Source organism: Mastigoproctus giganteus, chromosome 12 (assembly GCF_048544385.1).
Source record: "Mastigoproctus giganteus isolate SK-2022 chromosome 12, ASM4854438v1, whole genome shotgun sequence".
Lineage (NCBI taxonomy): Eukaryota > Metazoa > Arthropoda > Arachnida > Uropygi > Thelyphonidae > Mastigoproctus > Mastigoproctus giganteus.
Genome location: NC_143586.1, coordinates 40,206,257 through 40,267,204, shown reverse-complemented (window position 1 = coordinate 40,267,204; position 60,948 = coordinate 40,206,257). Strand labels below are relative to the sequence as shown.

The 60,948-nt window shown below is 39.0% G+C and overlaps 1 protein-coding gene across 1 annotated transcript; it reads left to right on the top strand.

Annotated features, from left to right (window-relative positions):
* Positions 1–946: 946 nt before the first annotated feature.
* LOC150076923 (bile acid-sensitive ion channel-like) lies at positions 947–37,520 on the top strand. The gene is made up of 13 exons (XM_090385736.1): positions 947–1,320; positions 8,061–8,357; positions 9,863–9,980; positions 13,440–13,549; positions 14,352–14,473; positions 17,301–17,473; positions 17,623–17,721; positions 18,718–18,838; positions 20,595–20,661; positions 23,238–23,286; positions 32,411–32,451; positions 32,726–32,801; positions 37,374–37,520. The coding sequence occupies exons 1-13, from the start codon at positions 1,289–1,291 to the stop codon at positions 37,518–37,520; spliced, it is 1,452 nt and encodes a 483-aa protein (XP_090241862.1). The 5' UTR covers positions 947–1,288.
* Positions 37,521–60,948: the final 23,428 nt, after the last annotated feature.

The window sequence follows — 60,948 nt, the reverse complement described above, 5'->3', positions numbered from 1 at the left end:
CGTTTACAGTAGTCCACGATCAAGAGGATGCTGATCATGTTTTTTGACAAAAGGATGTGATTCACAAGGAATTTGTACCTGAAATCAATGCTGCGCTCTCTACTTAGAGGTGTTTTCAAAGACAACTGAAGGGCATTTGTCGAGTGGCCTTGTGGGTAGCACAATTGGTATAATCAGTCTTTCCCACACCATATGTAAAAGGCCTGAATTCGAATCTCCTCAATGACGCGAAGAATATTTATTGGTCTTTTTCACAACTTGGGTGAAGTAGTTGGCGAGGGTAGTATGGCTTTTTCTGCTAAAAACTCGGATTTTTCGTCCAGCAAAGAGCAAATCCATCACAGAACACAGGAAATTTTACAGACATATTGTATATGACGCAATATGGCCTAAGTTGCTGATGCGCCCAAAACCTTGCAATAACCAACTAATCAAATGGTGTAAAATAAATGATTGAACCATCCGTAATACAAGATTAATTACTGTATTTTATTTTACTCCTGTACAGCCTTTTATCTGGGATGATTATAGACTTGATACACATTTTGATTATCAGTAACTAAAGTAGATTCAGCCATGTTGTGAAAATATCATGGCTAAATTAGTGGATTACTGAAGTCCCGAAGACGGAATTTTACCAGGGAATTGGCAAAAGGGGCCTTGACCCATCTGTGAAAGATGGTTTCATCAAGAGTTGTTGTGCCGCTGACTCTGTTGAATCTTTTTGACCTGTTTAAGTCATCCAGCTGCAGATGTATAGTATTTAAACATTTTAATTCAATAATCAGGCGTCAGTAATAATTACCACAGGTGGCTTTTCATATTACAGTGAAATCTGTGGAATTTTACGAGAAAAACTTTCGATCTATCAAAAAATACACTTTCTGAAGTCGTGGACTTTGAGAACGGGGTTAGTTATAAACTGTTGGTTGTATAAGTAATTCAACTGAAAATTAAGATCAAAGTACAAATGAATCAAAAGAGGGTAAGTAACTGAATTTAATCCTCTATCTTTAATCTCATACTTAGAGATGTCTACCATATCCAAAGTGTTACGCTCCTCCTCTTATAATGGCAACTACCAAAGAATATCTCACGAATATGTATGGAAAGTCGATGGTTACAGGAATTCCAGAAACAGTGGAAACGAATGGCAGAATTCGGAAGATCTTAAACATTATAATTCTCTCGGGATTGGTTTCATTTATCAGATGACATTTTTCGAAGTGTACTCTGAGTATCCGAGGTTTTTTTGAGCATCGCTTTGGTGGATTCAGATGAACTTGATATGCTCGCTGTTACAATATGCAGCTACAATGTGTAAGTTGAATTATCTTTAAACTTTATGAGCACGTTATAAATAAAAGCAAGTTTAAACTTTGTAATTATATTTTCATTTCATTTCATTTCTTCATTTTTACTCCGAATTATAATCACAAATTTCTATTTCTCTATCCAGTGTTCCATTGGTTGATCATTATAAGTACATACACTTTTCTCTTCGAAATTTCAACGAGTTATGAAGATATTCATTTATATTACCATAAAAAAAATAGAAACAGAACTTTTTTTCTTTTGTCAAAGAGAATTTAAAAATAACTTGGTTGTTCAGAGTTCAATTCATTCAGGTGTCTTTAAAGAATTGTGCGCATATAAGAATACATAAAATACTTAATACTGAGTAAATTCTTCCTAAAATCTCTTAGTAACACGTAGTAAAATCTCTTACTATAACTACTGAAAACATTTTTGAGATCTATTGCCACGCTGCAGTACTTAAAACAAGTAACTTTGAAAACAATCAAAAGATTCGACTGCAATGGTACCGCCAAAGCGAGTATAGATCGTGGAACAGTGCAAAAAAGTTCAGGTGATCTGATGAGTCTCGACTTAAACTCTTTTTTGCACCAACGGTAGGGTGAAATTGCGGCGAATCTCGTTGAAACCATGCAATCACTCAAGGTGCTGGAGTTATTATCATGGTATGGGGTATATTCAGTTGGTATGGACTGGGTCCACTCATACCGTTAGAAGGTCGTGTTCCCTCCAATGAATGTCTGTATTTCTGTCTCAACAGACCAATTTTCACCTGAAACTCTTCATTTTTACTCCGGATTGCGATTAATTCTTTCAAGACGAAAATGCAACTATCTGTCCTGCAAAAATTGTATTTGCATCGTTCGAGGAACAACATTTCCGACATCTAGCCAGGCCATCTAATTCTCCAGATCTAATCGAGCTGAGAATGTCTGCGATATGTTGGAAAAAAACAGTTTATTTATTTTCTTTGGTCAATGAAAGTATAAGACGAATATAATGGGCATATTAGCATCGGTTTACCAGAGACCGATTAACTTGGCCACCGTATGTAGAAACCGATGAGACCTTAGTTTCCAATGGAATTTCAATCCAGGTCATTTCTACACTGTGTACAAGGAAACAGATCATAACCACCATCAAGATAAACACTTTTTCTGTTAAAACTGCACACAGCACAAACGCATTGATGAAACCCCTAATTACACAAACTGTTGTTGCAATGTTGAGGCACTGCATAGATGGACAGTGCAGTGCCTCAACATTGCACTGATTCCATTTTCAGGATTCGAAGAAGGCATCACTTTAAGCAGCATCCAGAGAGGTGTCAGCCTATTGAAAACATGATCCTGCTACGTGATGGCTTTGCATATTTTTATAATATTTCTACAGAATACCTCACAGTAAGTACGATATTTGACAGCAGTCAAACGTCTATTTTGAGTCTATTTTGCGTAGTGGTACCTCACCTATAGAACGCATCCAAGTATTACGAACATGAGTTTATTTGCGAGCAAAAGTACCATTTTTGTTAATCTTGTTTTCAAATAGTAAAACCCAAACTCGACCTTCAACTAACTGCCTAATTCCATAAATTAATTCCTGTTGCCTCAAAATTATTGAAACACAGTAGGAAAATCTATGGATCTTAAGTTCAAAGTCTCCTCACTTTTCAAAGAATCTAGCGCTTAAAATCACTTGAATTCTACAAGAAAAAATGAAAGGATCCATATGAGCCAGCAATTGTGAACAATAGTTGGAAATGACAACAGTAGCGGCAGTGCCTTGAAACCTTATAATATAATATTCGAAGCTAATATTATATATCAACAGCTGTACGCTGCTGCTATCTTTGTTTTTTTATTTAATGAAAACCCAAACATGAAAGGTATTAGAAGCTACAATATTAGTATCGTGTGTGGGTTGAGAAGACAGAAGATACTTGTTGACATTAGACTTCAATTTCAGATTGTAATTTTCAGGAAATACATCTAAGGGAATGTTGTTCCTGAAAACAGAAGTTGAGAGGATAAATGAGGAAGAAGAAAACTTGGTTCTGTGAGTTTTAAGTTGGACAGTAAGTGGAGAGGAAATTATGATGAATATGATTTCTTATTTCAATTTTTTTTCTGGATACTATGGGAAGTAAACGAACAGCCGAGGAAAAAAACAACAACTGCTATATTAGGGCCATTCGAGAACAACCTCATCTACCTATTTGTATTATGTCCATAAAATATAATGACAAATAAAATAAAGCAGTGCCATTTGACACAAGGTTGACGAACACCAAATGGCACCTGTAAATATCGATTCACTGCACAACTGAACTGCTCTCCGGGAAGTTTATGTTTATCAACAAAAAAGAAAGCAAAATTCACAAAATGGCACGTGTCCAATTAAACTCTTCTTCTGTGCTATGTATAGTCTGTACTAACAGCTCTTTCCTTGAAGTTAATTACAAAGACTTATTCCTAGTTTAACGTTAAAATTGCTTAGGAAATATGCACGATGTTTGAAGTTCTTTTGCTAAGTTAATTACGACCTACATTTATAACGTTTCTGTAAACAAAATGGCAGGTATACCACGAATTCAATTTAAACTAGATAAACAAAAAATATTGGTGTTTCACTCCCACCGAAAGACCAAATCTGGACTGTCTGAAACAACCTCATACCATCAGAGCGCCTCAACTAAACTTCATGTTCGAGACAATGCACTCCAACAAAGAAGGAAACTCAAGGCAATCTCTAGACTCAAACAAATTCTTCGGAAAGAAGCATTACTTAATGAGGTACTTCACTCCATACCTCCTTCTACTGCTGTTCCATGAATGTTGGGATCGATACCACTCCAAACTCGGTTTCATGTCGTCGATACATGGGCTTATACGCAACTGCCCTACCATTGAACTGAAGGCAATGCCCCTCCCCATGAATGTTGACAACTGATACCGTTTGTCGAATACTTTTCCTGGCTTTCTGAATCCTTCCTGGCCTTTTAGTCGCTGAGGTAACACCTGATGCCTTCCATTTTTCAACAACATCCGCCATTGCGCTTTCCAACCACGTTGGAAGTCTATAAGTTCCAATCAGTGATCAAAATTAACTCTTACATACTGCTGCTGCACACGCAATAAAGCGGATAAGCATGCATGCAAGGAGGATTGCTGGCATCCTACACATTTTCATGGAGTGATATCCAATTACTTCTAGTTGGGCAATGTATAACACCTACCTTCTGCAGCTTTAATTTCTGTTATTAATCAGCCTACATCATTTGCCTCGCTACGTGCTGTCCTCCGATACCCCAATTACATAAATTATAGCAATGCTTATAATATTTAGATTCTAATATGAGAAATGAGTTGTTTGATGTCACGCAAAATGTGTTTTCCATTATCATTCATTACTGAATAGCGTCAGAAATCAATTTAATATTTAATTGCTAACTGTAAGTCACAATCTTTTATTTATTCTGTGAATAGTCTCTCTTCTCTTATTATAAAAACTTCTTTCTCTTTTTATGGGATTTTTTCCGCGTGATTGGTACTGGTACCAAGTGCATGTGGTGCTTGGTTGTGTCCGTTTGCTACTATTATTACTGTTACTATTGGTCGGGGAACTCTGACTATCCTACAGTGTTCAGGATCTCGGCTTTCTGAGTTCCATGTAAGTGTTCTGTGGAAGGTCTATTGTTGATAGGTTCTTATGGAAGCTCTTCGGCTTGGGTGATCACACTGCATCCTGTGGTGATATGCTGGATTGTTTCTGGAACTAGGTGGCATCGTCGACATGTGTCATCCGTTACGCTTGATGTAGGTCATTGTAATGTCTGCCACGAAGTGTTTTCTTTTCCTATCTTTTTATCTTCGTTTCTTCCGTCTGTCCAGGAGGAGTCTTCTCGTTCAGGTTGATTGACGTATCCTCTTGTCTAACTTCGTTATGACCTATCAGAGTGGCGCTGTGTTTTTCTGGAAGTAATTCTTCAGGTTCTTAATCGCTTTCTTCTGTTGCTCGATGACGTCTGTCAAGCCCCTTCCTTCTTTCTGAGCTATGGTCAGTTTCTCCACGGCCGACTTCGGATAGTGTTGGCGGCTCGTAGTCGTCATTGTCCTTGTCTTTCTTATGATCTTCACCAGCTCAGTGTTAGACCATTCTATGATCCCGAAAGAGTATGTTAACACTAGGGCTGTTTAGGTGTTTTTTGTTTTAAATGTGTTTCTTCCGTTCAGCTTTCCTTTGAGCTTGCTTCTAAGTCTCTGATGGTATTTTTCGGTTAGGCAGGCCTTGATCTTCTTGTACCCTAACTGAGAAGCTTGAATCATCCCTAAGTATTTGTAGGTATCGCTTCCCTTATCATGGATTCGATCTCTTTACCAGTCTGCAACTGATAGTTCTGGCCGATTAATTTTCCCTAATGCAATCTGTGGACCTTGCATTTTTTTATTCCAAATTCCATCCTGATATGGTTCCTAAATTATTCGGCGATCCGGAGTAGCTGTTGGTGTAGCTTCTCGGTTGCCCCGTAGAACCTGATGCTATCTATGTACATCAGGGGGAGAGGAGGGAAAAGGATGTATAAGTTGCTCCTTCGTTCTTTGAGTCTACGTCCGTACTTGTTGTCGTTGAGCTTGGTAGATAGCGGGTTAAGTGCTAAACAGAACCAAAGTGGACTCAGAGCATCTCCCTGAAAGATTCCTCTCCTGCTGGGGTTCTGTCTGATTGTAATGTTCTCGCCCTTGATGGTGGCACTCTATTTCACTATTGCTTCTAGGAAGTTAGCCACTATCGGATTCACTTTGTAGATCTTCAGCGTCTCTGTCAGCCGGCGATGAGACACGGAATCCAAAGCCTTGTTGTAGTCGATATAAGCTGTGTACATGTTCCTGTCCTTCTCGTAGGCATGCTCTATTACTGTGGCATCAATGATTAATTGCTCCTTGCATCCTTTGCTCACCCGCTTGTATCTCTTCTGCTGTTCGGCCATGATGTTCTGGCTCTCCAAGTGTCTGATATCTTCTTGGTTATTCAGTTGGTCAGGATCTTGTACATTGGTAGGAGACAGGTGGTTGACCTGTATTTCTCAGGGTTCCTTGTATCATGGTCCGTAAGCAGGCTTTAGGTATGTTATTTCTTGAGTAAGCAACTCTGGAATTGTCTCTAGGTGACATATCATTCGGGTGAGCTGTTCTGCTAGGTGTTTGTGCACACATAAGCACACACACAACTATCTAGTAGAGCAGTTCCCAGAACGTCTTGTATCAGTAGTTGTGGATGTTATCTATTTCTGGGATTCGCCATTTGTGGGACTTCCTGATCACCTGTTATACTTCTTCCTAAGGAGTCTCCAATTCTGTTGTCTCTTGTATTTCTTTGGTTTTCTTCTGTTCTAGTTCTATCCAGGGTATTCCATTTCATGAAAAGAGTAAGTATAACTAATAAATTGACTACTCAGTGTAGATTTGCGTCGATGGTTCGCAGCTTTAGTCGACTGGCTTGTACTTGTAGACTTTATTCTGTCTGGCTGTCGAGTGATGATATTAATAATGAATAAATCAATAAACAATTCATGCGCCTCTGGCATTGCTAAATGACACAATAATGAGCAAAAGTGTACGCCACAAATTGCATCTCCTCCTCATATTAGATTCTCATGTTTATAAGTAGAGAGAGGCGGAAACATGCTATTATTTTGGCAGTTAATCCGACAAAGAACAGTTCCAAATGCAGTCGGGCTAACGAGAACCATTCAGAGACAGAACTTGCAACAGGTAAGCCAGTTCAATTCCTGATTATTTTTATTTTGCTGCTCGAACGAGCACAGAAAACTGGATAAAGATAAATGAGCCTTTTATAAGCTATGTTTTCTTATTATTTTTAAAGTAATGAGTTCGTGAAATGTTTGATAGTTATTTGTTAGTAAACAAATTCTGTTAATCGAATTACGTGGGAATTCATTAGAGAGTATTTTTATTAATTGATGGAAGAATTCATTACGAATTCATTTTATTAATTGATGGAAGAATTCATTCTATGTTCTGCAGTTTGTAAACAAACTGCAGAACATAGAAGAGTTGTTTACAATCGACATGTCATCGGAAATGAGGAATTACCATCGACTAGGGAAACCACGCCTTTTTAAAACAAACACTCACTGAAAGCTTTTTCGAATTGTCCTGTGGAAATGAACTCAAAGCGTATAAAGACTGAAACAGGAGATTGTGGACAGTTGAGAAACAGTTATTCGACTATAAGCAGATTGTGCCTAAAAGATTCTACCTAGAAGCTGTAATCAGAGGGCGACTAGAGCAACTGGCGTGGGATATGGGCCCTCGTGGAGTGGATGGGAATTCTCTGGATGGATGAATCTTGATATACATTGTTTCTATCATGAAGAATTTTTGATCTAATTAGAGAGCGCTTTGAAAATGACTATACCATCCCAAATTTGACGCATGGTGATGGAAGTGATTTCAGGTATGATTTTCTTCGTGTGATATTGGCTCGCGATTTTTGTGACATTACCTTTAAAAAGAGCGATATTTTGACATCCTCGATTATGCCATTTTTCCAACACTGCTGGAGTTTTATGATGCAAGTTATTATCAACAAAAATCTTAAGTGTTTACTTTATTTCTTCGAACTAACTCAACTTCCTCCTATGTTTATTTAATTTCTTACTTTTAAATATGATGGTTTGGAATCAGATTTCTTATGGTTGTTTAATTTCTTACTTTCAGATGCCACTCAGACTCGACGAGTTGCATTTGGTCTCTAACAATGAAGACTACCAAAGAATATCTCTCGAATGTATATGGAAAGTCTATGGTCACAGGGATTCCAGAAATAGTGAAGTCCAAAAGCAAAATTCGGAAGATCTTAAGAACTGTAATTCTATTGGGATGTTTCACTGGTTTCGGTTACCAAACGATGCAATTCTTTACCATTTACTTTGAATATCCGTGTTTTTCTGATATCGATTTGATGTTTTCAGAAAAACTTGACGTGCCAGCTATTACGATATGCAACTACAATATGTAAGTTTAATTCTTTTAAAAAATCTTGATCTTTCTTATAAACGAAATAAGGAATTTGTTTAATTAGAAACACAAGTTTCTAATTCTGCATGCGATGAAAAAAAGACAATTGTTTCATTAAAGATTAGCGATTTTCTAATTAAGGGTTCCAGTTTATTCATTGAGTAACTTTCATTAAATTTGAAATCTAAACTGGATAACGTGCTATTGAGAATAAAATGTTTCTTGAACCATAATTATTTAGATGTTTTAAAATTGGGTTCTCTTGAATGGTAAGGTTAACTGGCTGAGTTGACCAAAGCAAACATTTCTTTACTTTTCAAAATTTAATTCAGATTTACATTATGGAGTGGAAGTAAAATCGTAAATTTCAAAGTATTTGTTTCCTGAAGTTTAAAAATAAGATCTGATTGAGGAAATTGTCCGGACTGGCTTGTGCAGAGTTTGTTTCATGCCCTAGAATAAATGAAAAGCAGTACTTCTTTCTCAGTAGGACTGCTAAAGAAGCAATTAGTAATCCTTCAGAAAGTTCAAAATACTCAAGAAATTCACGTAAAACAGAAATACACTGCCCTATCATTAAAATCCGGGCACGTGCCTTTAGACCAAAAAAGAACTTTTATTGTGCCATTTAATGTTTTGTGCTGAAACCTTTTGCTTTTATAACGGCCTTCAATCTTCGCGGCATACTCTCAACCAGCTTTTTATAAATGTCACGTGATATGTTCCTCCACTCGGCCACCAGTTAGGCCTTGTTCTTTGGGCGATCTCGACGTGCACGTACCCAATGAGCCAATACATAACAAAAGATGCTCGATAGGGTTCAGATCACCCCTCTGGGCTGTCCCATCGAACTTTTCCACACCCATGTCCTCAAACCACTCTGCTTCGACCCGAATAGTATGGCACGGCGCGTTGTCTTGCTGATACAGGTATTACCTTCCCCGAAGTATTGCCATAATGTTGGAAGTGTATAATTGTCCAGGCTGTCCTGGTATTGCAGAGCATTCATGGTTTTGTCGATAACGACTAATGGGCCCAAGCCAAACCATGAAAGTCGCCCCATACCATGACACTGCCTCCACCAAACTTCATTGTTGGGAGGATACAATCAGGAAGGAACTGTTCTCCTGGCATTCGCCACACCCAGGAGCGGCCATCAGACTGCTAGAGTGCAAACCTCGACTCGTCTGTCCATAGGACTGTTTTCCACTGCTCTGCAGTCCAGAATTCGTGCTCCTTCCACCATGTTAATCGACATCTAGCATTTGTTGAGGTGATCAATTCTGTTGAACGTGTCATCTTGCATGCCCACTTTTGCAATTGTCTGTTCGAAGCCCAGTGTGCATATTTACAGCAGGTTCTGTGACGTGTTGCATGCATTGGACCTGTTTACCCATCCATGGAGGGGTGTTCCGGTTATTAATGGTAGGGCAGTGTAGCATTATTATTAGTAAAACAACTTAACGCTTAAATAAAATTATCTCATTCATTCCATGTTTCAGGATTCGAAGAAAATCATACTGTGAACGCTATCCAGAAAAATGTGGGCCTGTTAATAACGAAACCTTTCTATGTGATCGATATCCATACTTCTGTACTAATGGCACAGAACATCTCATGGTAAGTATCAGCTCCCAAAAGCAGTCGAATATTCGAATTCATTCTCTGTTGAATTACACACTGTGTCAAGGGTTATGGTTCCCAACCTATCGCATGTGTTCTGCTATCGGTATGAGCAGTACTTGATTTTCCAATTGACAACGCTGCTCAGTGAAAGCTGAACATCTTTTGTTCAACCAAATCAAACATCATCGTCACTGGAGAAAAGTGAAAATTATAGAGTCTTTATTTGAACTCAACTTTATGATATTTGGATGGCATGCACATGTATAGTATCTTATGTAGGACGGCACCTGAACGTCAATCCATCTCCGCCTTTGTACACTGTGATGATTACAGAAATCACTGTAAAAGGCCAGAAATATGTGTAACGTTATGTTGTGCAGTGTGTGTGTGTGTGTTGTTGTATTGTTTAGTTGTTTCTGGCCGTTTTGTCAACAGGCAGGCGATCACCTGGTAAGCCTGCTCAGTGTCCGTCTACACCACGGGGAGGTGGGCCACAACTACGCATGTATCGCGACCTCCTTGGTTTACCAGCTCTTACTGCCCTAATATCAGAGCAAAAAAAAATAAAAATAAAAATAAAAATAAATAAATAATAATAATATATATATATATATATATATATATATATATATATATATATCTGATCCCGCACTGGCCAAAAGCCAGTGCCAGCAGGAGTCTCCTCTAGGAAGGCTACGAGGTATTCCTTAGTTGAGTGTGAAGACGTCTCCGGTGATTAAAAGCATGACGAGCAAATTCTTGCAGGGACTGGAAGTTTTCTGTGATGCTCAGGAAGTCCGGCTCATATCCGGGGACAGTGATACTGGTGGAGAGAAGAAGGTTCTGTTGAAGATCTTGGTATTGATGGCAGTGGTATAAAATATGTTCCCAGTCTTCTGGGTCACCACAAGAACAGAGAGATGATTCAGCAAGGTTGAAAGTTGCAAGTTTGGCATTAAGGGAACCATGACCAGAGAGTAAGTAGAGGGTGTACAGACCAGGATGAAACCATTTCTGAGTGGACTCTAACGTGGCAAAGGTGACGTTAGGGATGAACTTTAAAGTAACGAGATCCTTAGAGGTAGCGGACCATCTGTCTTGCCAGCTCTGCATCAAAATATTCCAACAGCGTCTTTTCTCTGCCTTGGGATCCACCGTGACATCGATGGTAATGCCAAGAAAGGTGACAAGGACAGCGTGCCTAATGTAGAAGCACAGGACTCGATACATAAGAAAGAGATCGAGGGGCAGACAGTCGTTAAGGACCTGCAAAGCAGGAGTAGACACAGTCCTACAGGCCCTGCACATTGCTAAAAGCATTTTACTTTGAATGCTGTGAAGTTTAGTTCGTACTGAAACCTTCTTAACATTCCAGAACCAGGCGGCCGCGCCGTAGAAACAAATTGGTAGAAACACAACTTTGTAATATAACCGTAGAGAACGAGAATTAAGACCCCAAGATTGTTTAGGGAGACGCAGAAGTGAGAAGGTAAGTTTTTTGACTTTCTCTGAGAGATCTTCCAAGTGTTTAGTAAATGTAAGTTTACTATCAATGATCAGACCAAGAAATTTTAGAGAAGAAACCATGGAAAGTGATTTGTTTTGAAGTTTTACAACAAGTGGCTGTGAAATATTAAGCGAACCCTTAACTAGCATCATTTTAGTTTTGGGGGAAGTTATGGATAATTTATTTATGGTGGACCATTGAGAGAGATCTGACATGACTAAGTTGGCAGTAATTTCAGGAGAGGCACGGGAATTGCCCTGGATCAGCAGGGTGAGATCGTCTGCATAAGCCAATTGGGAAGTATATGGAATAGTTTTAAGGAGCCATTCGTCAAGAACGATGTTCCAGACAAGTGGTCCAAGAACAGAACCCTGGGGGCAGCCCCTAGTGACAGAGCGGGAGACGGAGTTAGATCAAGAAATAATAGAAACTCTACGATTTTCAAAATAACTTCTTAGAGGGTTATAGAGAGGAAGAGGACAATCGGCAGCACGTAAGCGAGAAACAAACTAGACCACTATAACAGATCAAAGGCGGCAGAGAAATCAATAAAATAGCAAGAACCTTTTTAGAGTTTGCAGAGTTAACTCGAGAAAGGAATTCAACGACTGCTTCTTCAGTTCCTCGTCCAGTTCGGAAACCATATTGATCATCTGATACAAGAGAGATGTTAGTGAAAAGAGAAGTGAGTCTTATAGCAATCAATCTTTCAAGTGTTTTGGCCAAATGCGATAACAGAGCAATAGGACCGAACGACTTGCCTCTTTGGGTGCATGAAGGTTTAGGAATTAGTTTAAGAAGAGCTGTCTTCCAGATAACAGGGAATGTGCTTTCATTCAGACATTTGTGGATTAGAGTCGGAAGGACCGTTGGACGTAGCTTGTGGAATTGTTTGATAAAGATGCCCTCATGAAGGTCGAGGCCCGGACAACCAGAGTTGTTAATTTTTAGGACAGCTGTGTCCACCTCCACCTGCGTAAATGGCTGAGATTCAGAAGTAGTAGTGTAGGAATTATTGAGCTGTCTTATTTGTTGATGAGTAGTCAAATCATCCTCTGGGGGATCAGAAGGAAGTAGATTATCCAAGACAGTGTTGATGGTGTCCTTCCAGGTGAGAGTTTCGGTGCCGTTTGCGGGTACCGACCAATAAACAGTAGGGGAATAGGATTTGTTCCTCGTAAGGCGATAAACAAGGCCCCATGGGTCCGATTGCCAGTAGAAGTAACTAAGTTCTGTCAAGATTTTATTTTACAGGTAGTGATGGTTTTGACGTATTGTCTTTTGAGAACTTGATATTGTGTTTTAAGACTTTCGACGTCGGGAGATGGCCACTTCCTGCAATGTCGTTGGTAAGTGCGTCTAGCCCGATGCACTTGCTGACGAAGCAGAGTAAGTTCTCGGTTCCACCATGGAGTGGGATGGGAGGACTGAATTTTCTTTTTGGCTGCTTTATAACAGGTGTGGCTGAGAGCATCATTAACATAGGAAGTTAATTCAGAAGCTGTAAAGTGATGGATGAAGTTTATGGTTTCAATTGGGAAATCAATGTTGATTGAGTCATTGAATGGCAATGTTCCAAAAGAAACATGCAATCTTCTGGGAAAAATCCATCGCTCCTTAAATACCACTTCACAACGACACTGATACCTTCTGTCGCCTCACTAAAACTGACTTCCTATGATCTCCTGCAGTAGTTACCTTGGTGCATATTCGTTAATCAATGGAGTGAATTGCAAAAGATAACCTTGTACTAATAATTTTTGTGTGGTAATAGATTTTTATATCTAGTTGGAGTTTTGGAGAGTATAATATCAATTGTTTATCATTTGAATGTAATTAATTGGTGAGGTACAAATACACCAATGCCATATTTATTATTGTATAATTCGATATTAACAAATAGTTTTCGAAAGTTGTTTCTTAAAAAAATTTCTTGTGGCTTTCAGTTTCCAGTTGATCAAGATGCTACAGATAATCCTGAACTCATCGAAGAATTTGGCGTGAGGGCCTCTGACTTCATTTCAAAATGTACGCCAAGGGTTTCTGGCATATGCAAGTAGGTACATATATCTTCACTTTTCAGATAATACTTTCTCAGACTAATACTTTTACACGGTTTAAGAATAGAGTCATTCAATCAAGTAGCAAACAAAGTACAGACAACTGGAAACTGGCATTACAACGTCCTTTCTTCTCAAGACATTCTTTGCAGACTTGCTTCTGAAGCCATGGATATATTCGTTGATCAACGGATTGCAATGGATCAATGGATTGTACATGGATGATTTACTGGTCGCTGACGAGGGTTCCTTCCATTTCTATCTGATGTTTTTCAACGCCATAGAAGAGAAATCGTGTGCAATCGTAAGTGAGTTGTAAGAAAACGCGATATCGTACAGATTTCGCGTCATTTTAAAGAATTCGCCTAATCTTAGGTGAATTCTGTAAAAAGACAGAAGTCTATAGATTATGAAGAATTTTTAAAATTTCCTGATATAAGAGCTTTTATTTATTTTCCATCCTCTTTCGTAGTGCCAGTCCAATAGATCATGTCACAAGCGGATATTGTTATACAATGAAATACTTGACATTTCGACAGGACAAGAAGCAGGAACACCAGTAACTTTCAGCAAATCCAAGTTCAGTTCCTCTTCAGAAATGTTTATTATTGTTATTGGTGTGGGTTGCCAAGCTAATATCTTCATCACACGATTGTGTTAGTCGGTTTATTTTCTTTACTTATATCTGCACCTTCATAATAAGATCGTTGCTGGCACATATCATCGTCCACAGTGTTGGTTTTGTTTCTTTTAAAATACTTCGTTGATATTAATATAAATTTTATTTTAATCTTCCAGCGATACCATTAACGATACATTAATAATGTCCTTGCGGTTCCTGGAAGTAAGGAAGTGTGCCACTTTATTTTCAAAAGTAAAAAGCAAAACATTGGAGAGGCTTTCTATTCCTGTGGAGTTTGGTAAGTATGTACTATTGGCAATAAAAAGTAATAAAATCTCTGTGAAGATTAGTTTGATTACAATAGAAAACAGATATTAAAAATAAGTAAATACACACGGATAAACTACATAAATTCTTACCTGCTTGCAGATGCTACGAGAGCCCCTGATGGCCATACTGGCAAGAGGTGCTGTCAACAGTTAAGTTATGGGTGAGGGATTAAATCTATTGACCAATAGAAAGATGACAAGTTTGCTATCCTGGATCCAGTGGTTCTTGATGGAGTGGAATCCTTGTGGGTTGAATTCGACTCCTTGTTTTCTGTAAATTGATGAGGCTCCGAATTATGAAGAGGTCTTCCTTAAATTTTCTTCTGTTCTACTGGTTAAAGAGGACTCTAGTATTGCTGAAGTCCCATGTGTCACCACATTGGAATGCGCGTAGGGCTGTGTCGGATTTTAGATTCTTCAACATTGTACATCTTTTTTACGTTCCTTGAGTCTTCTATACGATTCTACTATGTATGTACTCCCCCACACCTAGTCTATTTTATAAATAGGACCTCTAGGGTTGTTGGGGTTATTCGGCTGTTGTTTAAGGATCTGCTTAATGGAGGCCGAACTCTTGAAAAAGATGATGATTCTATATTGACTTGCTTTTTTTGCTATTTTTGTACCGATTGTTGGTATGCATATGGTGGTTCTTCTGTCTGTGCTGGGTTGGGGTTGTGTGAAGGTCTTGGAGATGTCTTCTATTGGACTGTTAATAACATGTAGAGGAAATCCGTTCTTCAAGGCAAGCCTGGTTATTGTTTTAATTCTTGTTCGAGGTTTACTTCTTTACAAATTCTGTATGCTCTGAGGATGAATAATTTCAGAACACCCAGTTTTGTTGAGAAGGGAATGAAGGATTTGTAGCTTGAGATGATCCAGTGTCTGTAGGCTTCCTGTAAACTTCCATAAGTAGCCCTGATGGTTTTCTGGTGAGCAGGATGTCTAGGAAAGCAAGGCTGCTATTATTTTCTATTTCCATTTTGAATTTGATCTGTTGATGATGTTTATTAAGAGCTTTCAATTTTTTTTATAGATTTTCTGTTCTAGATTACTATTATATCGACAACATACCCCTCCAGAAATTTGGTTCCTCAGGTTTTCCGGGAATTCTTCAAGGCGTCAGGGGAGGACAGCAAGGCGTCCTCTCCTTCTTGGGAACCCTAATATGATAATTTTTTTGTGGCGTAGCCGCATTTTTTAGGTAGCAATCAGCAAAATAAAATTTCTGTTTAATACATTTCTCTCATATTACGGAGGCACTCCACTACTAGGAGGTACTTCCCTACAACAACAATAAATACAAGGATATTGTGATGCATAACCAGAAAGAGTTTCAAGTCTACAATAAAAAAGAAAGTCGAATATATCCCTCTATTGCAGGATATCACCTGGAACATTTGATTCAGAGTTTTAAGTAATTTTCGGCTAGCCGAAACGTCCTGAAACCTGAATCCTCACGACCTTGTGGCATGGTGCTTTGTCTTGTTAATAGACGCCTCAGTTGTCTGGATCCTGTTACGAAGGGGATGTACTTGGTCGGAGACGATAAAAAGATTGGCGTTCCCATTGACCCGTTGATTAAAGATGATCAGAGGACCAACGGCATGCCATGAAAACAGTCCCCAAACTAACACCACCTCCCTCCATCTTGCTGAACACCAACAGCACATCCATGTACCATAGCTCATGTTGATTTCTCCAAATCATCAGCATTTTAAATTTTGAAACGGAATTCATGAGACCAGGTGACAGTTTTTTTTGTTTATTAAACTAGGCGGTTCCAATAAGCTTATCTGGCAACCGCGCCATCTATATACAGCACTATACAAATAATATCAACACATTTGTTATACTGTAGCATTATACAGCCACCAGTTAGTTACTGCCCTGGCATGTGGACCCGGTGGGGGACCTATTGTCAAGAGAACAAATTGGATGTACATAATTCCATAATTCAAATACATGTCTTCAACTATGAAGGCCCTGTAGTTTTGATCTTCATGTCCAAAGAAGTGTCGCGTCAAGTCATAAATCTAACACACGAATGATACTGCAGTAATGGAATGAACACTCTTGTTCATTCCATTATTGCTGAGGATGTAGAATCCTTTCATTAAATGTACTGCTCAGCAGATCAGTTCGATCTTCAGGAAGCAAAGCAAAAATTCGCTATTCAAGCGTCATGAGAACAAACGGCTGGCTCGCTGTGGTGGCCTAATCCTTAGCAGGAGTCTCTATATTCTTCAGCCACGCCGTAAAAGCGATTCACGCAAAAATCTCAGCGTATAGCCTTGGAAACGTATTTCCAAAGAGTGTTTCAATCAGTCTAGCTAAAAGGTTTGCACCATCTTACAATGACTATTTATTTTATGAATTACTTTCTCCAGTTTAGAACTCTATCAGCTTCCATGGTGGATCCACCATGATCCATGGTGGATCATATATCATTTATCCAAAGAGAAATAAATAAATAAAGTAATATTCAAGAATGTAGATGAGGCTCAAAACGGTAGACCTAATTATAAGGTCAGGAAATTTTTCTACTTGACAGGTCTTTTCACGGTCATCGAATCTTACATTATGGACTCTAAGAACACAGTTCACTTGACATCAACCAGGTCATCTGTGATAAGGGGCAGATGTATGGTAGGCAATAATATTCTTGAATGCCATCTTCGAAATACCTTTTGTTTTGGACCTTTCTGATCTGTAAGCATGTGTAAAGTTTAGATTAATATATTTTCTTTTTTTTTATTAAACTAAAAATGAAATCATTCTATTTTGAATTAACAGAAAAAGGACTGTTCTTAACTTTAACTTTTGACTTCGGTGCCGATGATTATTTTATGCCTGGCATGGAAGTTGGTGCTATTATGGAAGTCCATTCTCCATATGCTATTCCTCAACCATTCGAAAGGGGCTTTGAGATTAAGCCTGGAAAAGAATATACAGTCATGATTAATGAGGTAAATGAAGACTACTTTCTTTATTCTAAAAAATATCTGTTTCTTTCTACTGCTCCTGTTTCTAAGAAAAATATATCAATGTTTTGATTTGCCAAAACGTATGATTTTGATTCACTGCGATAATCTTACAGATGAGGTTATTTTTGCAGGTGAGGGAACTGCTACTTCCAGCTCCGTATGACACAAACTGCACCGATTATTTTGCTATGTGGAAAAAGAATGGTGGCAGTGGACCCTTCACATCTCAGGTGAATATCCAAAAAAATTGCGTTTGCTTTTCTACCACCAGTAACCCTGAATTTAAATTCAACAGAATTCAACTGAAGTCCATCTGTTGAATTCCCTGAATTCAACAGATGGACTTCAGTGCATCTGTTGAATTTTTCACAACGTGGCTGAGCTAGTCGGTCTCAGGCGAGAGTAACATGGTTTTTTCTCCCGGAAACTGGTTTTTCGTCTAGCAAAAAAGAAAATCGACCTCAGAACACACGCAATTTACAGACAATATACACGGAGCAACATGTCCTTAATCGCCGATGCTCCTAAAACTCAACTACAACAACAACAGCACTCATGCTCATGCATCTGCTACCAATAAGAATATTATAAATCTCAATTAAACCCCTTTCCTATGATCTCTATTTGCTAATCTTAGCAGTCCGTTCTTTCTAAGCTGTTCTGCTTATGGACATCAGTTATCCACTTTTTCCAATTTGGTCGTCCTCCTTTGATTCTTCTCTGGACGCTTCAAATCATTTATGGTTTGGAGCGTCCAATATTCCAAATTTAGGGTCTGTGTTGACTGCGGGAGGTTCTTTGTATGGCGTCTAATCATGAGCTAGAAGAGCTCGATGTGGGAGAAATCCGTAGACACGGTTGGACAAGACAATATGTGAGATCCAGTTGATGTCACAGCTCGGTGGAAGGTAGCCAGCGTGGCTGTAGTTGCGGTTCAAACCTGTATTTCTTGAATAAAATTTATGTACTCGAAAGGTTCATCTCATTCGCTGTGTTTTTTTAAAACTTTCCAGCTATGGTAATTTTTCATTTTTGTCAATATTATATCAAGAATTTGTTGAAAGTTTTCTGTAAACAAAGAGCAGAACAACTATTTCATACTTAAATATGAAAACAGTGATTCAGATAACACCGAGAAATTCCCAAAATTAAAGCGAAAATTTGAAGATGAATTTTTCTTTCATTTTTTGAAGTTTCTAATTTCTGATTTATTTTTATTATTGCAGGGATGTTACTTGTCCTGCATCGTGGAAATGATTCTGGCCGAATGTAAGTGCATCGACGTGAAAGAGATGCCATTGCTATATCCATATACTGACAAGAAGTGTCAAAGGAAGCAAAACCTCAGTAAGTGGTTTGCCTGACCTCTGAATAATCTAAACATTTACGTTAATTTACTTCTTGGTAAATTGCACCTCTTCTCGATAGACTGATATAAACAGGGTGGACCATATTGTAATATGTGAGTGGGTAGACCATAAGAAACTATTATTTCTTTCGCAATAAAACATTCCTGCCATTAATTTTAAACGCAGTCCTGCTTCCTTCAACTTGTGACACTCCTGAATCATAACAATGTCCTCAGCTCAATCCGTTTCTATTAAAATTCCTTTATCTATTATTTTCCTGATGTCCTTAACTTTAACAATTGGTGCGCAGATTACGTTGCCCAGAGTAACGTATCAGATGTGTGGTACTAAACTCAGAGTAGTGGAGAATGGAGAAGACCTGGGGGTAATTGTGCAATCAGATATGAAGTTTACTGAGCAAAGCAGACAGGTCATGGAGTCTTGTCAATGATATACAGGAATTTTTCTAGCAGGTATAAGGAGGTAATTATCCCTTTGTATAAGGCAATGGTCAGGCCACACCTTGAGTACTGTGTACAGGTCTGGAGGCCCCAATTTAGGAATGATATAGAGTTGCTAGAACGAGTACAGAAAAGGGCAACAAGATTGGTGAGGGGAAGAAGGAGATCCTCTTACCAAGAAAGGCTTAAGTTCTGCAAATTGCAGCAGCTGGAGACTAGGCACCTGCGAGGTGATTTGATTGAGGTGTATAAGGCTTTCAATGGGTTGAGCAGGCTCAATTCTGATGGGATTTTTCCTGTTGCTCAGGATACGAACCTGAGGGGGCATAAATTCAAATTGAGGAAGGACAGATGTAGGATGGATGTTCGGAAATTTGCCTTTAGCCAGCGGGTAGTTGATTGCTGGAACAAACTTCCATCTGTCGTTGTGGAAGTTGATAGCTTAGCGGTTTCACCACAAAAGAGGAATCGCTGCAACTCACTCCTGATCTTAAGCATGTCGCTAAATACTTGCCACTTTTTTTTATCGTCTTCTTCTTCACTGCTTGACTCAGATACTGACACTTGATATCTAATTCTTTTAGAAGCTATTCTGGTCGATAGATTCTGATTTACTTCATACATTTGAGTTCTTTAGAGGTTCCTTTCTCTCCCTTATCATTCATTTCGGCCCTCTAAAACCTCACCATCACCGTCTTCCACTTTAAAGGAGACTTGCTTAAAGTTCGTCCTTCTTCTACCTCCATCCTACTCACAAATCAATCCTGCAACGCCATTGACTCTAAATAAAAAACAAAACTGTTATATAAGGGTATGTTCTTTTGAAGAGTTCCTTGCTTTATCGACGGGATTTGAACCCGGGTCTATTACACTCGGTGTGGGGAGGACGGTGATGATACTACCCTGCTACCCTGCCCAGACTGACTCAAAACAAAGTTGTACAGAGTGCAAAGTGAGTTCATTTCAATCAATTCAAAGTACAGCTAAAAAGGCATTGAACACAGCCCCTTTATTCGCATTGCCACCTGGGAGATGTATTTTAGTTAATTCAATAAATATGAAATGTAATATTTAGAAATTAAGTTCTTTAATTTGTTTTCTGGTTGCTATTTTATTAAACAAGAAAGCAATGCGGAAAAACATTCAGTCAGTTGTATTCTAAGATGTGATTGTCTGCCATAATCTCCTAAGAACCAAAGACATTAAGCAATTACTGAATTTTGTGCATTATTTTTCTGTTCAGCACCAAGCAGCGAATAAAAAACGTTAACTATTTTATTTCTTTTATTGCAGCGGAAGTTTGTTTGCCTAAAAATTTTGATCTGGAATATTGCAAAGATAACTGTGGACCTGCGTGCGAGTAAGTAACTGTTACTTTTAAAGAATTTAATTTTGTGTTTAGATGCTCCATTTTGACAGTGAGTTGTCAAGTGCCCTGTTTATAGAAATCTTTATTGCAATAATAACTGGGACTGGATAGGAGTTTATGGCTTTAACTGTGTTCCTTCCATTCAGCTTTGCTTTCAGCAGGCTTCTGAGTCTCTGATGGTATTTTTCGATCAGGCAGGCCTTAATTTCCTTGTGCTGTAACTGTTGAGCGTGCATCATCCCCAAGTATTTGTAGGCCTCTCCCTTGGCATGGCTTCGACCTCTTTACCACTCTGCAGTTGGTACTTTCGGTTGACTAATTTTCCCTGACGGAATCCATGGGTCTTGCAATTGTCTAGACCAAATTGCCTCCTAATATTATTGCTAAATTCTTCGGTGATATGGAGTAGTTGCTGGAGGTGCTTCTCGGTTCCCGCGTAGAGCTTGATGTCATCCATGTACATCAGGTGGGTGAGGGAGTATAGGTTCTTCCTTCCTTCTTTGAGGTTATATCCGTATTTGCTACTGTTGAACATGGTGGATAGTGGGTTAAGTGCTAGACAGAATCACAATGGGCTCAGGGCATCTCCCTGGGAGAGTCCTCTTCTAATGGGGATTGGCCTGATTGTGATGTTTTCGGCCTTAGTGGTGGTACTCCATTTCGCCATCGTTTCCCCTAGGAAGTTTGTCACTATCGGATTGACTTTGTAGATGTTCAGCGCCTCTATTAGCCAGCTATGAGGCCCGGAGTCGAAGGCCTTGAGGTAATCGATGTAGGCTGCTTACATGGTGCGACGCTTCTTATAGGCTTGCTCCATAATCCTGGCATCTATGGTTAATTGCTCCTTGCATCCTTTGCTCAGCTGCTTGCATCCTTTCTGCTGTTCGCCATTATGTTCTGGCCCTCCAAGTGGTGTGATATCTTCCTGGTTATACAGCTGGTCAGGATCTTGTACATTGTTGGGAGGCAGTTGATTGGCCTATATTTCGCTGGTTTTCTGGTATCTTCTTCTTCAGGGTTCCGCTATGTGAATTCATTGAATGAGAAACTTCGGGATGGTCTCTGGATGCGTTATCATTCGGGCGAACTGCTCTGCCAGGTGCAAGTGAGCTTCTTGTGCCAGTAGTTGTGGGCGTTATTTGTTCCTGGAGTTAGCCAGTTGTGAGATTTCTTGATCGTCTGTTTTACTTCTTCCCGAATCTCCCACCCTCTCATTTCTTGTACGTCATTGGTTTTCTTGCCTTCTAGTTCTATCCAGGTGTCTTACTTTCCTGTCCCCCCCCCAGAACTCCTCAATCGTCTTCTTCTCTGGTGGTCCGTTCCATTCTTTCCCATCTTCTCCGAGATTCATCTTTGGTCCTCATCAAAGATTTGGTTGTTTATTTTCCTCTAGGAGCACTCTTTTTATCAGCGTAGTCTCTTGCTCAATGCAAGGAAGTTCTGCTTCAATGTGTCCAAGTACTTTGCTATACTCTGATTTTTTGTCTCATGTTTGCTGTGGACGCTGTCTCTCTTGAGGATGCTCTTCACTTTTCCAATTAATTTCTTACTCCTATTGCCCCGTTCGTACTGGGTCAATTGGCCTATCTTGACTCTTAATTCTTCTATCTTCTGCTGAAGTCTTCTTTCTCAAGTTGGTGGTTCCTTCTGTTTTCGGTTCTTCTGCTGCTGGTCTCTCGCTTCTCTTCCATTAATCCTCTTGGCTGGGAGATTGTCTACAACTTTTCGAGCCGAGCCCTCTGACTAAGGCCTGAACGCAAGTGACTTTATCCTTCTCCACGCTCGATGCAGTATGATTAATATTTCTCTGCGACATCATCCATCTATGGAGGTGGACCTGCTTAGCTTCGGCTTATGTCCAGTGGTAGTTCTCGGGAGTCTGCCTTAGCTGCCACTCCGACCTTGGGGTAGGTAGGTCCACGGGAGCAACTTTCACGATGTTTATTACTATTAATTTATTCATTATTATTATTCTAATTTATTACTATTATTATACCGGTGTCCCAGTGTGATGGAGCCGCGTTCGCTTCCGCCAAGGCGGTACTCGAACCCAGGTCCATCAGGCTGGTAGTCCAGTGTCCTAACCACTGGGCCATCGCGCCCAATAATAATAATAATAATAATAATAGTCTCCCAGCGTAACAGAGCCACGTCATTATTATTATTAGCCATATGGTGCAAAGAAGCCTGACGCTTATGCTGCACCAGCCAAAAAAAATATCTGAATTATCCTGAGAGAGAGAGAGAGAAGTAAAAGGGAATCACCAAGAAAGAAAAGGACCCTGGGTGTGCCAAGCACATAGTCACCAGATGTGAGCCCCTGGGGTTATGCGAGCAGCTGTTAACTTGTTTTGAAGCCTCCGATCAATGGCTGATCGGTCAAATATGCTTCTTTGCACTGTTAAGAAACCAACAACTAAAACTTTCTTTGAGTTTACTATTTATTACTTAACAATTGTTTATATAATTCGCATTTCATGTGGTTTATGCTTTCAGTTTTAAAATTGTTTGAAGTGATGTATCAGAAGTGTATCGTGTTATAAAGAAAATCCTTTTTTTTATTGCAGTTACACCAGATATCAATCCACACTCACTGCAAGAAAATTGCGGAATAAAGTAAGTAACTTGGATAGAAATTATTCTAATAACACTTGCTACGTGCAAAACCTTTAAGCTGTTTCATTAAGCAGTTTTCTCGAAGTACTTTCTCTGCTATTTCTTCTAAATATCGTCCTATATATTTTCTGCATTCTGTCTTAATTGGCAACAAGTTCAGCTCTGGTTGTTTGCAGTTACTCCTCACATGCAAGGGACAATCCAATTCACTCCAGAGTTCTTTGTAAGACTAGGGCTCTGGGCCAGTACAATTTTGTAACGCTCTCGTCCTCAAAAAAGGCCATACAGTAGTTTGATATGATGCGGTGTCCTGCTGACCCAAGTATGGAACTTCACTGACCTGCTGCCGAAAAGTGGGTAATGCATTATTGTGCTGGACATCTAGATAGAGCTTAGCATTCATCTTTTTGCCCAAACAGCCAATGGTCCCAGGCCAAACCATGAAAAACAGCCTCAGACCATCACACACTGCATCTGCCAAACTGCGTTATTGGATCAATAGAGTCCTGCAGCTAGCTTTCTCCATTCATGGATGCATGACTAACAGATTGGTAGATCATGTACTGAGACTCATCACTCCAAAGCAAATTTTCCTATGGTCCAAGAACAGTGGGACATACACAAAGATAGGCAGCATTTGGCAGTAGTCGGTATGATTAGCGCTTGTGGACGGTTGCATGACTGTGGTGATAACCCATATCATGCAGCGTCTTGCGCATTATACTAGTGCTAACGTGTCTCAATTGTCTCACGCTGGGCGAGTGCTGTAAGAATGTGGACCTACGTTCCTAGTGCACAATTCTTTGTAGGGCCCACATGGCACGTTCGTTCATCTGCAGAGGTTTTCCAGGTCGTTTCAGTCCACCACCGTTGCAGATCATATCTACATTTATCCAACTAGAGATCTTCGGTGCTGTTGAAATTTCACCAACAGACCGATTGCTTATGTAGACCTCAATAAAACTTCTGTAACAGAGCAGAGTTTTCTTCCCCTAATTAATTTTGCTTTACTGCTATGAATTGATCTTTATTTACTTAATTACTCTCCTCTCTTGTTTCCTGTATAATCTTTACGGCTCACTTACTAAATAACATCAACATTCATCAGTGTTTTCCCAATTTACTAATGAAGACCAGTATTATTTAAAAATACCATACACTGATAAAAAAGAATATATCAGAAAAAACTTGCACTTGTAATAACAGAAGTTCCAGATAAGTTTTGTTATTAGGAGCCTAACAATGAGAATTCAATGAGAGTTCTCAAGAGATATAGAATTCTAATGCAGGTCTAAAGAGGGAGGAAAACCGTGATTCTCACGTAAGTGAATAACTTCGTATAAGGTGTCACCCTTCCATTCCGAAAAAGGTAGTGAAGAGGATTTGTTTATACATTCTTAGCTAGATATCTGACATGCTGGACGTGTGGGGTATTGTGGTCATCCCTTTTCCATCATGCGCTGTTTGAGTGCTTGGTACGAGTCCTCACTTCAACATCCAATCAAATGCTGAGATTGAATAAACTTAGAGAGAAGTTTCTGATATAAAAGAGAGTCTTTGGGAAACCCAAGTGGTGAGTGAGCAGTCCAGTGAGTCGAATAGAAGAGCAGCCAGAGAGAAGGTGGAAGAAGCCATTGCTAAGACAAAGAGAAGACAAGAGCCAGCACCCTAGTTGCCAAGCAGGTACCGGCTTCAGCCTGCAGCGAGCTCGGTGGAAAGGAAGACAGATTGAGTGTCTAAGTCCCAGTCAGAGCAAATGTGGTAAGTGAGGATATTATTCTACCAGTGCTTTTTTTAGGAGAGTGAAAGGTGAATGTCTGAAATAACAGAAAAGTAAACTCCCTGATTCCTACCTATCAGAAACGGTTGTAGCTAAAATGATTTGTTCCTAGCATTTCGAGTTCCTAGTATTTAATTTATTCTGTATCTTATTCTATATCTTTAAGTATATTTTTGATGTCGTATACTTGTTAAAGTTGTCTCTAAATAAATGTTTGTTTGTGTTTTCCTTTTGTAAATGACTCTCTCTGCTAACTCTCATCAACACCAAATCACCCCAGAATTTAGGAACAAGGTATACGTTAAAGATTATCGTGGCATTGAAGGCTAAGTTACCAGCATCGTGGAGTCTTCAATGAATTTGGATTGTTCAACTCCTAGTAGTTGGTTGCTACTTATTTATATGGTTAGGATTATCTTTGATATTAATATCCTGATCGACATTTGTAGGCTTAAGAATTGAAAGGGGGTTGGGTCATCGCTTGCATGGTATTATTTGAAATAATGCTTGTAATATCTAAATCTTCCTAACCTTTATCAGTAATCGATTCTTTTACTGCTTAAAATATTATTTGAAGAACAAAATGAGAGGTTAACGCAGAGTAAACAAGCCATTGAAAATGTAATTAACACTCACAAAAATAGTTTCAAACACATATTGGAGCCGGTCGAAGGACAAATTCATGCTTTGCTGTATTCATTAGATAAATTATCAAAAAACAAACAATTATATTAGGATTAATTTCTTACACATACCCATATTTGTCTCTGTAAATTGCATGTTCTCCGGTCTGGTTTTGCCTGGTTTTGCTGGATGAAAAAATCACTGTTCTTGGGGGGAACCTTGCTATCTACACCTGGGACCAACTAACTCAGCCACGGAGTGAAAAAAGCCTATTAAAGTTAGTATTAGCAATGGCCACATCGTGCAAGGAAGCCTATAGCTTATGCTGCACCAGCCAAGGAAAAAAACAAATAAATAACTAAATAAAATAAAATAAAATAAATAATAATAACAGTAAAATAATAATAAGAAGAACAAGCTTTTAAAAAAATAATTAATAAGAGAAAAGTATATAGACAACTTATGCATTTCCCTCCTTCCGTAGTCAGCGATCCAGCTGACCTATGATTTTCCCCAACTGTCAGCCTCAAACTGCACCAAACTGTCACCAATATAGGCAATTTATTCCAGTGATTTATAACTCGCTGTCTTAAAAAAAACTTCCTGCAATCCAGTCTAAACATCTCCTCCCGTAACTTAAAATTATGGCCCTTTGTTCTAGAATCATTTATAACCATGAAAATTTCATCCTCATTCATTTTACTGATGTCTCTCAGAGTCTTAAACACCCCAATCAAATCTCTTCTAAGGTGTCTAGTTCACAAGCTCACAACCCAACCCACATATTTGAAGTCTTTCCTCGTATGGACGCTCTTTTGCCGATCTCATCAGGCGAGTTCCCTGTCTTTGGACCCTCTCAAGAAGCACAATGTCTTTCTTTAGATGCAGTCTCCATACTTGAACACAGTATTCCAAGTATGGTCTAACAATAGCCTTATATAATGGGATTATGACATCCTGATCGCTACTAACAATTTTTCGATAAATCATCGATAGGACACCATGGGCACGCGACAGTGGCAAAGAATTTCCTGATCTTGCAGACTACTGAAATTCTAGACGTTAGGGGAATGCTTGGTTTTACGGTACATTTGATCTCAGAGCTTAGTTGTAAGCAGAACAAAACCGCTGCAGGAATTAAATTATAAAGTGGAGTTATCGTTAACACAAAGAAAATAAGATAAGGGTGGATTTTATAGAAGTAACCAAATTCGCACGAAGAGGAACTCATATGTGTGGAAATTTACCGACATGCGGTGCGCATGTCAGCAGATTTCCACATCAACCCTCCACCCGCCCTATGAGCATCCTCTTCAAGGATGGACACGCCAAATCCCAACTACGCATGACATTGTGTAGAAGATAATCTCGTGTCCTACCATCCGCCTAACGATCATATTCGCTACAACAGTGTGCTGCTAGAATTGGGACTTAACATACCCATCGCTCATCCCTAAAAGCTAAACCTATTAAACCTACTGGGGGTGGAGAAAAGTGTCTGAGGTTAATAATTCTAATACTAAGGAATTCACAGCTAGTAAATCATAGCCGGTGAATTATCTTACATCTATGTTTAACTATTCAAAATTTAACTAAATTAAAAAGCAATTCTCTAACACAAGAAATAAACATAACTACGAATAAATGAGTAATCCTAAAAAAAATTATAGTAAGTTTTTTCGAATGTGTGTTGGGTCAAGAGGCGAGGCGAAATCTTACCTGGTCTAGAGTAGTGGAACCTTCGGACAGATAGGGACATCAGGAATGACAGACAATGATCCGTTCCCTCCCCCAACCCCACGGGTCGGATGAATGCCACACTGATGCCCCCACCTGCCATCGGGTTCCAAACTCAATTATTGTGCTCCTGCTTGTCCATCGCGTTTTCTGGATACCGAGAATTCGTCTACGAGATACTCATTGTAATATACGTAAAGATAATTTATTTTCTTTTCTATAAAGAGAATTTCCAGCAAAAGGCCCGTAACCCAGGCAAAGACCATCAAGGCATCGCCCAATAGCTAACCAGTGCCATGTCTTCCTCTGAACTGATTGTTCTCGCTTTGGATTGCAATGATTACTTGCCATATCACCATTGTGACGTACCATAGCCACAGTTGTTAAGTTTTACAGAAATTTCATGACTTGAACAAACAGAAGCGAACTTAGACAATGACGAAAGTGTCTATTGTCATTGCGATTATTACGTTGTAATCTACTATGTTACTGCAAGAACTTATCAACAACATTGTTCTAAGCAGGACAGGTGTTGCATCGACATTAGTGGTGGCCATATCTCCTACTGAGGACCACCTCTTCCCTTTGTTCCATCTTTGGCAGTGATGCATCTGTATCATGGCAGCCATTTTTGAATAAAATCCCTTTGTACCGTTTTGTTTCCGTTGTTGTTTCCTTCATCATTTCTGTTCCTCACAAGGTTCCTTTGGTATGCTTTTCCCATAGCCAGGCTACTCCTGCGAAAAGCTACAGGTGAAAACCTGACTGGTCCTTAAATTTTGCACTCCAGTGTACTAACAAAAGATGGGAGTGTTACACTCAGAAATGCCGATCGACAAGTCTCCAGAAATGTCTACAGAGGCTGCCCCCATGGTTATGTCTTTGGCCCATTCCTATGGAATGTGGTTGTGGACGAGTAACTGAACCTAGACCTTGGCCTTGTTTCCACTCAAGTCTTTGCAAACTACCTGATTCGGATAGTCACCCGAACCTTTAGAGCTTCGCTTGAAACAACAGCCAATGAAGCCTTAACAAAGTTACAAAAATGGGCCGCGATCGTCACTCTCTGCAAGCGCTATTCAAAACTGTATTCATTCCCACTATAACTTATTGTGCAGGTGTCTGATATAATTTGCGCACTCATTTTTCGTAATCAAAGAAAGCTCACTTCCATTCAGCTAATATCATTCTCACCTTCACCCGTGCCTACTACATGGTCAGCAACTCAGCGCTCCAAATACTGGCGGGAGTTCTCCCTCTGAATTCTCAAAGGCGTGATTCTCAAAGGTGTAATTCTCAAAGGCGTGCAGTATCGTTTGTCAAGGGGTTCGCTGCCACCATCCTGGATTTCACTACTAACCTGTCTGCGCGGTAGCACAGTGGTATCAATGTCTTCGCCACACCGGGTGGAAAAGGCCCGGGTTCGAATCCCGTCGACGACGCGAGGAAGTTTAATGGGTTTTTTTCACTCCGTGGCTGAGTTAGTCGGTCTGAGGAGTAGATAGCAAGATTTTTCTCCCCAGAAACCGGGGTTTTTTCGTCCAGCAAAACAGACAAATCGACCATAGAATACACGCAATTTACACACACAAATTCTGTACAGGGTTAATGTAATCAATTATGGGCAACCCTAAAATAATAATTAGATTTTTTTTCACTACTAATCCAGCAAACACCATCACAGAAGAAAAACAAACGACTTTCAGTCCATCTTCTTAACGTCTGGCAAATTAGATAGAAACCACCCCCGAAGGCTCCATTACAAAAAAATTCTTACCTCAAATATCCCAGATATACCCTAAAACAACTCCAGCATGGTACGACCCAGATTTATACACCACATTTCTGATAACGGACAATGGATCCATGAATCACAAACTTGTCTCTGTGAATATTGTGGCTGACCCTCACTGCCTTTGTGGTTAAAACGAAGACTGCGTTCATGTATTCTATGTTTTTTCGCTCTACGGTCACCTGCGAACATTGCTCATAACAAAAATACATGCCTTGCCTCGAGGTAATGAACATCTTTTGATCAATGAAGAAGACCAGTACCACGGTTTCTCTGCCTTCGCCCATGACCAATTCACCAAAAGACATCATCGGTACAGCGTCCTAGAACCATTGCACACTGATCGACAACTTCTTCTCAAATATAGAACATTCCACCAGATTCGTTTGTCTTAACCCGACTGTGATCGTCTTTAACTACTTCCACATACTGGACTTGACATTCAGGTCACTTGAATTGCTAACCCCGGTAATTTAACTTCGACTCCAGGGCATGATTTTTAAACCCTAAATCTAGGGTAGAATCTTTCCAAGCCACCTGACGATCTCACGTGTCTTTCTTGATAGGTGGCTTTCTTTCCAATCCTCTTGAGGGCCCCCTTCTTCCACTTTCCGCCTAGGTGGAAGAAATCCTATCCTTACTTCCTCCGTCGCTCTATCTGTATGCCGTTTCCTTCACTTTCTTCAGTACATCCTGTGCCTCCTGTACTCTTTTATCTTTTTCCTTTCTTTTTTTTTTTTTAACTTGAAAAAACTACTTTCCAGGAAACTCAGAAGACCCTTGCGGAAACCAGCCAGAGAATTATGGGCACCCTGGCTAGCCTAGTTATGTGTGCGGGTAACGTGGTGTCCCAACAGGGGAGGGGGCCCTTCGGCCAAAAGCCAGAACATACAACAGAACCCAACACAATGTTAGCATTAGCATTAGTAGAGGCATTTGATGCAAGAAAGCAAGCTTATGCAGCATCAGCCAAAAAAAAAAACCCTTCGTTCGTCCGAAATACCTGTCCAGTTGAGCCTTAAATTTATTTAGGCTATCAACTTCCACAACAAGGGATGGAAGTCTGTTTCACCAACCAACTACCCACTGACTAAAGGCAAATTTCTGCACATCTATTCTACAACTGTCTTTCCTCAATTTGAAACTGTGTCCCCTTAGGTACTTAATCTGAGCAAAAGGAAGAATCCCATCAGCATTCAGCTTGCTGAACCCATTCAAGGCCTTATACACCTCAATCAGATCACCTCGCAGGTGCCTACTCTCCAGGCACTGCAATTTGCAGAACTTAAGCCTTTCTTGGTAAGTGCACACCTTTGTTCCCCTCACCAATCTTGTTGCCCTTCTTTGTACTCGTTCTAGCAACTCTACATCCTTCCTAAAATGAGGCCTCCGGACCTGTACACAGAACTCAAGGTGTGGCCTGACCATTGCCTTGTATAATTGATTGGAGAAAGTTCATTTCTTAGTGGAAATGAAGGAGACCAAGTCATTCTCACTTGTAAATTGCAGGCAGAGAAACCACCTGCTTTACTACGGTGGATTAGATTTGATGGCTCAACTATAAAAGGTTCAGCGCAAGCAATTCAGGAATTATGGTGTGATAAAATAAGGATAAACACATGTTTGAAATGGATAACTGTCTTGTCACTGGAGTATGATCAGAAAGCATTTACATGTATCGCAAATAATATAACTTACTCTCATCCCATGATGATTTCAATAATGGTAATAGTGAAATATAAGCCAAGAGTTACCATGAAAGTACATGTAAAATTGCACATGAGCATGACCAATTTAAGTTAAATGTGAAGTTATAGCAAATCCAGACATTTTCAATGGTTTAGAGAAGGAGAACAGTTGTTAAAAGAGGGGGAATACAACTTTGGTCATTAAGAATGTTCCTTGAGAGAATTCATAATAACAATTACACTTATCTAGTATGAAATGAATTAGGATCGGCCCAAGCATCTCTTGTGTTTATGGTGTCATTTGGGCCCCTCCTGAAAACAGAACTCAATGACCTGGAAACAACGAATGGAAATCTAGTATTTTTGCGGTGTGGTTTTGTGGGCAATCCACAATCTTTAGTGAAACGGTTTTTTGAAGATAAGCTCCTTCAAAGTGGCATTGTCCCTATCCAAATGATTCCTAAGATGTCAATTCAGAAATCTTAGGATAGATTCCTTGATGTCCTGTAGTGAAAGATGAAACGTCAGTCTGTGCTAAAGGACTGCCTGAAGGCAGGTGCAAAACGCACCTAGAAAGTTTGGGAGACAATGTGCAACTTTAATGGATTTTCAGATATGTCCTGCCCATGGAGAATTTAACCTAGAAAGGACCAACGTCAAATGAACACCTGACGACTCATTTAGAAATATGGGGACTTTGAGAGATGAGTATTCTCACAATTGAATCTGTTTGGGCTAAGCATTTTGGTTATTATCAGTGTCATGAATGGAACCCATGGGGTCACTTGAAGTTAACCATACAATTAGAAAGAGATTGGTCAAAGGAAGTTTTATACTCCACTTTGGGAATACCAACTTTGGTCTTGTCTGTAATAATACTAGGGGTCTTAGTAGTAAAATTATACTGTGGAATTATTGTTTCAGGGGATCAGATCAAACATATAATTCTTATCAGGCGTACTTTAGCAGAGACAATGGAGAAGGAAGCATAAACAGCACTCAGTAAAGTGGAAATTGCCAAGAACTCGTAACTAGCAGAAGTTCCATATAAGTTTTGTTAATAAGAACCTACTTGTTAACCAACAAGCAGCAATTTCTTCTGAGAGGGCAGACAGGTCAGAGACGTTAGCTCATCATATAACGAAAGAGGGTTCTCACCAGCATCTAGAAACAAGGTATACTTAAATGATTATTGTGGCATTGAAGGGGAACCCACGAGAGTCATGGAATCTTCAAGAGACCAATCCAAACTGCGGTATTCATGGAAATATTTCGCCCTTGAATATTGAATTCTGTTAACCTCATTGATCGCGTCTTCTCGAAAGCTTATGAGCACAATTATAGTTGTCTGATACGTGTTCTTGGGTAGAGTTTAAAGTGGGTTAGACGTGACCCACTTTAAACGGAGGGGTGTCTGGATCTTGTAGAGCAGTGTATGTATGTTTAGTGTATAATCGAATTAGTTATCTGTTTGAGTAAAATTCAATTTTTCTGTCCTTCCAGAGCATGAAACTGGAAGACTTGTACACTGACAGTACCCTCGAGTAAGTATTGCAGTTAGACATATTATTAGTACGTTTTAAAGAGAAAACTTAATTTTTACTGTATTCTACTTAAAATTAGTTCAAGGCGTTTGCTCTTAAATATCTAATTAAATTTATCCTTTAAATATTCTAGTCAGGTCCAGTCCATTAGAGTGAAACCAAATAAGCATTTAATTTGAATCTCTACAACTTTCACCACTTAATCAAAATGAATTTCCAGTAATACATAATAATGGAGAAACATTGCAATACGATTCTGCTTGTATTTCTACAGGGATCTCAAGGAATCCAGCGTAGCATTCGTACTGGACAGAGATGTTTTACAATATTCCTTCAAGCCTAAATTTGAGGTAAATTTTCTTTTTCATAATTATTTCTTGCAACTAATGTTTCCACTCATCCGCAAATATTTCTTAAAAAAACTGCAGCAGACTTTATATGCATCGCTAATCTCGCCAAATACGAAATAATTAATTAATTAGATCCTCTTCAGCAGGTGCTGCAACTGGTCCAGGAATACAAGGACTCCCAGTTGGAGACCCATGAATATTTTGCATCTGTGTGTATTTAATACCGGATAAAGGTGCGAACTAAGCATGAAAGATACTCAATATTAGATTAGATAAACTTTAGCTTGTCGAGAAGTTGATGACCACTTTGTAGTATGTAAAAAATTAAAGGAGGCCTTCAGTACTCGTACAAAAGAACATTTTACAGCTCTCCAAACAGTATTCAAAGAGTACGAGATCAATGGAGTGTTATGTTACCCAGTCCACACTGTGCAGGAAAAAAAAATATTTTAAAGCAAAGAAACCTCATTTTGTTCAAGAATTATTGCTGATGTTTGTAACCAAGGGAAGGAATTTGCTTTGCTTTGAGCATACCATGAAACGACGATTGTCCTGATCTGTTTAGATAATTATTTGGACGAATAATTGTTAGACGAAGTAGTGTTTCTTGTTGGAGGATCCATCAATCGCTTTAATTCCCGCTACTGGCGAGATTACGATTCAGGAATGCGTGTGGGCCATACGCAATATTGGGCCAAAAGTTTAGTTAGATATGATTGCAACACATTTCAGTTTGTTGGGGCGGTTCTATCGTGTGTCCACCGGGTGGAAAAGACCTTGGTTGGATGAAAAATCGGAAATTCGAACAGCAAATCGGCCAAGGACCACACGCAATTTACAACAATATACGGCACAATATGGCCGAATTTTCCTGATGCACTTACAGCAACCACCCAATCTGTTATGGGACACTATGCACGGTATTTGCAGATTGATGAAAATATGTACCCTTAAACGGCGAAAATTGATGAAAATATGTACCCCTTAAACGGCGTCCGTAGCCGAGTGGGCAGGAGCGGGAGTGCAGTAGCACACGCTCTTTGAGTAGACCGGGGTTCAATCCCCTGCCTGCTGAATACGGTTGATCTGCCAACCCGCACTGGACCAGCGTGGTAGATTATGGTCCATTTCCCTCAACATGAATTGTTGAGGAGGCTTCCATCCTGCAGTGGGTTGATAATGGCTGCACTTTACTTTTTTTTTTTTTTATGTACCCTTACGATGACCATAATGGTATAACCGAGCTGTTTTCCATTTTCTGGTCACACGGACCCAGCTGGTCGAGATGCTGAGGCTTTTGCAATTACTAATGACCTTGCACAGATTGTTCATTTACCTACAAAGATACCGGACAATTCTAACCATACAGCCAACGCGCTTGATCTTTTTCTCACAAACAACCCTTCTAAGTACACGGTCGAAGTGAGTGATCCTTAAGGCGCCTCAGATCACAACTTGGTGATTGTCTCTTCTCCAATGGAGCCTCCATCTCATGGCTATTCCCAACCTCGTGTTGTTTGGCATTACAAGAATGCAGAATGGGATGACCTGCGAGATTTCTTTTCTTCTTTTCCTTGGTCGGATTAGTCTTTCTAAACTCCTGATGTCAACGTTTGCTCAGATCGTGTCAGTGAAATTATTCTTGCAGGAATATCCAATCTTCTGCAAATAACTAGACCAACCTCTCGGCGATGTCCACAAGGTTCTGTGCTGAGGCCCTTCGTGTGGAACAACGTCTTTCCCAGCTGGCTTTCTAAACAGACGACCTGACGGTGGTTGTTTCTGGGAAATCACGCTGCGACCTTAAAAACAAAGCAAATCTTATCCATGCTGATCTCTATTAAAAAAAAAAACTAAACTATTATTTTTAGGCCACCCGAATAATGAAATTTATCTACCGTGCTGTGTATCTTATGTCTGTTAATTGCGTGTGTTCTATGGTCGATTTGTCTGTTTTGCTGGACGAAAAATCCCAGTTTCTGGGGGGAAAACCTTGCTATCTACACCTGAGACCCACTAACCCAGCCACGGAGTGAAAAAGGTTCATTAAAGTTCCTCGCGTTATCGACGGGATTCGAATCCGGGCCTTTACCATCCGGTGTGGGGAGGACGGTGACGCTGCCACTGTACTACACGCGCAGACTGCAGATCTCTACTCCTGGACAGTTCTTAACAAGCTTCAAATCAGTACCAGAAAAACAAAAATGATGCTTTTTAAATCAAAGCTTGACCTGCGCCGCCCGCCGTGAATCAAGCTCTCAGGGAAACAGCTTCCAATTGTGACCCACGCTAAAGTCCTAGGGGTGGTCATTGACCATAAGCTGAGCTTCCTTCCGCATCTACAATACCTAGGGGTAAAAACGAAACGATTTTCAGCTGCAATCATGAGGATCTCCAAGAGCAAGTATGGATTCCATCAGTGTCGATCCCCTAGTGATATTCTGGCTTATGTTACCCATTTATGGACAAATTCAATGGAAAGGTTCGGTGAAACACAAGCAATTGCTCTTGACATCTCAAAGGCTTTCGATCGTGTTTGGCATAAAGGTCTTCTATACAACTTCCATCGTATGGTTTGCCAACGGTTTTTTGTAATTGGTTACCCAGTTTTCTCTCTGACCGCTCACTGAAGGTGATGGTAGATGGCTCTCTATCTTCTAACTTCTCCACTAATTCTGGTGTACCTCAAGGTTCAGTTCTTTCTCCCACTCTTTTCCTCTTGTATATCAATGACCTTCTTCCATTGACTGGAAATCCTATCCATAGTTTTGCCGATGATAGCACATTGCATTCCACTTTCCATTTTGAGAAACCTTGCCCTGCTCAATCAGCTTCAATTTCTCGAAAATCTGCAATCAATTCCTTAAATGCCGATCTTCAGGTAATTCTCCAGTGGGGCAAAGACAACTTAGTTGATTTCAACCCTTCTAAAACTCAGTCTTGTCTTATATCTCGCAAAAAGGATTCTTCTGCTCCTATGCTTATCTTTAGTGACACTCCGATTTCTAGGCAAAATGATATATCTCTTTTGGGGATTACCCTGACTTCTAATCTCTCTTGGCACAAGCACATTACAAATATTGCTTCCTCTGCATCTAAAAAACTTGGTTTTCTCTTTCTCTCTCGGCATTACTTTTCTTACAAATAGCAACTCACTCTGTATAAATCGCAAATCCGCCCTGCCATGGAATATTGTTCCCACAATTCGGGTGGTGCCCCCAAAACCTCTCTCAGGCCTCTAGATTCCATTCAGAAGAGGGCAGTTAGGTTAATTAATGACTCCTCTCTAACAGAATCTTTCCACTCGCTGTCTCACAGACGTACTGTTTCTGCTGCATGCCTCTTCTACAGATACTTCCATGGGCACTGTTCTTCTGAATTGGCTTCTATAATTCCCGCTCTTTCTTTCGAAACAGTCCGAACACGTGCTGCCACCAGCCAACATCCATTTACTGTCCAACTTCAAACACACAGACCAACTTTTCATCTTCCTCATTTATTCATTCAACTGCCGTTTTCTGGAACAACATTCCTTCGTTCGTATTTCCTGAAAATTACAATCTACCGAAGTTCAAGTCCAATGTCAACAAATATCTTCTTTCGTCTTCTCAACCTCCAACCCACGAACGTTACTAGGTATACTAAAGGTTCTAATACTGTACCTCACGCGTTTGGGGTTTTCATTAAAAAAAATAATAACCATCGGATACGGGAGAAGTCCCACTCTGGGGGAGGATGGCACATGCCTGAGTTCGAATCCCGTTAATGAGGCAAGGAAATTTATGGGATTTTTTTTGACAACGTGGTTGTGTTATTTGGTCTGAGTCGAGAGATGCATAGCTTTTTTAATCTTCGGAAACTGTGACTTTTCGTAAAGCAAACGGGAAACCAAATAAAGCATTTTGACATCTCATATGATTAGCTTCTTTGGTGCTTAACACACATTTAACCTTGAAAATGTTTAGTCAACCAAATTTCCAGTGGGAAAACATTTCATAAACGAAATTTATCGGGGATGCTTTTCGGCAAACCATCCATTCATGGGTGGACAATCGCTGTGTGTGGGATCCATTCATTTGATCTTCTTGATTCCAGATTTGAATTACTAATTCTCCTCTTTCGGTTAAAGAGGACCTTTAATAAACAAATCCTACACAAAGATTTTTGATGAACTTGAAGCATTGCCAGTACATCAAGTTTTGAAAAACGTTCCAGATGACTGTGTAGGAAAATAAATTGTAACCACATCTGCTGCAGAGGTACCCGGACGATCCAGGTACATGTACTGAAATCCGATATCTGATGATTGTAACTTGCCATAAACCAACGTCCAAACTGTCTCATTTATTTGACATTAGATTTGCCTATCAGACATCCTCCAGATTTAAAACTGCTGCATTTTCTTTATGAAATTTAAATACTTTTATTACGTTTATCATATATTCTGCTCTCACAGGGTGAACGATAAGTCAACAAGTAATTATCCAAATAATTATTCAAGAGAGAGAGAGAGAGAGCGCTTGCTTTTTTGTTTTCATATATAATTTTTTTCTAATTTCTTTCTTTTTCTAGATGGTGGAGGTTTTTAGTTACATCGGAGGCTACGTTGGAATATGGCTTGGAATTTCTCTCGTTGCAGTCTGCGACTTTCTAGAGAGCTTAATAATGGTAGCAAGGTTTCTGTGCAACTCGATGACAGTTGAGCGAGTAGTAAAATAGAGAAAAGATTCATCTGTGTTTTTATTACTTTGTGTACACGTGACGAGTTCTATGGTAATGGTTTTTTTCCTAACTATTCCTAGGTTCTTTTGAGAGAATCACTGAATCCTTGAAAAAGTATAGCTTAGTATACATTTTCGAAGGAATCCATACGTAAGACAGTGATTTAAATCTTAACCAGCCGTACGCCAGGTTAGGTCAACTTGTAATTGAATTCTTACTCCCAATGTGCATTACATTTCTTGATATTTGTACTTATATTTAAAAGTTTTCATATTCATGTAATTTTTTCTTAATAAATTGTTTTATTAACGATGAGTTGTATCCAGGAGTCTAAATTCTTTCAGTGGTGCTATTCTCTACAGTATTTTACAAGTATTACTCCAAAAATAATGTTCTGCAATTTCTTACAAAACTAAATTGTTTATATAGCTTTTAGAACTCGTTTACAGTTTAGTTAACAAATGAAATTACAATACAACTGTCCTCTATTACAATCAACAGGGCTGGCCTCACTCAGGCCATCAACAGTTTCCCAAACAAGGCTACTGAGCTCGAGGGCTTCCCCTCTTTATTATTAAGATCTGTAGCCCCTACATAATAGATCTTCTCCTCCAAGCATATAATAACGTCCTGCAAACCGCCAACATATAGTTGATGTGGAAGCTGTACCACACAAAACCTCTACCTAAAAAGACTCATTCCCAGATTGCAAAGGATTACAGACTCATCTCAATAAGCTGCCGCACCCTAAAATGTTTGTAAAAGCACTTTTAAAGTACTTCGACACCCACTGCTTTAGGCATATTGAGGCTCTACTAACCAACAGACAAACACAAAAAATTACAACCTGAACAGAGGACTCCCTCAGAGTGGAGTCTACCTGCATTTCTTTTTTGCCGTTTCAGTATAAAAAGCGGAACTGCTTTCTACGCTAGGACAGTGGTAATATGCATCTGATCGTGCAATTTAAAGTGATAAAGTAGCAGTTATGGGATGTAGTGAAGATATCATGGAGTTTCCAAAGGGCATGATTGTGGGAACTCGTGAGTCGGGTGCTTCCATATCGGAAAAGGGCATGTATTGTCGGTTGCTCATGGCCCACTACAGTTAAGGTGCACGAAGAATGGTGTCGAATGGGTCAAACCACCTCCCGCCAACAGAACTGTAAAGGATTACGCAAGGTGGATGTTCGTGCTAAGCGAAGAGGGAAACGCGTGTTACGGGCTCAACGGCAGGTCAATGTGCGACGATTGATATCGCAATACAATATGGGGAATAAAAGAACAATATTTCAAATGACGATGCATCATCATTTGAAATGTGGTCTGATTTTTCTTCACAAGAGCACTAATAAAAACAAAAACCCTCAAACTATTATCTACGCCTAAGACCAACTAACTCAGCCACGGAGTGAAAGAAGCCCATAAAAATTCCTTGAATCGTCGGCGACGATTCGAACCCATGCCTTTTCTAGCTGGTGTGGGAAGATGGTGACGATACCACTCTGCCACCCGCGCAAACACTTTGTGGTGAATTAAGGTATTCTTGTTTTTAGAGGCAGTCTCCAGTGTTTCCCCTATGTACCAACTCTGAGGTGAATGGTTAAATAAGCTACTTTTAAATAACTTTGGCAAGCAAAGACAGATCACAGATTTGTCATATAGACAGGACAACCTGAAAACTCCACAGTGCTGAAACCTTGGAAGAATTTTAGTGCATAGAACGCTTACTAGGATTCGAAATTATCAACAATTATCAACTACCAATTGATAATTGTTGAAACCTCTTACAGCTTTATCCTTTTTCCCCTTTGGGGTAAAGTATAAAGATAGAAGAGATGGTAGTTTTTGGGACGGCTCCTAATTGTAAGTTCCTCACCCTTGTCTATCCCCCAGTCTTCCTTTTCGCCCGGATAGACAAGCGCAGTTCGGGGCCCTATATCCAGTGCCTCTTCAAAACAGACACAATGCTGCACAATGCAGTTATCCTTGCAATCAAAATGTACCAACGAAACACCAACATTTACATCACAGAGAGCAACTGTATGCAGAAGGAGTCGCTTTTCTAAATTGCAAGGCTGTTCACTTTTCTTTTCGAATGAAACCATGCCTCATCAGAAAAAAAAAACACGTCAATTTTCGTTCGATATCTCCATCATGAACTAAGTGAAAGAGTCATTTGCAATAATAGCTTCTAGCCATGGTATCGTCGTATCTATTGAGCAACAGTTCTCACTGTTTTCTTTTCGCAGTACCCTTCAACACCCTTTATTTCTATCGCGAAACGTCTAAGAGACACGCATTCGTTGTGTTCAGTCCCCAAACAAGCAATTTACGACAATATTCTGAAGAAAAATATTTAAACAGCCTTCTCCTTCCTTCTAGTAATTCTTTCGACACGTAAAACGCCGAGAAAAAAAAATATATTCATTACTTTATGTCCACACCTGCTATTCAACGTCTATTTAATCACATTTTCCCATTTAATATGCAGACACATTTAATTATCCACCGACGCTGTTTGCTCTTTAAACTCATTAAAGATTCTCATAAAAAATCAATATATTAATCCTTTATGCAACAGCATTTTCTGAGTAGCGATGTTCTATTATTGATCCACAAGATCTTTTATTTGACACCCATGCCGTATGGGGGCCTGTTTGCAGGATCTCAAGCTCCTCACAAGCATGAGCAGTATCATTCCAGTAAACGCAATGCAGTCGAAGAACCAAGGTAAGAGTTTTCAAAATTCAGTTAATGATACAGTTATCAGCGTACGTAATAACAGCATCAATGAGAAAGAAGAGATTCACAAATGGACCAGTTGGAAGATGTTATTCGTGGGATTGATTCTATCTGGAATTTACGTAAATATTAAATCAAATGTTGGAAATAAAACTACGTCGATTGTGGTTAGCATTTTAGCAGTCAGTGTTTATCTGATTTTGACAATCGACATTCTGATGTTTGTGCAACCTGAAGGAATACAAGTTGGTTGGGATTTGTATATGAGGAAGGCTCTCCAATCTTCCATCGTCTGTTCTACATTCTTCATTTTTTGCAGTAAACGGACAGCGTTCAAGGAACTGTTGCAATCATTTAACCAACGTATGCCATCCATGTTTGGACAAAAAAGCTGCTTAAAACAAAACGTCCTCTTCAACGTAATTATTGCTTGGGCCTGGTACCTTCTCTCACTCGTCTCTTTATTAATAGGCATTACTATCGGATTCAGGTGGCATTTGTCGACAATGAGAATAGTGGAATTTGTTTTACATTTGACTATCGAGTGGGGTTCAAATGTATTTCTCGTCACACTTTACGTGTTTACAGTGATCGTTACAAAGCACTACATCACTACTTTTATCAACCGTATTCGGTCCCTATATTTGCATAGAACGTTTCTATCCGCTGATGACGTACCTTGGATCAAACAGACTTACATTGGTGTTGTCCATATAATTGATGCTGTTGACAGCGTGTTTTCCTTCATACTCTTACTGTGGTACGCTGAATGCATCATAGAATCCTCTATAAGTATCACCAAAATTATCTTAGTCATCAACAGCCTCAATACAAACTATTACGTTTTAATCAAAATGTTATCGAAAACGATTTCTTTGGCACTGATTTTCTTCAAGACGTCGTACATCGCCTCCACAGTGAATGAACTCAGAAAGCCTTTTCTTCTAGAAATCGGAGAACTTTCCAAAAAGATCCCAATTGGAGAACTGCAAATACAGATGGGAGTAGAAAGCATTGTCAATCTTGCTCAAGTGCTACCATGGCAGTTAACAGTAGGGGGAGTCATCCCCATTGACAAAAGTTTCATGCTGGCCACTGTAGGTGTTATGATTACTTATATCCTGCTCTTTGTCCAGTTGAATCCATCAGTGGCAAATTTACTGACAATTTAAAAGTGTTCAGAATATCTCTGATGGACGCCACATATAATGTAAGTGTGTATATTTTGTGTGTGCGCATTTCGCCAGTAAATGAATAATTTTATGAGTGTAATGTACTAACTCAGCATAAATAAAAACTGTTTCTGTAATTTTCTTAAATACAATTAACAACCAATAGCAACTGTTTTCGCTTTTTTTCCATATTTATTATTTATAAATAAAATGGTAATATTTTTCCTAATTTTTAGAGAAGATTCAAGCACTGTTTCCACTTCGGTAGCTAGAGATTAACATCGCAAGATGTGTCCCACAAGCCAAACTCCCACCTGAACTTTAAAAGCAGCACAATAAAATTAATATCCTCAATTTACAGGCAGATATCCTGTACAAAATCTCGTTCCTCCGTATTATTCCATTTAAATGGCAGCAGTTTCCATAACTAATTCATAACTCCTGTCGACGTTTTCTGGGGATCCATAACGATCGAACTCTTCTAGGGATTGATGAGTTAAGAAACGCTTTGTAGAAGTTTTAAACTTGTTAGAACTGGTCACGAAACATCGATGTAATATGGTCACGAAACGCCAGTCAATGTTCAAAACAATGTCACGATGATTGATACACAAAATGATGTTTATGCTCTCGAATTTTCTGATGGAGCGATGCTTTGTTGTTGAAGAAAATGAAATTTCAACTGGCAGACAGGAAATCATTAAACGTTCGATGGGTAGCCTGCAGGTAGTTGAATTGGCATTCTATTAATTGTAATGCAGTCCAAGAACGGTCGCAGGATATTTCGATCTTCAGGTAGTAGAACCGTAATCAATGTTTCAGATGGTGTTAAGAAGAAAGAAGAGATTCACAAATGGATCAGTTGGAAGATGCTATCTGTGGGTTTGATTCTATCCGGAACTTATGTAAACTTGAAATCGAATACTGCAAATAAAACTACAGAGACGGTTGTTTGCATTTTAATGTCGACGATTTATTTGAGCTTGAATCTTGTAATCCTGAAGGTTACACCCCTTGAAGCAGGAAGTTGGGAAAAGTATGTGAGGAGAGGTATCCACTGTGCCATCGTCTACTGTACACTGATCATATTTTGCAGGAAACAGATAATGTTCAGGAAACTGTTTCACTCATTTACCAGATGTGTGTCATTCGTATGTGGACCAAGATGCATCTTAAAACAGAACACTTTGTACATTGTAATTTGTGCTTGGCTCTGGTACTTCTTTTTCTTCATCTGTGTAGTAACAGCTCTGTCATTTGAGTACAATCAGAGTTTATCACCAGTGAAAGCTGCACTGTATTGTGTGCATTTTATCATCGAATGGGGATCGAACATATTTCTATCGACATTGTACTCGTATGCAGTTTTGATTATAAAGCACTACATCACTACATTCGTTGCCCGCATTAATTGTCTGAAAGGGTATCTGCCAATGATAAGTTTGGATCAGAAGCATCTACACTCGTGTTGTCCAACTAATTGATGCTGTTGATGGCATATTTTCGTTTATGCTCTTGTTTTGGTACGCTGGATGTATCGCAGAAGTCTCTATAAGTACCACGAAATTTATTATTGTCCTTCAAAGATCAAAAATAAACTATTACTTATTAACGAAAAAGACGGTGAAAATGCTTACTTTGGGGATGATTTTCATCGTGACCTCATATTCCGCGTGTAGAGTGAATGATCTCAGCAAACCTTTTCTTCTAGAGATAGAAAAAATTGCAAATAAGATTCCAGCTGGAGAACTGCAAGTGCAGATACAAACTGAAAGTATCTTCAATGTCGTACACATGTTGCCATGGCAATTCACAGTGGCTGGACTCATTACCATTAACAAAGGCTTCATACTGACCACTATTGGTGTCATCATCACTTACATTGTATTGCTTGTTCAATTGAATCCATCTTCAGCAGCCTTGCTAACAGTTTAAAACTATTGTCGTGTTTTTGTTCTAAATTTGTCTAAATCTTCTAAATTTGTGTACAGTAAGTAATCAGTAATGGAATCTTTTGCTTAATCTTCAGCTGGTTGTTCTTGATAAGATTCGATGTTTGCAATAAATATGAATGTAATGAATACTACAGAAATGAAATATAATTTCATTTCTGTTGTATTGTTCTTTATAATTAATAAAAAGTGGCTTAAATAGCCTTGATTATGTCTTCTATATGGCAAGAATCAACATTATGCGACTACAAACAGAGTACACTCAAAGTGGAAAAATAATAAGCAGATAAAATTAAACTGGAGCTTTCAAAGGCGACTGCCTTCTTTGTGAAGAGTGGAATATTACAGTCATGGTACATCCTTAAACAATACCAGGAGGATCACGGTACATGAGCATGGGATTATCCTCTACATGTGCATGGAGACTGGAAATAGCCCTGTGCTAGCTGGTGATGAACGATTTTGACAAAAAATTGACATTTTGAACAAAATCTGGCTTCCTCGTCCACTTCCGTGTATCAATCTTTTATTACAATGCATAAATGTAGATGTTCAACGATTATTTTTACCTTTCGTTTATTTTTGCGAGTAACAGGATGTAAACTACATGAATAATGTAATGGTCTTAATTACCACAGCAGAACCAACTTGACTTTGTAAAGAATTGCCCTGGTATTGCACTACCCTCAACAGATGGCTTTAGTTATGTTACAACTTCGAAAACATTTTGTACACAAGCGAAACATGGAACAAATCTTTACCCTATTTTGTCTGCGTGTTGTCGTCTCCAGCTGCTAGAATGTAAACACCAGACAGTCTGGATCCATGGATTAATCCGGTTCACGCCACCCTACCATTGGTGTAAAAAGCTTCAATGGAAAATCGTCAGAATATATATATATATATTTTTTTTCTCTTCTGTTTCCAGTTCAGTCTTGGCACTGACGGCGCCACTCCAATCGAATCTTTCGATTTTCACAAAAACAAGGGGTTTTCGTATAAGCACACGACTACCAAGTCCAAGATTCTTCAATTCCCACCGCGTCATTCGTTTGGAAAATGGACCTGGCTTTAATAATTCGAATTTTTGGTCATTTTCTATACTCTTAACCTTCTATTCGGATGCACAGTTCACTTTAAATTCCTGCCATCTTGTACTTGGATTACCGACTTTCTGCCGCATTCCTTCTTTTAAAGGTGATGTATTCTCCTTTCGTCTTCAGCTCGGTGTATACCTTTCAATTCGTTACGTTTGACATACCGGTGATTTCCTCTGTTTTCTCATTTGTGGCTTTTACTAAACGTTTTACTTTTCTATTAATCACAGAAAAAGAAAAAAATTCAATTAATATAATGAATGGAAATCCAATGAAGCCTGAAATGCAATGCCCTGCGGACATTACCTAATTTGTTTTCACTGTTATGCAACAATCAGAGGCTCTCGTGAGTAGCACAGTTGGTAAGATCGCCGTCCTCCCCACACCGGGCACGAAAGACCTGAGTTCGAGTTTCGTCGATGACGTCAGGAATTTTTATGGGCCTTTTTCACAACGTGGCTGAGTTAGTCGGTCTCATGCGAGGATAACATGGTTTTTTTCTCCAAGAAACTCGGATTTTTCTTACAGCAAACAGAAAAACCGACTCAGAACACACGCAATTTACAGACAATAGGCACGGAGCAATATGGCTTTAGTCACTGATGCTCCTAAGCGGTCTGTTCTGGTTGACGTAGCCTTCAGCGACATTGGCCAGCTATACTTGTAATGATTCCTGTCTCCCGAAACTGCTTCTATAGTGCCGAGACCACTGCGTGAAACATTAAGCCAATGTGCAACTTCCGCCTCCGACTGCCTGGCTTCAAGTCGTCAACGGCCCGTTATCTCAAAGAATCATCTAAATGACGATGACTTTCCATTCTGAGTACTGGAGATGTGACCATCCCACTGAATAAGCCAAAACGGGGGATTGAAGTGATGTAGTCGCAACCTGTGTTTTTATAGGCTCTGGGACGGCTACACAGGTATCCAATAGAAACGTGTGTTTCTATTGAATACTCGGAATTTGCATGCCAGGATGCCTATCATATCAAATATTCGCCTTAATACACTGTTCACAATGAAATATTCATTGTCGAGCAGTGTATTAATAAATAGACACGTGTCTGATAAGTAAATTTTTTATTTTGATGACTGCTGAAATAAAAAAAATATATATTTAAAAAAAAAAACAAAACTGGTACTGATATGGAATTTACTAATTGCTATTTTATTATTTTTTTTCAGATAAAAATGACTCAAACAAAAAAAGAAGTGGCAAAGTGGCAGCCATATATGAAGTTTCGTAAATTGTCTGTAAATTGCTTGGGTTCTGTGGTCGATTTTCTGTCTGCTGGACGAAAAATCCGACTGTCTGGGAGAAAAGCCATACTAGGTTCGCCTGAGTCCGACTAACTTACCTACGTTGTGAAAAAGATCCATAAAAATTTCTCGCGTCCTCATTGACAGGATTCCAACTCAAGTCTTTTCCAGCGGGTGTGGGAAGGTCGGCTATTTTACCAACTGTACTATCCACAAGGGCTAGGACTGTGACGGCATTCTTCTTTTGTATTTTAAAAAGCTTGTAGATACACCATGAATGCTACGTAATAATGCACACTTCTGAAAGAACTTGGGAATTCATTTCGGATGAAATGGCTTGGGTTAAGAGACTGCATGTTATTCTTGAATGGCTTGTTGATGCTGACATCTAACGGCTGTAACTGAGAAGTTAAGCCACCCGAAATTACCGCCAGTTCTGTGTTCATCATTTCGGTCAGTTTGATGCTTTCAGTCCTATGTGCTCTAAACTGATCCCATACTAATAGTGCATTTTTACTCAGTAGTCTACCAAGACGCGTGTACCAAACTTTTACAAGCCAATCCTTGATACATTCTTCATCCATCCATCCCTTCGGTTGTACAAGTACGTAAATTCCTTTTGGTAGTTTATCTTTCGGTAAAGTTTTTCTTTTAAAAAATATCATTGGCTGAAGTTTGGTCCCATCAGAACAACAAGTCAAAACTGCGGTGTAGTATGTCTTTTAATGTCCAGTTGTTTAAACAGTTATAGATACTGCGGTGTAGTATGTCTTTTAATGTCCAGTTGTTTAAACAGTTATAGATTTTTGTCCTCTCGATTTAAGGTTTTATTGGATGGCACAACAAAAGTCAACGGAATTTCATCAAAATTCCTGATTTGGCTAAGTTCGTAACTGCTTCGTTTTCTAGTATTTATGGAAATCTAATATTTTCTGTTCGTATCAGCAGGCATTCTCTGGGCTATTCTAGTTCTTTTGCGTAAACTTAACCCATTTCTTTTACTGAAGCAACAACACTAAGATTCAGTTCCTTTAAAATCGTGTATCCCAATAACAGCTGCTCGTTTTCGTACTTCTACTATTATCATTTTAGTACTCGCTGCAGTATCCACGTCTCTAAGTTCCATTATCCAACTACACAAGTTTTCTTCTAATTTTGGCCATTTAGGTGCAATTTTGCGAAGGTTGTGCTTTGTTTTATCAGCTTCTTGTAATAAAACTTCCTGCTTCTTCCATTGACGAATCATCTTCTCAGTAGGCGGTGGTCCAAAATTTCCTTCTGCTGCTCTGTTCCCGAGTTCTTTGGCATACTGTAATACTCCAATAGTATAATTTTGCCTTCTTCATGCGCCTGCCATTGATTACAGCTTAAATGTATATCTGGAATTCACTTGTTACTCCAATAACAGCCTGGTAATTACTGAAAAGTGTACTAACGTATGGTAGTTAACTATCCATCAACTACTATACGTTAACTTTCGGTTTTGCGCATGTGCTGTATTGCCACTTTCGGCTTCTAAGACGCAGGGCAATTTTTTGAAGGTATTTATAAGGAAAAAAGTGCGTATTATAAGTCGATAAATACGGTATATTATTTATTTTAAATATACAGGCGTTTGAAATTAGTTTATATGTTTATAACGATTTCAATTTCCTTAAAAAGAGAGGTATGTAATCATAAACAGGTTTTCGAATGCAACTAACTCTTGTTAATATTAATCAGACATTTTTTTATTGACCATGAACGAGATCTGTTGATTAACATTTGATTTTTATTATTATTAATATTTAATTTAATATTTGAATAAATAAATTATTTAATTAATTGCATTTAATATTCGATGAAAGAAAGTCGGAAAAATAACATCCAGTTGAGTTATTAAGACGAATTAAAATAAGTTGTAGGCGTTAGTGATTTGCATAAATTATGAATAATACAATAATCATATCCAGCGTGAAACAATTTCAGTAGATATTAATTGGTAACCCTTGACGACCAACTGAGAAACGGGCCTGCCATCTGGTGTGGGTAATCGTAACTAAATCTAAAAAGATAGGAGTTTGGAAGAATTTAAGTATCCTGTAGTGTCCTCTTTAAATTTTAATCTCAAACTTCATTAGGTTATTAAAAATTATGCTATTTTACAATAAAATCATAAAATAAAATCTTTCATTTATATTAAAGAGTTAGTGAGAACTTACTAATTCTAGCGTTAGTGAGAACTTACTTTTAATTTAAATGTAGGTGTCGAAAATTATGATGCATTCTAGTGAATAAAATTAAAATTATAATTCTATGTGTCTGAAAAGTTTATAGTTGCTAAGATGTTTTTAAGGATTCAGGGGCTCGTAAATAGTTTCCCAGATCACCACCGAGGTCGTGACATGTCATTGGTTATTGGGACATTTGCAAAACGTAATTCTGTCAAACCGAAAAAAATGAAATAAATAAAATAAATTTTAATTTGTAGGGAATGTAGTAAGAAGTTTTTGGTGTTTCTAAGAGTCGTCGGTACATATTTAACTACCAATTAAATATTCTAGAAAGTAAAGGTGAGAGAGAAATTAAGCGAGACAGAAAGGATGTAATTATGGTATAAATAATGGTAAACAAAACAAAATGAAATAAAACTTTACATCAAATTTACAATTTACTACAGAGAGTATTACACGTGGTTAAATAGTGGGATTAACACGAGGGTTGAACAAAACGTAGTGGCACAGTGGTTCCGCTACATAAAGGATTCAAGAAGTTTTTGATGGGTACATTCCTTCCAAGTAACATTATCCTTCTATACAACTTAACCCAAACACGCAGTCTTTTTGAAATATTCAGTTATAGCTAATTTTTAACAGGACCAACGTGATCAAAAGTTGATCACGTTGTAGGGCAGATATCATCTTTTAAGGGCACAAAAGGTGACATTGTTGTACACGTTGGCACTAATACCTTAAGAGTTAGAGATCTGCAGATTTACTTAACAAGTACAGGTCAATGCTGAAAAAAAAAAAAGCCGTGAATTAGGGTTGAATTTTAAAGTGTCTGCAATTCTGCCCAGACACGATAGGAGGATGTATATGATGAGAGCCTTGTCGATCAATTCGGCCCTGGAGGGATTGTGCAAGGCTCAAGGGATAGAATTTTTTTCAGCCTGGACTGTACTTGTTAACAGGAGAGACTGCTTCTACAGGGATGGGATACACTTAAATAGAAAGGGTGCAAGAATATTTGCTGATGCTATCGAGGCAGTGTTAGGTGGGTCGGAAAACTGCTAGATTAGGGGGATTCACAGACTAAAAGATTAACTAAAATAAACACTAGCTACAGGCAGAGGCGAAAGTGATTTTTGCACTGCTTCTATTGTAATGAGCAGCAGCCCGGACAGAAAGTTGCTGGAGACTTCAAGAGCTGCTGGGAGTCATCATGGAACAAGTAAATACATGGGCTGTGTTAGGGTAACTAAGAACAAGTGCATATATATTTCCATGTACACTAATGCTAGACGTACGTATAGTAAATAAAATTGATGAATTTGAAGTGCTGATCGAGACTTCAAAAGCAGATATCGTTGGAATATCAGAGACATGGTGTCACACAAATATAAGCAGCGCATAATTGGAATTTAGGGGAGTACAATGTGTACAGAAAGGACAAACAGGGTAGGAAGGGAGGAGGGGTTATGAGTCAGAAACATATAAAATCTAAGGAAGTGCACCCAGTTGACATAGGTTTAGGTTGACAGTGCAATGTTAAGTCTGTTTGGCGTGAAATAAGCACTGGGAAAGGAAAAAATGAGAGTAGAGCCTATGCCTAATGAATCTGTTAAGTATAATGAGCAATTATGCAGAGAAATAGAATGGGCCAGGAAATCAGAATGTCTTGTAATGGGGGATTTTAATTTTCCGGATATCGACTGGAATTTGTGGATTGGTCACTCACGCACTAGCAAGGCTTTTATGAATTTATTGGATGATTGTTTTCTAGAGCAGCATGTTCGGGAAGCAACCAGAGGGAGTAATACTCTTGATCTGATTATCAGTAATGATTCTTCATGCATTAAGAATCTTCAGATAAAAGAAACACTTGGTGATAGTGATCACAGTGTACTGATGTGGGATTTACTTAAAGATGAAACTACCATCAAGGGTTTTTGTTTTCGTAAAGGTGACTACATGGGACTCAGACAGTTTTTAAATTCTATACAGTGGGATCAACTGATGATGTTACCAACGGTGAATTCTAAATGGGAAGCCTTCAGAGACTTAATCTTGGAGGCTACTAGGCTTTTCATTCCAACTAAGAAATACTGTTCAAGGTTCATGCCTAAATGGATGTCGGATGAATTAATGAGGCTCGTGACAGAGAAGAAAAATGGATGGGATGCATATAAATTATCAGGCGACATAGAAGCCTACGGCAGGTAGGCTTCTGTGTCGCCTGATAATTTATAAGCATTGTGACTCCTTTATGACTGTAAAAAAGTCACAAAGGAGGTTAGGCAGGCGAAGGCAGATTACAAGAAATCTTTGGCAAAGGATGCAAAGAAAAACAGCAAAGAGTTCTTTACTTATGTAAATGCTAGAAAGAATAGGATGAATCAGATTGGTCCACTTAACAGAGATGTTTCGACTATTGATGATCTTGCTCAAGTAGCTGATAAATTGAATCAGTACTTTGCATCTACATTCACACATGAGGAGTTATTCAAGGAGGGGAATGCCAGACGTTTATCAAACTCTAACAGGGGGTTAAGTGATTTTGTAATAATTGAAAGCAAAGTGGAGGAGAAATTGTTCAAGTAAAACATAAGAAAGGCACCTTGGGCATGTGGAATCTATCCAGTTATAATTAAGGAGGCAACAAGGGAAGTAAGCAAACCCTTAGCCATAATTATGAGAGAATCCTTATAATCCGGGGAGGTCCCCATGGACTAGAAATGTGCAAATGTATCCCCAAATCACAAAGGGGATTCAAAGGGCGACACATAATATTCTATCAAATTTGTCTTGTCTGACAAATTTGATAGGATATTATTATGTGGTTACAAAGGAACTGGATGCAAAAAATAATTTTGATATCATATATTTGGATTTCAGGAAAGCTTTTGACACTGTTGCGCATGAAAGACTATTGTACAGATTGGAGCAGAATGGTATTAAGGGTAAGTTTCTACAGTGGATAAAAGGATGGTTAAGTGGGAGAAGACAGAGGGTGGTAATCAATGGGTGCTGCTCTTCGTGGACTAATGTTATTAGTGGAGTCCCACAGGGTTCGGTGTTGGGTCCACTGTTGTTTTGTATATTTATCAATGACATTGATGAAGGTATAACAGGCTTAGTGTCGAAGTTCGCAGATGATACAAAGGTTGGCAGGGTTGTTAATGACAGCAATGGCAGTGTGCTACGTCTTCCACTTATTCAGTTTACGAACTTAAGTGGGCATAAATTCAAATTGAGGAAAGACAGATGTAGAATAGATGTGCGGAAATTTGCCTTTAGCCAGCGGGTGGGTAATTGCAGGAACAAACTTCCATCTGTCGTTGTGGAAGTTGAAAGGTTGAATAAATTTAAGGAGGAACTGGACAAACATTTAGAGGGAACAGTTGTGTGAATTTTTTTTTTTTTTTTGATTGATGCTGCACAAGCTCATAAACTTGCTTTCTTGCGTCGCATGTCACTATTACTATTATTACTACTACTACTACTACTAAGGGGCTTAGAGGGGAGCAGGTGTTCTGTGTGTTATCAGAAACTCAGTCTAAAACACTGATGGATCCAATATCTTTCTATTACAGAATATTTAGGAGAAGTCCGGTTGGCCTGCCTCCCTAAAACTCACTCTGGCACACCTTCTCGATGGTAAGCCCTGTTACGTCACTTAGGTGGAAACGAACGTGTAGAGTGGTTCTCTTCAAGACGCCTGGTCAGCGTGAAGAGGAAAAGACCAAACCTTCCAGCATATGACAGCACGACAAAACGAATGGCCCTCAGTCCCCAGCACCTTTCACTCCCCCTCTTACGGCAGCGAGAGGATCAGAGTGGAAACAGAGGGTGCTAAGAATCTCTGGGTACGACCAGGCTGCCATGCACGGAAACTGACCTTGGCCTGTTATAACGTAAGATCACTCATCGGTGAAGACAGGATATTAGAGCTGGAAAAGGAATTAGAAAATGTGAATTGGAATATCATCGGTTTGGCTGAAAAAAGAAGAAGAAATGAATCACTTATAAGTTTATCAAGTGGAAATCTGCTGTACACCAATGGAAACAGTGAAAGGAGTGAAGGTGGAGTTGGGTTTCTGGTCCATAAAGATTTAAAAAACAACATTTTGGAATTCAAAAGTACATCACCAAGGGTGTGAAGACTAATACTCAAGATTTCTAAGAGGTACAAGCTAAAGGTTATACTGATTTATGCACCAACATCGAGTTATGATGAAGAAGAGGTCGGAGAAATGTACACCGAAATTGAGAGTCTTCTAGATGAGCAGAAAACCCACTACACTATTATTATGGGGGACTTCAATGCTAAGGTTGGAAAAAGACAAAACAGCGCAGAAAGGGGAACTATAGGAATTTTGGAATTGGTGAAAGAAATGAAAGAGGCGAAAGACTTGTGGAATTTGCAGAATCTCAAGGATTGTTAGTAAAGAACACTTTTTTCAAGAAAAGGGTGAACAGAAAGTGGCATGGAAGAGTCCAAATAGATTAACAACTAATAAAATCGACTTTATCCTCACTAAGAGAAGATATACCGTGAATGATGTTACCGTCCTGAATAAGGTTGAAAGTGATCACAGAATGGTAAGATGTACACTTGATATAGATGTAGGAAAGGAAAGGAAAAAACTGACTCCAGTAAATAATACAAAGGTCTTTGAGATAACAGAGGAGGAGAAAAAGCAGTATGTACTGGAACTTAAGAACAAGTTTGAGCTTCTGCAGACTGCTCAGGACCAAGATATCGACGAGGAACATTACAACTTTCTGAAAGTTATAAAGCCCAAAAAACCTATAGGGAAACAGAAATCCAAAGAAGAAAAAATCAGTCAAGAAACGCTTGTCATGATGAACCGAAGACGACAAATGAAGAGCAAGAAAAACACTGACAGAGAGAAAGTTGAGTACACTGAGTTATGCAAAGCCATTAGAAAGAGACTCAGAGAGGACATAAGAAGATATAACACAAGGAAAGTAGAACAAGCATTAAGGGAAAACAACAAAGAATTTAAATCAGCAGCCATGAGCAGTAATGCAGAAAGACAAATGATACTGAAACTGAAGAATAGCGATGGTGTACTTATAAATAGCAGAGAAGGCATAATTCAAATAGCAGAAGACTACTATAGAGTGTTATACAAGAAGCGAGGGAATGACGCCAGCAGTGGGGACGTTGGCTTGCAAATTAGCAACACATATGCATACCCGATATTCTTCCTGATGAGGTAGAACATGCATTGAAGAAAATGAAGATTCAGAAATCCCCTGGGGAAGATGAAGGTACTGTAGAGTTATTAAAATTGGGAGGAAGAGACGTAACACAAAAACTGGCAAGGCTCTTCACAAAGTGCATTAGAAAAGGTGTGATGCCTAAGGAGTGGAATAATGCAATCATAGTTTTGCTGCATAAGAAAGGAGATAAATCAGAAATTGGAAATTATAGACCAATTAGCTTGTTATCCCACATCTTTTTTGTTGTTCACAAGGGTCATTACTAACAGATTAGAAAGAATACTTGATGAGAATCAACCGAAAGAGCAAGCTGGCTTTCGGACAGGATTCTCAACTATGGATCACCTTCACCTAATATCACAGCTAATGGAGACAGCAAATGAATATAAAACACCATTATGCTTGGCATTTGTGGATTATGAAAAGGCATTTGACTCCATACAGCATAAGGCAATGTTTGGGGCACTGGAAAGACAAGGCATAGATACTCCATATATTATGATTTTGAAGAAAATATATGAGAACACTACCTCCTTTAAGAGACTAGACAAAGACAGTAGCAAATTTAAAATCGAGAAAGGAGTTCGACAAGGAGACACAATATCTCCGAAGCTGTTTACTGCTGCCCTTGAGGAAGCTTTCAGAAGATTAGACTGGTCGCAGAAAGGAGTCAATGTGAACGGAGAGTACCTAAACCATTTACGATTTGCAGATGACATTGTGGTCATAAGCCACGATCCCAAAGAATTAGAGGAAAATCTTAATCAGTTATGCACAGTTAGTAAGGATTTTGGACTAAAGATGAATATGGCTAAAACAAAAGTAACGATGAACAGGTATGCCACAGAAAGGGATATAATGATTGAAAGAGCAGTAATTGAAAAGGTGGAGTCATATACTTATCTGGGACACGTTATTAAAGATAAATGGCTGGAAGTCAAGAGAAGAATAAATTTTGGATGGATAGCATTCAGGAAATATAGTCACATACTGAACAGCAATATCCCAGTTTGTCTGAAACGTAAAATAATGAACAATTTTGTATTTTTGTATACTCCCCACCATGACTTATGGAAGTAAAATTTGGGCACTCACCAAAAGAATGGAAGAGAAGCTGAGAACTACACAGCGAAGAATAGAGCGAATTATATTGGGAATCAGACTGTTAGATAAGAAGAGAAACAGATGGATTAGGCAGCAAACTCAAGTAAAGGACATTCTTATCAAAACTAAAGAACTAAAATGGTTTTGGCAGGACACAGCTCGAAGACATGATGACAGATGCACTAAGAAAATAACAGAATGGTACCCAAGAGGTGATAGAAGAAATCCTGGAAGACAAAGGCGGAGATGGACAGATGAAATTCATGAGTTTGTGGGTAGTAAATGGATGGCCATTGCACGAAACAGAAGGAACTGGAAAGTTGCTGGAGAGGCCTTCATCCTGCAGTGGATTTAAAATGGCTGATGATGATGATGACTACTACTACTACATGTATTGAGTACACATATATACAATAAGCGTTTCAATGTAAAGAGACCATTAAAGTTAACTTAAAAATTTATATAAAAATAGTGACTTTGATTAAGTAGCATACCTAACTATAAAAAAATTTCCCAGACTAAATTTTCATATTCTGCAAAAAAACGCAGATCTAAATTAAAAAAAAAATTACGATTCGAATATTTTTTAGTAATGCGATGAATACATATTTCTGAAATTCCAAATGTGACTTTAAATATTCCTCTTCCATAAACAAACGTGTAATGTGATTGGGGTCCATCAGGTGGCACAAGATGGGTCCACAGTTCACATTTTCTCCCTCAATCCTGTACAATTTTTTAAAAGAAATATCACGACACATAAACAACGAAATAATGATTTGTTGAATTACTTTAAAAATGACCGTCCTTTTGTGCCTTTTAAATGAAACAACCCTGTATTGTTTCATTTTTATCCATCTACTTGGCTGCGTAATTCTCCAGGTCTGAATCCAATTGAAAATTTCTGGGATGAATTGGAAAGATCAGTTCGGCTTTGCAGTCCTCTGCTGTGAGGTCCAATACCACAATACAGTAGCTGACAAATATCCTGATGGAAGAATGGTCAAACCTGGAACTAGATCACCCAGACATCTAGTGGAATCCATGCTGTGGTGTAGGAAGCTCTATAAATATAAGAATCGTCCTCCTCAAAATGGTTGGAGAAAGTCTGAGTCCGAATTTCATCAGTGACCCAAGGAATTTCTGTATAAATTATATATTTTTAAAAGAGTTGCATTGTTTTCGACTTGGGAGATTGGGAATGGCAACTTCATATTCTTCTGGCAATATATTTTTAACTGAGCTAGATTAGGATACTGCAGTTGAAGTCATTTACATCGATCTTTCCAGGACTTCTGATTCGATTGATCATTCCTTGCTCAAGCAAAAAGCTAATCATATATGGAATTACCAATCCTTTATTAAGTTGGATTATATCCCAGAAAGAGTATGCTACCAAATTAAATTAAAGTTATTTTTGTGGGTTTCTTTTGAAAAAGGCCCCTAAAAATTCATTGCGTCATTGACAGTATTCGAACTCAGTTCTTTTCCACCTAGTCTAAGGAAGGCATTGTTAAATTTTTGCAGTGAAATCAAGAATCCTGGAATGATATATTTAGGGCTTATTGTTATTTTGTCGGATGTTCCACTACTATAATCTATAGGTGTGTTGTCTTCTACAGTGTACTTCAAGAACGACATGAAGGTTGTTCGCTTGAATTTGCCTGTTCTCCACCTATATTTGTCGGAGAATTGAGTAATTTAGATCTGCACATGTCAGTAAATATATGCGATCATTTAACCACAATGTACAGACATGTGGCAAAAAATTGGCACAAAAAACTGTAAAAAAACTGAATACGAATATCTGAATTTTCTGATGCTTCCGAAAGAAGTAACAAGAGTTCTTAAGGAATTAATGAAACCTTTGCAGAGGGAAGGTCCTCAAGTAAGCGACTTAATCTTAGTTTGAGGGAAAGATGCAGCCTTTAATGAATATCCCAGGCTCATATTACTTAAATGGTGGAGTGCTGTACCATTAGACTTTACCTGATGCAAAATTGACTTGAGATCAACCATGCGAACAATTAGTAGTTCCTCATTCCTTAAAAGGGAAAATATTAAGAGCATGCCATGATGATTCCCATAGTGGTCATTTACCCTTTGACAAGGCATTACAAAGAATTAGAAAAGACTTCTTTTGGGTGAAAATGTATTGTGACATCGAAAATTATACAAGTACCTGCTCCTTGTGTCCAGAAAGGAGGAGTTACAGTCCAAAAGCCAAGGTGAATCCGCATCACCGTGGTACAGAGTTAGCATGGAAATTCTGGGGCCACTGCTTACTAACCTTAATGGAGACAAGTATTTACTGATGGTCATAGACTGTTTTGTTCGATATGCTGAGGCAATACCTTTGAGAACAGAGAAGACAGAAGAGGTAGCAACTGAATTCGTCAACTTTGTAGTTGCATGACACGGAATTTCTTAGGTCCTTCTCACCGATAAGGGAACAAATTTTGTATCTCAGCTTATGCAAGAGGTATATGGTAAACACGTGATTCTGTCACATGTGTTCACTACATGTGATTTTGTCACACATAGTGCACACCACCTACTCAGATTGCAATCTCTGTGTACCTCTGGCACTGACTACATATCATTCAGCTGTTCATTCTGCAACATATGAACTGCCTAATATTCTTATGTATTGAAGAGACTTGGTACTGCTACAACATATTTGGCTGTCTGAGTCACATCCAACTTTTGCATCGCTGGAACATTATTCTGAAAAAATGGTCACAAGATTGTAGCGAACCTATGAAATAGTTCAGCAGCATCTGTCATACTGCTGAACTATTTCAAACAAAGGCCAAAAGGAATAATCAGCAAACAAAGGCCAAACAAAGGCCAAAAGGAATAATCAGCAAACAAAGGCCAAACAAAGGCCAAAAGGAATAATCAGCAAACAAAGGCCAAACAAAGGCCAAAATGAAAAATCAGCAATGAAGATAGGGGAACAGATAAGCTCAAGATAGGGGTACAGATAAGCTCAAGATATGAGAATGAACAGCTATGTAATGAATCGTTCCAAATTTACTCCCCAGTTCATTAAAATTAGAGTTAGTGATATGACGTCTCGAAGCAGGTCCATCCCATTTTCCACTCCGGATGCTTGATGTTGTGTGGATATACAATTTTCCGAGATGCTAACGGAGCCCCCTCACCCAAAGAGGTAGCTCTTATGGGTCATGATGGCCTAGTCAAGGACACTTGACTAGGCCATCATGTTTTGATGGGGGATGTAGGTTTTCCGAACTACCTATGTATCTCCAAGCAGAGAACCAATGGTCATGTGAAAAGTTATGGTCTCCCACGGGAAAGAGGGGCTTTCCCAGTCAAGTTGTTTGATCCTTGGATCAGGGTCATTACACCCCCTTATCAATGACTTTACACGAAAGGGGTCGATAAGACAGAATGGTTAAAGAGCATACTAGGCTGTCAGTCGGTCATTAATTTGGACGATTTGGCCTGCCCAAGAAGGAACCAATTTCCTATGAGGTAGTTTTCCTCCCTTTCCATATTGACCCCCCCATCCTCTTGTGCCATATTGGCAGTGAATCTGTACACCGACTGGCTTAGGAAAGAGTTTCATTAAGGTATAATTTGGATGAGAGTTGCCTGCATGGGTTTGGGGAGTGGGAAAGAGGAACTAAGTTTAATTTGTCATAAAAAAGATGGAAGGGGAATGTTTTGTTTAAAAAAAAGAGAAAAGGGAGAGGTCTATAAATTTCCTCTTTCTCTTCCTGCTAATTTGTCCTACAGGATTTCGTCTACAGAAGGAAAAGAGAAGAGACCTTGGTTATCTAGAAAGGTGGTCAACAACATGATTAGTTCTTTGCCAATCAAGATCATATTAGTCAGAATGCTTTTCCAGTGTGCAGCTTTGCCAACAAGCACCATCATCACTCAACCTCTTGATAGAGAGGCATAGCTAGACATACCATTATCTTTCCATGTAGACTCATCTATAATATTACAGATGCCATGTAGTAGTTCCTCAATGAAAAGAACATTGACAGTCATTTCATACCCCAAGGTCTTTCTGATTATAAGATAGTCAGATCACCTATGACAAATGATTTTGCATTGCAGATCACTCAACCACAGTTACTGATGAAGGCAAATATCATTGCCTAGTCCAAACAAAAGATGAACGTCAGTTACAATCTAGTGTAGCTCTGCTAACGATTTATCTTCCACCTCTTCCACCCTAAGCATTAGCATTAGTAGAGGCATATGATGCAAGAAAGCAAGCTTGGGCAGCATCAGCCAAAAAAAAAAAAAAAACCTTCCCATTTCATCTCTCCATTTGTTCCAAATGCCTGTCCAGCTCAGCGTTAAATTTATTTAGGCTATCAACTTCCACGACAAAAGATGGAAGTCTGTTTCACCAACCAACCACCCACTGACTAAAGGCAAATTTCTGTACATCTATTCTACAACTGCCTTTCCTCAATTTGAAACTGTGTCCCCTTAGGTACTTAATCTGAGCAAAAGGAAGAATCCCATCAGCATTCAGCTTGCTCAACCCATTCAAGGCCTTATCCACCTCAATCAGATCACCTCGCAGGTGCCTACTCTCCAGGCACTGCAATTTGCAGAACTTAAGCCTTTCTTGGTAAGAGCATACCTTTGTTCCCCTCACCAACCTTGTTGCTCTTCTTTGTACTCGTTCTAGCAACTCTACATCCTTCCTAAAATGAGGCCTCCGGACCTGTACATAGTACTCAAGGTGTGGCCTGACCATTGCCTTGTATAATTGATTGGAGAAAGTTCATATCTTAGTGGAAATGAAGGAGACCAAGTCATTCTCACTTGTAAATTTCAGGCAGGGAAACCACCTGCTTTACTACGGTGGATTAGTTTCGATGGCTCAACTATAAAAGGTTCAGCGCAAGCAATTCAGGAATTATGGTGTGATAAAATAAGGATAAACACATGTTTTAAATGGATAACTGTCTTTTTACTGGAGTATGATAAGAAAGCATTTACATGTATCGCAAATAATATAACTTACTCTCATCCCATGATGATTTCAATAATGGTAATAGTGAAATATAAGCCAAGAGTTACCATGAAAGTACATGTAAAATTGCACATGAGCATGACCAATTTAAGTTAAATGTGAAGTTATAGCAAATCCAGACTTTTTCAATGGTTTAGAGAAGGAGAACAGTTGTTAAAAGAGGGGGAATACAACTTTGGTAATTAAGAATGTTCCTTGAGAGAATTCATAATAACAATTACACTTATCTAGTATGAAATGAATTAGGATCGGCTCAAGCATCTCTTGTGTTTATGGTGTCATTTGGGCCCCTCCTGAAAACAGAACTCAATGATCTGACAACAACGAATGGAAATCTAGTATTTTTGCGGTGTGGTTTTGTGGGCAATCCACAGTCTTTAGTGAAACGGTTTTTTGAAAATAAGCTCGTTCAAAGCGGCATTGTCTCCATCCAAATGATTCCTAATATGTCGATTCGGACATCTTAGGAGAGATTCCTTGATGTCGTGTAGTGAACGATGAAACGTCAGTCTGTGTTAAAGGACTGCCTGAAGGTAGGTGCAAAACGCACCTAGCAAGTTTGGGAGACAATGTGCAACTTCAATGGATTTTCAGATATGTCCCCTCCCATGGAGAATTTAACCTAGAAAGGACCAACGTCAAATGAACACCTGACGACTCATTTAGAAATATGGGGACTTTGAGAGATGAGTATTCTTACAATTGAATCTGTTTGGGCTAAGCATTTTGGTTATTATCAGTGTCATGAATGGAACCCATGGGGTCACTTGAAGTTAACCATACAATTAGAAAGAGATTGGTCAAAGGAAGTTTTATACTCCACTTTGGGAATGCCAACTTTGGTCTTGTCTGTAATAATACTAGGGGTCTTAGTAGTAAAATTATACTGTGGAATTATTGTTTCAGGGGATCAGATCAAACATATAATTCTTATCAGGCGTACTTTAGCAGAGACAATGGAGAAGGAAGCATAAACAGCACTCAGTAAAGTGGAAATTGCCAAGAACTCGTAACTAGCAGAGGTTCCATATAAGTTTTGTTAATAAGAACCTACTTGTTAACCAACAAGCAGCAATTTCTTATGAGAGGGCAGACAGGTCAGAGACGTTAGCTCATCATATAACGAAATCGGGTTCTCACCAGCATCTAGAAACAAGGTATACTTAAATGATTATTGTGGCATTGAAGATGAACCCATCAGAGTCATGGAATCTTCAAGAGGCCAATCCAAACTGCGGTATTCATGGAAAAAGTTCGCCCTTGGATATTGAATTCTGTTAACCTCATTGATCGCGTCTTCTCGAAAGCTTATGAGCACAATTATAGTTGTCTGAGACGTGGTTCTTGGGTAGGGTTTAAAGTGGGTAGGACGTGACCCACTTTAAACGGAGGGGTGTCTGGATCTTGTAGAGCAGTGTATGCATGTTTAGTGTATAATCGAATTAGTTATCTGTTTGAGTAAAATTCAATTTTTCTGTCCTTCCAGAGCATGAAACTGGAAGACTTGTACACTGACAGTACCCTCGAGTAAGTATTCAGTTAGACATATTATTAGTACGTTTTAAAGAGAAAACTTAATTTTCAATGTATTCTACTTAAAATTAGTTCAGGTGGTT

Excerpts from the sequence above, each read along its gene's own strand:
- LOC150076923 (XM_090385736.1), top strand. The coding sequence starts at position 1,289 with ATGCTCGCTGTTACAATATGCAGCTACAATGT. Across the intron at positions 9,981-13,439 it reads ATGGCACAGAACATCTCATG|TTTCCAGTTGATCAAGATGC; the intron begins GTAAGTATCAGC and ends TGTGGCTTTCAG. Across the intron at positions 23,287-32,410 it reads CAAGAAAATTGCGGAATAAA|AGCATGAAACTGGAAGACTT; the intron begins GTAAGTAACTTG and ends CTGTCCTTCCAG.